At 42.7% G+C, this 61,151-nt stretch overlaps 3 protein-coding genes across 5 annotated transcripts; 1 reads left to right on the top strand and 2 right to left on the bottom strand.

Annotated features, from left to right (window-relative positions):
- Nucleotides 1-786: 786 nt before the first annotated feature.
- Nucleotides 787-22,120, bottom strand: lrrc75a (leucine rich repeat containing 75A). Its single transcript, XM_036536248.1, has 4 exons — nucleotides 21,063-22,120; nucleotides 14,620-14,748; nucleotides 10,487-10,599; nucleotides 787-1,627 (listed from the first exon to the last, which is right to left on the bottom strand). Exons 1-4 carry the CDS (start codon nucleotides 21,318-21,320, stop codon nucleotides 787-789), a joined length of 1,341 nt encoding a protein of 446 aa, XP_036392141.1. The 5' UTR covers nucleotides 21,321-22,120.
- A 118-nt stretch (nucleotides 22,121-22,238) lies between these two features.
- Nucleotides 22,239-28,014, top strand: tmem199 (transmembrane protein 199). Of its 3 annotated transcripts, none has more exons than XM_036536251.1 (7): nucleotides 22,239-22,623; nucleotides 26,102-26,286; nucleotides 26,385-26,458; nucleotides 26,583-26,672; nucleotides 26,794-26,836; nucleotides 26,943-27,055; nucleotides 27,276-28,014. In XM_036536251.1, the coding sequence occupies exons 2-7, from the start codon at nucleotides 26,106-26,108 to the stop codon at nucleotides 27,369-27,371; spliced, it is 597 nt and encodes a 198-aa protein (XP_036392144.1). In that variant the 5' UTR covers nucleotides 22,239-22,623; nucleotides 26,102-26,105; the 3' UTR covers nucleotides 27,372-28,014. The 3 variants fall into 3 exon arrangements, with proteins under 3 accessions (XP_036392144.1, XP_036392143.1, XP_036392142.1); XM_036536250.1 differs by lacking the exon at nucleotides 22,239-22,623 and adding an exon at nucleotides 24,215-25,317; XM_036536249.1 differs by lacking the exon at nucleotides 22,239-22,623 and adding an exon at nucleotides 24,215-25,333.
- A 13,903-nt stretch (nucleotides 28,015-41,917) lies between these two features.
- On the bottom strand, nucleotides 41,918-56,304 carry vwa7 (von Willebrand factor A domain containing 7). The gene is made up of 18 exons (XM_036537027.1): nucleotides 56,262-56,304; nucleotides 54,093-54,403; nucleotides 53,041-53,358; nucleotides 52,250-52,483; nucleotides 50,423-50,519; nucleotides 50,032-50,160; nucleotides 48,947-49,142; nucleotides 47,893-48,062; nucleotides 47,407-47,519; nucleotides 46,427-46,543; nucleotides 45,870-46,070; nucleotides 45,558-45,690; nucleotides 45,195-45,347; nucleotides 44,869-44,961; nucleotides 44,408-44,685; nucleotides 43,582-43,718; nucleotides 42,907-43,066; nucleotides 41,918-42,639 (listed from the first exon to the last, which is right to left on the bottom strand). Exons 3-18 carry the CDS (start codon nucleotides 53,275-53,277, stop codon nucleotides 42,109-42,111), a joined length of 2,979 nt encoding a protein of 992 aa, XP_036392920.1. The 5' UTR covers nucleotides 53,278-53,358; nucleotides 54,093-54,403; nucleotides 56,262-56,304; the 3' UTR covers nucleotides 41,918-42,108.
- Nucleotides 56,305-61,151: the final 4,847 nt, after the last annotated feature.

Genomic DNA, 61,151 nt, shown 5'->3' with positions numbered 1-61,151 from the left:
TCTTTCAATGCTCTGGTGTTCCATGAAAGAGAGGCCCATTTATGCAGCTCTCCCACATGGAAAAAAACCACAGGACACAAACACCACCAGTTAACCAAGGCACCCTTCCCATCTGAACACATTCGTCACACACAGAATATGGCTTCAGATTTCAGACCCAAAGTGCTGGTTCAGTTGTCAGTGTCTTGACTTAACATCAACATTGCTGGACAGTGTGCAGTATAGGTGGAGAAAGCACACCTGTTATCCATTGGTGACTGCTGCATAGGTGAACAGGCAGACAGAGTCAATAAAGAGATTTAGCCTACGTCTATATAAGACACAGTTCAGTCTCTTTCTCACTCTGGCTCTCCACCAATAGGGTGATGAAATAACAGGCACACAGGCATAAGTCCTTTGGCTAAGGACAAATTAGTTCAGGATCTAAAACTATAATGTCCAACAATGTGCCACATCTGAGAGATTTGTCCACAGAAAAATGTCCCGTGTAAATCTGATGTGTGAGCTACTTAAAGTACATAAGTAATCTCCTACGTTATATATGTATTTTATACTAGTAATACTATTTACAGCAATAACCATCTTACGTGTAATCCTCTTTTTATCCGATTGTCATCTCTTTAAAATGTTTTATGCCTTTAACAGCTGACTAGTAGTAAGTATGATTCCGTTTTGGCACTGAGAAAAGCAAGTCAGGAATTAGCAAACTGAGAAGAAACAACTTCATTTTCTCCTCCTCTGCTTTCCTCAAGGAAAATACAGGAACACAAACTGCTACAGGCATTTTCAGGTTTGATTGTCTGTCTGGGTAGTCACCTGATCCCCCGTATTCAAGTCCATGGGCTCAGTGTGTCCAGAGGATAGCTGGGATTGGCTGGAATAGGACAGCTGGGATGAGTGGCTCTGGAGGTCTTCCTCTCCCTCTGCTTTAGTGGCCATCTGTCCCTTTCTCGATCCTTGTGCACCCATCTTTCTCTTTCCCTTCCCCTGTTCCTCCATTGTCCACATGCTGTCCTCCTCCATTTCATCCTCCTTCCCCTGCACCTCTCTATCAAAGTCCAGCAGCTCCTCCATCATCTCCTCTATCTCCGTCTCTCCATCCATATCGCCCTCCACCTCAGACCTCAGTTCCCCCATGCTCTCTGTCCTGAGCCCCTCATCTCCCTCGGCATCTTCATCGGCCCTGCTCTCGGGTTCACTGGCTTGGCTCTCCCCGAACTCCAGGATGGTGGGGAGGTTGCCCTGCTTGGGGCAACGCTTGCGGAGGCTGACGAGGAAGGGCTGAGGCAGGCAGAAGATGTCTACGTTGTTGCCCAGGTCGATCCAGGTGATGCTGGGGAAGCTGCCCGGGTCCTTCAAGTTGTCCGTGAGCTCCTTGAGGACGGCGCGGGTCAGGCGGTTCCCATTGAGCGCCAGCGTCTCTAGGTAGGGCAGGGAGCTGAGGGTCGGCAGCAGCAGGAGGAAGGCCTCATCGGTCAGCTCAGTGAAGCCCAGCTCCAAGCTACAGATCCGGGCCGCATGGCGCTGCAGGTAGGCACACAGCCGCTCCATGTCCCGCACACCAAGCGGTATACCTGATAGGTCCAACGCTCCAGCAGGGGGAGGGGAAGACAGTACCACCTTCAAACTGTGGGAACAGAGAGAGCAGGAGACTGTTTTTATGTATTTCGTCATTATAATCTGCATGATGTCCTCAGTTTTGCAGTGCTATTTTGCTAAGCTGTTTCGTTCATTAATAATGAGATAGAATACTGAAATTACACCCATACTCGTTGCAGTAACTGTATAAGTATTAGCTTGCTAGCTACTGTATATAGACAGCAGGCTATAATAGGCATGCTTGCTAGGTCTAGCTAGTTTGCTAAAATGGGCCATTTTACCTATCAAATAGAGGCAATTCCTGTCCACGTAAGATGTTTGAATTGTTTATGAAAAGAACTTAAAAATTAAAATGATATTGAATGTTTTAAAACAAATGAAATGCTATAGTTACTGGTAGCTACCTAAATGTATAAATAGGTAGGTAGCTAGGTAACTGTATCTATTACAGTAGCAGCTTTGATCATATGACCAAAAACAAAGACAGAATCATTCCTATACTAACACTATCTTGTAAGTATCAAGGAATCCGCTCATAAAAATCATTCTCTTACAATATGTAGTGCGATGCTTAATTGAGTGTAATAATGAATAAAAACTTTAAAATAGCAAACAGAATTTGCATACAGTGAATCTGGTATTTTGTGAAGCACACAAGTCTTAAAATTTTTGACCACAAGGTTGTGCAGTTCACCTAAGTGCCTAGAAACCAGTTGAGATAGCAGGAAAACAAGGATACTTTCTGCTGATGAAAAGCATCATTGTCTTCTTACAATTAATTTGAGATCAACCAATCACATGCAGCTGTGAAACTGGGCATTCCAGAGACTATACATTTTTAACAAAAACTAGAGAAATAGAAATCAAATTGATCTGGCAAGGTATCCATGATCAAGATGGAGCTCTATAGCACCAGTTATCATGGAGACACTCAAAAATAATTAACGTGAGTCAAATTTATGTTTGAATTGAGTTCATTTATTAAATTTTATTGCGTTGTTTATATTGTGCATTGTATTCACATTTCTTTGTAATGCAATGTGCTTACAGAAAAATAAAAATGAAATAACAGACAATAAAATACAATTTCAATACATAATGTGCAAGTTAAACTAATACACAGTTAACCATATAATAATAAAAAACAGGAAATAAAAACAGTTAAAAGTGGGAAAAAGAAATAAAAGGAAAATAAACTACAGTAATATCCACAATGCACTTTTTCAGATCATTCATAAGCTGTAGACTATTATCTACAATTATAATTAATTGAGTTAAACGGACTCAACAACAAGTCATTCTAAGAAAGGGAGTTTTAAGATGTTTCTTAAAAGCAGCAATTAATGGTGAAAGTAATCTCTCATTGCAGATGACCTTTCTTGTAGGACTGAAAGAGTCTGGGGCCATAGTAACTAAAAGCAGCTTTCCCCACTTCTTTTAAAATGAACTTTTAGGGATTAAGAGCAAGTCAGACCCTGAGGGGCCAACTCTGCTTACATTTTGTAAGAACATCAGTAATGTATTCTGGCTCTTGCCCATTTGGTGCTTTAAAGATAAGTAAAAGGACTTTAACATCAATTCTAAAACGTATGGGCCGGTAGTGGAGAGACTGGAGTACTGGGGTGATATGTGCTCTCTTCTTTGTTTTGGTGGGTACTCTTGTAGCAACAGTTTATAATCAGTATCAGTTTATAATTTATCAGCACAGTGTAGCTAAGGATACTGACTGTGCTATGGAACTGTAACATAGTTCACACAATGACATTAAAATAAAACGTAAGTCATATTATTTGAGAAGGACTGAATAAAAATGCTTCAGATTCAAATATGATTCAAGATTCAAATATGATTCAGATATGTGTTTGTTTGTTCTATGTTTAGAGAATTTTTAGAGAATGTTTAGAGGATGAAGCTAAGAAAGTTTGTCAATTGAATGAGATTAAAGAAATGCTGTTTATTAGAATCAAATACTCTTTAGAATCAAATACTTCTCCTTAGTGAAACGCACTTAATGTACTGTAAGGCTGCTCTCATTTTCCACCATAATGCGGTCGACTACCCTTCCCACTCCCTCTTCATTTCTCCCTTCATCTCACCTTAATTTCCCCACCTTCTACCTTCCCCTCCCGGTGTGTTTCCCCTTTCTCTCTCTTTCACTCTAGGGACCAATTATCACTGAGGCAGCAGATGTGTACACTGTGGATGACACAGTCTTTGCTCACCCCCTCCCCTTTCCTGTGAAGAGGAAACAGGTGGCGACGTCTCCTTTCTCCTGCTCTATTTATTCACCGCCAGCAACCAAGAGAGGGAGGGCGGACGGCCAACTACCATGCAGAAGAAAGCAATTCTCTTTTCATGTAACAATCAAAAGTGTCATTCTGCGGTTGGCTTTGCAGACCCTGATTAGCACAGGAATAGAACCTGCTAGATAAACGCAATTAACATCAGAGACAGCAAGGGAGGGGGAAGGAGAGGGAAAGGAGAAGGGAGGACAGGAGACCTGGATAGGGTGTTGTTTGGGCTGTACAGAATGCAGGTAAACAGTGGGCTGAGAGGAGATCTTTGGTGAATCATGCACAGCAGTGTCTCCTATGTCTCCTGCAGTGAAGCTAAACAGCAAAAAAGCATAGCAGTAGCTCCAAGGGACTTTTTGAAGCAACAGAAAGACACAGACAGGATGCAGACACAGGCTTTGTAGCTGTAGACAGAACCTCTCCATTATATTGTCACGTTTGGTTGTGATTTGTGGTACTCCTTTGTACTCTCTTAATGTAGCTGGTCTGTTAATGCACAACTATGTCAGCCACAATTGGATGCAAAACCACACACACACACACACACACACACAGTCAGCACTTCTGAGTTGCTCAGTTTCTCCCTGTCTGTCTGTGTGGGTGTGTCATTTTTCTGTTTTTGTTAACAGGTCCATGTGTTTCCTTGTCCCGCCTGCCTCCCCACCTCCTGTTACTCTGCCACGCCCGTCACCTGAAGCTTGTTCCGTACACCTGTGTTTCATCCCCTCATCATCTGCCTGCCTATACGTACCCTGCTGTTTGCTTTATTCTTTGCCAGATTGTCTCAGTGCCTTACTTGTTTTGTGCTCACCTTTGTTAGTAAGCCTGTTTCTGTACCTGTTTGTTGCCAACTGCCTGTCTTGGATTACACTTTCCCTACTGCCCTTGATTTTTGCTGAGCTGTTTGCCTGACTAATTTTTGCCCATATCGACCCCGATTCCTGTCTGCCATCTGCCTGTCCTGATTGCCTGTCTGTCTTCCTGGAAACGAGCTCAAGTAATCAAGATTCTGACTTTTGCCTGGCATTTTGGATATTGTCCATTTTCTACTGTATTTTTGGCTGCTGACTTGGACTGTTCTCTGACTTCGTTAAAGCTTGTGATTTGTTTTGGAATTGTCATTAAAGAATAGTTGTTTTGAACTGCCTGTATTGTCTGCACCTGGGTTGTTTCCTCACAAACCCTGGCGGGCACACACAAAACACAAAAGACTCACAAATGCATACAAGCTACATACTACACAAAACATTTGTTTATATTGCACATTTCACCCAGCTGACTGTAACGCTATATTGACAAAAAACCACGATGGTGCTAGGAAGGGTGCCGGTTGTGTTAGCAGGTGTGCTAATTTTTCCTCTTGGGGAGCACCTTCAAGACCATCACCAAGCAAGCAACAGTGCAACAGACAGACGCTGTACCGAGCTACACTCCCCATTCCCTGAACACACATGCTCCGTATAAATTCTCAACACAGCTGTAGAGCATTCCTCCAGTAAGAAGGCCAGAGGCTGATGTGAAGGGGAATAGCCCTGAGACACTGCATGTTAGCATTCTCAGGAACCATGCTGTCTGTTCTCTTACTACACATTCAGACAGGGGAACCCAAGCCCCAGCTGTTGAGTGCCAGCTCATTGGTCCAGAAGACGTTAGGCCACTCGTCTGGCTGTCACCTTGCTGATCCCACAGGTAGACAGGCTGTCCTTTGCCTTACTTAACTAATGATTGTTTTCTTTTTATTAAGACATTATCATTGGTTTGTGCTGCACCTGTTTATTTGGACATTTATTTTTCCTGTGGCTTTCTGCAAAGCCTAATGAAAGCAGTCCACTGGTATAGCATTAGTATCACTGGGTGGTGATGGGGATGGTATAGCATTAGCAACTCTGGCTGGTGTTAGGCATGGTAATGCCTTACTATCTATGGCTATGGGTGCCCACTGTAGTCCACAAAATACCCATTAGCTGTATGCTAATATATCATCTCACTTCAGTGTTCCTGTGTGAGCGTCAAGGTTGTTGTGAGGTGAGACGGGCCTAATGTGTAATTAGCAATTCTAAAACAGGTTTGCATGCAGGGGAAAGCACTAAAAATTCAGTGTTTCAAATCACAGGAATCCTGTTCAATGCCTCTGTCTACCTTCTTAGTTTACTGCACTTGTGGTAAAGCAGTCACTGCCAGTACTTCAGCGGTGAGCTTTCCATGTCTGCCCCTCTCTCCACTCATCACCACCCTTCAGATCTCTCTGCCAGCTGGTACCTTTTCTCTGTCTTTCCATCTCAGCTGTCACCCCCACCCCCACCCCCACCTCTCTCCTCTCTCACTGCAGGTGACTTTGTGTTATAGTTAAGTGAGAAAGTTGCTGTGATTTGGGACTCTGCTCCCTAAGGGCAATGCGGCATGAAAAATAGCCGCTGCGTCCAAGTCCATCACCTTGCTTTGGCATTTATGTGCAAACATATGGGTACACCATAGAGGCAAGCTTAATACAGTACAGCTGGTCTTAATACAGTACAATTAATACAGTACAACAATACAGTACAACCATAAGACAGCACAACTGGTCATTCCAACTTTGGTGAAAAAGGGAAAAAATTCACATAACACTAACAGAAAAAAGGTGGCCTGCTTTTGTGAAGCTATTGAATAGGTTCCCCACCATCACCCAACACACAAAATTGGTTAACTGGCTGGAAATAGAATAGTGGGGTCTTCCAGTTAAAGCTCTGCATTGTTTTACCTATACCCATTAAAGTCAGAGAGCATGTGAGAGCAGGAGGGCTGGTATTCCCCTCAGAGAAACAGGAAGAGAGTGCATGAGAAAGAGAGGTGTGGAAGCAGTGGAGAGAAGGGAGAGCTTGGATTATGACATTGAGAGGTGAACTGAATGTTAACATTAGGCCATGAAAGAAACATCAAAGCCATATTCCATTACAGAGCTGTGCAGAGACAGTCTCCTGCCACCCTACCAAGCACAGCTGAACAGCATGCCACCCTACACAGTGGGGCACACACTGCTAATGAAAAAACAACACTAGCTCATGTATAGTCTAGTGCACAGCCATAATCACATTAGTGCCATTCAGTGCAGTCATGCTGTGGCAACAGCATTACACTGTGCTAACAACAGTATTTGAAATAGGTTTCAAATGTTTATTTTGCAGTTTAATGTCTAAGTAGATAACATAACATAACATAACATAATGTGTTTCAGGGTAAGTGTGTTGCATCTTCCCAATAATGAAATAATAGCTGGTAAAGTAGCCATCTTACTTGCCAGCAAGTGAAGTTGGAACAATATAAATATTGTGAAAATGAGGAATCCAGATTTCACATAGCTACATGCAGCTACAAAGCAGGCACACTACGAATGAGGCCTTTTCCATCCCTGGACTTCACATGAAAGAAATACTCATCAAATTGCTTGAGAAGTTATTGTGATAACAACAAAGTCAAAGTCTGCGTGCAGTCTAGAACATTCTGTTATGTAAGCACAGCTCACAGGATTTTACTGTGCAGATTTTTCTCATTAGAAAACAGAGGCACAACATTCTGAATTCAAAGACAGAAACCAATACAAATGTCAATATAAATACCATTTTCCACAAGCAAGTCTGCAACGTGAACTTGGCATACATATTAATGATATTATATGCCCCTGAATTAATTTATAAGACAGTCTCATCACAAAGAAAAATGAATAGCAACATTATTTGAAGGTGAGGTGATCATTTTTAACTGCAAGGTTTACAGAGGTAGGCAGGGATTTTAGTTGCTTCGTTAACTCCAAAGATGATTTGATTACAGACAGCCCTCGCCTGTCACCAAAAACCGCTGATGTGGAAAGTGTCAGTAATACTTGAATTTTAAACTGTTGAAGGTTTGTTTGTGTTGATAAGGATCCTTGTTAACCATTTACAGCTTTATCCATACGGGAGCTCATGCAATCAACTCAACCGCAAACCGATTAATTTTCATTGTTTAATTGTCATTGCGTGTTTAATTGTGTATTTGGAGCCAGACATAGGTCAATGAGCTTCACCTGTGCCAATCTGTGTTTAGCCTTGATTAAGTACAGGTGTGTGCATGGCTGAAGAGGGGGTGCTTCCACTGAGGTGGTTATGTGATAGCTCTGCCTCTAAATGTGCTGGATTTGGTTTGTTGTGTTTTACAACCAATTATTTTTGCTTGTTTGTTTTATGTGCACCACATTGGCCAGCACCACTACATTCTGGTTACCAACTATTGCCAACAAGCTTTGCTTGCTAATCCACAGCTGTAATGAGCTGGCTTGTTAACTACTTAATTATTAGATCTGGCATCTTATATTGTCACTAGCTGATTATTATAGCTGGCATTACAATATATGTCAGCGGTTTGATGAATAGCCAGCTAGCTGTGTATTACTGCCCTTAAATTATGTTAAACAGACAGATTATACATCTCTTCGCAGTTAAATGGCTAGCTAGCTAGTTATATATTGCAGCTGTCTAGCATGTTGTTGTAACCAGATGCTTACTTTACAGTACTAGGTAAAAGTAGGCATACACCTTGTGGTTTTGTTTATACTGGACTATATCACTTCTTAAAACTAATTAAATAGCGGTGTTTAATAAACTTTGTAGCTGAATAACTATTCGTGTCTGGCTAGGATCATGTTGTTGCAGATTTGTCTTTCTTTTTTTAGTGAACTAGTTTGCTGGCTACCTGACAAAAAACTGTTCATCTTGGCCATTTCCAGCTAACCTGAAATATTTCAAAGGTCTAATCAATAACTGTGAATTATTTTGCTGGCTTAGCTGCACGTTTAGACACAGTAATGCACTGTCAATACAATAATCTGACAGGTATATTCAAAATGGTTAGCTGGCTAGGTGTGGCTACCTAAATAATTTTGCCTGAGGTCAATTTAACTGCCCCATAAAACAAAACACAGCAAGCAAGTTTAAGAACAGCGAAGTAGCATGCTTCAACACTTCAGATTTCTTCAATACCACCATATGCATCTATTAGCATATGTGATGCATTGGCACATTAGCTGGCTTCTCAGCTTCTGAACTATCATGGCTGCCCTTCCCCCATCATCAATGAAAGCAAACACCTCCAACACCGCCACTCTGCTCTCTGCATGCAGGAAAAAAGAGCTGATCTAACCTCTTAGCACACACACAAACACACACAGTAACAACCACATGTGAAGGGCCATATCAAATATATACATGTACACACACACACACACACACACACACATACACACACAGCAACAACCACGTATGAAGGGCCATATCAAATATGCATGAGAGCACGCACACACACCCCCTACACACAGACGAATGCACATATACAGCACACTGAGCACTTCTAACACTCATGCACAGTCAGTTCAGCAATGCCACGTCTGCAGTGGGAACATGCAGCTGTGCAGTGTAGAACACAGAGCCCCACCAAGAAAATGCCTCACACCAGTGACCAATTCACTGAGCTGAATACATATCACAGAGGAGCAGAGGCGGACAGAAAGCTTCAGAAAGTAAACGTCCTGCCATGTATTTGTTCCACCCATGCATTACACCGGCTGAATTTAATTAGCACAAATCTTCAGCCAGGTAGAGGAGCTAATTAGTGAAATCACCTTGTTTAGTGAATTGGCTAGAACAAATACATGGTAGAACCTTTACTTTCTGAAGCCGGGGTTTTCCACCTCTGCAGAGGAGGGAGTTACAACCAGGAGACAAGGACAGGAGTGCCTACGTTGGAAAACTTACCAGTTATGTATTCAGCCCAGACACTGTGGATCACGTTGTATATTACACATAGTGAATGCAAACTTTGCATATATGAAAGTGATATGTGGTGATATAATAACCTGTTATGCAATATACTGTATGCTCTTCATTTTCAGGTATACTGAAAATGTATGTTTCAGTTTTGTTAAAGGTCAGTCTCTCATATTTCAGCTCAGAAATTCACGTTTGTCAGATGTTTTTTTAACATTGAATGGTTATTTCGAGGTAAAAATCAAACACCTCAGAATGTAGATGGCAAAAGTGCTGGCCAAGAGCATCCAGACAGACACTGATTAAGACAAACTAATTGCCTTAATTAGTGACAAAGGCTGTGCTGGCAGTCCTGCATGCCATGGTGTATGCCAACTCAATAATCTTGTATTTCCTCTCTGTAATTAATAATATACATTAATAGAAAAAAAAGTTTTGATCTCTGAGACAGGGCATAACCGAGTTTCACTAATCAATGTCTTTGTTATGGTGCAGTCAATAAAGATGGTGAAGAGTATGGTGAGAGCTGAGTATGGTGAGTTGATGAGTATGGTGGGAGTGGTGAGTATGGTGACTGCTCTGAGTATCGTGGGTATGGTGAGAGTGATGATCATGGTGAGTATGATGACTGTCACAGGTATAGTGAGGGTGGTGAAGGTGTTGAGTATGGTGAGTATGCTGAGAGGTGTGAGTATGTTATGGGTAGTGAAGGTGTAAAGTATAGTGAGTATCCCAACAGTGGTAAGTATGGTGAGCTGATGAAGACTGAAGGCCCTGCAATGTGATGGTCCCTGAGCTCCACCATAGCCTCCTTACCAAGCCTGGGGCTTCCTCTTCAGCAGGCCCTGGCGTCTCCACTGCGAATGGGGGCTCAGGTGATAGGTCAGCTGCCGACATACTTTCTCCATTGCACCCAGGGCATCACCCTCCTGATCCATCCACAGAGACAGAGAGAGGGAGAGATAAACATTTGGAGTAACATATTTGCAATCACCTTGTTTCCAACCATATTCTTTACATATTTTCATGATTAACAGGAAAAGCACCAACCTCTCAGATATCAAATCCTCACATTTTAGAGAATATGACTTCCTCAGTTAAGACATGCACAAAGCACCTTTATATCTGCATATTTCTACATACCTTTATATTAGCAGATCTCAATCAACCTCACCAAAAAATAAATAAATAAATAAATAAATAAAATTTAAGAAGCAAATAAACAAGAAAAAACTAAAAATCATCATCACTCTACTTTTAATAGACCTCTAAACACACTCAAAACATCCTGGCCTAGATTATTTTTTCTGCTATGGCATGTGGCTACACCCCACTGCTAAATTTATCAGCTGACACTGCCTTCACTTCATATGTTAAGTCCATTAAAAAACTGCATTTGCCAGATCTGACAACAGCAAAATTCAAATCTACTTCACTGGTAAATAACTGTGGGGTGGGGGGGTGGGATTGGGTGTGAGAGAGGAACAGGGGGCTGTGTGTAAGCTGTTGCCTGGTGACTGCTGTTCTCGGCGGGATGCGTCACACACGACGCTTCCACAGCACAGGTAGCGGTGAGAGCTGAGCCGTGGAGCTCACCGCAGAGGGGAACCGTGTGCCCGGGCCTGCTATTTATGACGTGTGTTACCTCAGCCGTCCTTTGGCAATAGGAAACTGGAGCATGTAGAGAAGCATGTATAAAGCCACATTAGTATGCATGAACACATACTGAGCCGGCTGCTTTGCTGCTCTGTGCATTGCCTTGTGACTCTGGGGTGGCAGTGGCTGCTTTTCGACCCCCTCCCCCCATCAGACTAATGGTGTGAGTCAGTGAGTCGGACGCACGTGCACACGTGCAAACCCCCACCCTCACAGGAGCACTCACACACAGAAAAAAACACAAATAGCCTGCTAGCTGCTAGCTTGCTATAAAATATGTATATATATATATGGTGATGGGGAGAGGGTTGTGTGCACTCTGTCTTTGTGCACTCTGGGTCGGGCACTACATGGTCACATAACTTCCTTGTGTTTGCTATCTCATTTCGTTCATGTGTTTCACCTGTGTTGATCAGTTATTGTTTGCACCTGTGTGCTCTCTTATTTAAGTCCTGCCTTTTGCTCCTGTCTCTGCTCAGTCTTGAGTAGCTGTACCGCATGCGTGCGTGCGTGCGTGCGTGCGTGCGTGCGTGCGTGCGTGCGTGCGTGCGTGCGTGCGTGCGTGCGTGCGTGCGTGCGGCACTTGCCCAAGCACATTTGTATGTTGCAAGTCTCCAGGAACGGTAACTTTATTTTTTACACCAAAGCTCTTCTGTCGCCAATTCTCTCTGGATTCAGGCTCACTCTGCTCCTCGTCACACTCTCACAGTCCCTTCTGTGCTACGGCTGTGTACATAATGTTCCCTCAGTCCAACGCCAGTCACATTACACACTACGGTAAAGACCTGCACGTTGAACGTGAGATGTACTTTAGAGGGGAAGAACAGGGACAGAATGAAGATTCATAAGATAAGATTATCAGTAATACCTGTCAAACACATTACTCATGCTAATGTATGTAGCTTTTCCTTGTTAAATTAAAAATCACTTTAACTGATCATAGTGCGTTTCATGCTGCTGTTATCCAGGGAATGTACGGTGTTTTGTTTGCTTGATTGACACTGGGAATGAATTGTCTTGCACCTGTCAACTTAATACTTTTTCTTTTTGGATTACTTCCGGTGTTAGTATTGTAATAAGTGATGTAACAAACAAAAATCAGTGTTTCCTGTAATTAGGCATAACCTATGTTATGTTTACTAGCAGGGGCATGAGCAATGAACATTACATGAATCATCAGTTATTAACATTGCTCATGAGTCAATATGAACAACAAACAAACAACTAAGTCATCCCATCTTTGGGACTGGAAAGACTTGTCTACCTTTAAGTGCAGTTTACAGTCAATTGTCTGACCACGATTGTGCAATGACTGCACTGAAGCAGTTCATGCTTTTATTAACTGCCTTACTGTGTTTTCTTCCACTTTTTCCCCTTTATGGAATGCTATTTTTGGACTGTATTATGACTGCTGAAATATGTCACAACAAACTCTGCACAGTGGTGGCGAAATTCTGAGAGACACATGAAGCTTAAAGGACAGACAGGACCAGTAGAGACCCAACACTGACGCAGGCAGACAGTATGTTACCCTGGTACTGTATGTTGGCCTGGAAATCTGGTGAGTCAGTTGCTAGTGGCTGTGTTTACCCTGTCTTATGGCAGTATCTGCCAGCTAGTATTTAAAGCACAGCTCATTTTACTAGCAAGTGTGTATGAAAAGTCTTATACATACAGACAACAAGCAGTGGTAGAATTCCTTTTGAGAGGCAGGGGAAATGGCTCTTATTGTTTCAACCTGAGGCACATGTAGATTGAGCCTGACATTATAACATGGCAGTATACAAGATGATCTAACTGAACTCATGCAACACTTTTTAATTTAATGTGTTTGATAAATACATGGAATGAGAAAATGGAAGAAAAGATGACTTATGGTGGATCCACTGAAGTGGTGACAGGGTTCTTGCACAGAGGCCATGGGAGGAAATCAGACAGGAGGCTAAATGGACAGGATCTTTGAAACGTTTTACATAGATCTGTTTCTCAATAACATTTCTTCAAGCGGCTCCTCAGAGCCCCTTCCCTGCACAGTATTGACCAGAAAAGGCTCCCACTGAAATTTCAGGGCTTTTAGTTTGTTTGTTCTGTATTAAAAGCATCAGCAGCAGCAGCCTCCTCAGTCAGCTGAAAGGGCTATCGTGTATGACTCATCAGTACTGCACCCTATTTGCGCCTCACCTCAGCGGTGGCTTGCTTCAGCTCTCTCCCTCCGCCTCTATTCCTGCTTCTTTCACTCCCGCCACATCCCTCTCCCTGGTTCCATTTTGAAATGACTGACACCCCTTTCTCGTTCTTTCTTATTTGGTTTCTCTCTTTCTTATAACCAGGGATACAGTATATGGACAAAAGTATTTGGACACCTGACCATTACACCAACAGGGACTGTAATGACATTGTATTCAAATACATATACTTTATTATGGAGTTGGTCCCCCTTTTGCAGCTATAACAGCTTCCACTCTTCTTGGAAGGCTTTCCACAAGATTTTGGAGTGTTTCTGTGGGAATTTGTGCCCATTCTTTCTGTAGAGCATTTATGAGGTCAGACAAGAAGGCCTGACTCGCAATCTCCGTTCCAGTTCATCCCAAAGGTGCCTGATGGGGCTGAGGTCAGGGCTCTGTGAGGGCCAGTCAAGTTCTTCCACATCAAACTCATCAAACCATGTCTTTATAGTCCTTGCTTTGTGCACTGGGGCACAGTCATGTCGGAATAGAAAAAGGCCTTCCCCAAACTGTTGCCTTGGTATGCTGAAGCATTAAGATTGCCCTTCACTGGAGATAAGGGGCCTAGGCCAAACCCTGAAAAACAGGTGTGGCCAAATACTTTTGTCCATATAGTGTATCTCAGCACTCCTGTAGCTATGATTCATTTCTGGACACTGTTCTGGTTAATGATTTTTTATGTAAATTTTGTTCATTTTAACTTTATGTTCTATTTGCTTGTTTCACTCTGTTTTATTTGTTTTACTATGCCCGTCAAGCACATGGTGCTCCTTTAATGAATGAAAGGTAGTATAAAGATTTAATTGAACTAAATTGAAATATTTTATCTTAAATTCAGTCAATCTCCATAAAAGTTCATCTCCTGGCCAACAGGCATTCACACACACACACACACACACAAATACAGAGACATAATCACTCGCTACACATACACAAACATGTACACACACTTTGAAAATCAAGCTAAATATGACACTGTTAAATATAACAGTCAGCATATGCTTGTGAGTGCATAAGTGTAAATGTGCATGAAAGGAGCAAGAAACAGCTGTGATGGTAGGGGCGTACCGTCTTTGGGCAGTGAATGTATCTGGCCAGGCTGATGATGAGGTCATGGGTGATGGGGTCCACCAAGTTGCGAAAACTGGCGTAACGGTATAGGACATCATCCAGAGATGTGGACTCCATTCCCAGGTCCTGGAGAACAGGGGAAGGACAAACATGTTAGATGCAGAGAGATATTCAAGTAATGGTATATGAATGAATTTAGATGTACATACAGTATCTCAGTCAAATGCAAATTTAGATGTACATATCTCAGTCAAATGCAAACAGAATGCAGTAAAAAAAGTAAAAAAAAAAATAAATAAGTAAAAAGTAACACTTACAACAGATAGTAGGACAACAGAAAATAAAACTTTAAATTACAACGTTCAAATATCTGTTTAAAAGCATGCGTCATTAAAAGTGACTTTTATTTCAGGGCCATGTACTTCTAATATGATAAGACAGTGCATTGAATAATAAGGGGCCTGCCAGGTCACCCCTGATTTTCAGATTTTCAGATGGAATGTAGGACACATCGCAGACCCTGAGCTGAGGACCTCAGCTGTCCACTGGGCACGTTTGGAGTCAGCAACTCAGAGGTATATTCAGGAACTGCATCATTTAAGCCATTGTATTTTATTAAAACAGTCTTGAATACAACTCTGGTAGCCAACAGAGGGATGCCAAGATTGGCCTAACATAGGCTCTCCTGTTGGTTCAGAGTCCGGCATTAGCATTCCCCATTAACTGAAGGTGTGGCAATGTGTGCACATTTAGACAGAAAAAGGCATTACAATAATCTTCCCTTTATGAGATAAAGCAGAAATTATAACTGCAATTCCATTAAAAGGTATAATGAGATTTTGGCTAAGTTTCTCATCTGGTAAAAACAAGTCTGTGATACATTGTTTAAGTGTTTAATGAGGCTCAAATTTCCATCAAAAATAATCCCAAATTTCTGATTCTCATTAGGCCGAGAAGAATAAGACCTTGAGCTGACTGAAGAATTTTAGTTCACTCAGCTCAGAACCTAGTAAAAGAACCTCAGTTTCATGCATGTTCAGCTAAAAGGAATTTTCTGTCATCCGCTTTTGATGTCCAAGTGGCAATGATTACGACAGATGATGCAACAGATGGTTACAGACCAATCTTTCACATAACCTGGAATAAAAAAGCAGTGAGCAATGTAATATGTATTAAACTATCTTTCAGTATGGTGAAAACAGAGTGACAACATCTATCATACAAGGAAGCTAATATCACATCAAAGAACACAGAGAAACTAAAAATGCATGCCAGTTCTTATGAGCAAGCACACTGACTAACATTTCTTGGATGAGAGAAGTGAGACAGAATTGTTCTGCTTTTTGGATGAACATCAGGGTGCTAAAATACATTTGCATTTCAGTATTTATGCTACCAACTCAAAACTTGATGAAACTAATTTATACCCTGCTCACAGGATACCTGGTGATTAACTTGGGAGTATTATTCAACGACCGGTGAAATGTGAGATGAAAGTGCTGTTACTGTAGATAGTACACACAGGGATATCAGTGTGCTTTAATGTGATCATGGCTGTTTGTATGAAATTATATATCTGCTATCCCCACCCTGCCTCCCCCTCTCTCCCTCCAAACTGACTCCCAGAGTCCGTGACTCAGAGGCCAACCCAGCTCTTTGATATATATGTCACTCTGAATCCATGTAAATGGATGAATAAATGGATGTCAATTAGTGCTTTTTGATAAAGGGCCAAAGCCAGAAAAAGCTTTTCAATTCCCTCGCACCTGGACCTAGTTTTGATGTTCAAGGTGGGTGGCTCATGTGTTGGCAGTAAAATGCTCTGGCTTTTACTGTAATGAAAGGCTTTATCGTAGTGAAAGGAAAAACCCCACTCTCCCAGATATCAGCCTGTCCTCACCCTCACTCCACAGTTAACATTTTTTGCATCTCTTTTGTCTTTTTCAATCATATTTAATCACTTGGCTTGCCAGTGATTAATTTGATACTGACTGTTTAGCCTACAGGACCAGTAGCATCAATGTTTACAGTATTTCTAAATTGCTAACCTACTTGAACTCCTTTCAGAAATATCACCACTTTCGTGAAATTGAAATCGAGAAGTAATATTTTGGTCTTGAGAGTGAACCCGAGAAAAAAGAATGTCCTTGATGAACCACCACAGATAGCACAACCAGGTCTACATAGTTCTAAAGCATGCATTTCAACAGAGTTAATTCAGCCATACAATCTGTCTAATTCTGAGGTTTTGTGGATTTTGGCACATTTTTGGGGTATCTTTGTTGCATAACTGGATCTGCATCTCAAGCTAATTTGGATGGATTGCACTAGATAAAACTGGTCACTCAAATCTTTGTTTTATTTATATGTTTGTTGTGCTTTATTTATTTGAGTTTGTGTTGGTGTGTGTGTATGCTTGTAGGTACTTTCATATGCACTGTAGCAAACGGCAAGACCCGGCCTCAAACCCGGGTCTACAGGGTACCAACCATGTGACTTTGGCCATGACGCCAAAGAGCCAGCCTTGTTGGTATGGCAGTCAGAGTGCATACTCAACCGTAGTGACTCTGTCACACTGCCCTCCCCGTCGGGAAGCGCACCCATGCGCTTCATGCACCAAGGCGTCTCTCGCGCATCCCCCACCGTACTTCTCCCATCCCAGGGTGCCCCACTCACGAGTGCTTCACCCATCTCCGTGGTCCCTCACACCGTGCTTCACCCATCTCTGGGGTCCCTCACACACCGGGGTCAACCGAACCTGGGGGTCCCTCGTACGGCTCACACACACTGGACACACATCCGATGGCCTCACGGCAAGCCATCCCACTCTAACACCATTCGTAGCGAAGGGCGAGAGCAGTCACCCCACCTGGCCTCAGACCCGGGTCTACAGGGTACCAACCATGCGACTTTGACTGCAACGCCAAAGAGCCAGGCTAAGGTCATAATATTTGAATGCTTTCTTCAATTGCCAATGCCAAATATTTATGTCAGGATTTGTAAATGCATCAAACACGTATGCCAATTTCTACCCTCAATCTGCTGGGGGTATTTTCATTACATCTCCCTATGCCTGCTCATGCATACATACTTACACATTTTTATTTGGTAGGGGCTTGTATGCAGAGCGACCCTCAAAACAAAGGCAGAATAAGCAACAGTACGTACAGATGATGTCAAAACACACACGTGTTAATGCTGGTTAATGACCCGTGACTTGTGTCAAATAATATCCAATACTTCCAACAACAGTTCAACTAATACAGTCACATCACGAGTCTACTGAGGACATCCAGGAAGTCTTTGAGATGATGGACAACGGGAGATGAGATAATCCCACCCCCTGCCCTTCTCTGGCCTCTGTTTTCTCTCCAGGCTACTCTCTCTCTGATACATGGCAACTGCGATCAAATAAATATTGTCAGCAGAATTCATAAGACCAAAATTAACATATTAAATTGATTTCTACATATTCGACCACTTGTGGTAATGAGAACTGTCAGGGCTCCGCCCCCTTAAGCCGCAGTGTTTTTGTTTTCCCTGTCCTTGTGCTTTTGTTTTCCTTGTGTTCCTGCCCCGCCCGGCTCCCCGCCGGGTCCCCGCCCACCTGATTCCCTTATTGCCTGCACCTGCCTGCCTGCTCACCTGCCTCCCATCTCCTCGTTACCTCAGCCCTATATCTTCCCTACGTGTCTCTGTCTCGTTGCTAGTTCGTTGCAGTGAGTTTGTCCTGTCTCGTTCCCGCTCTAGTAACCTGAAGCCTGATCGCTGTTTTGGAATCCTGCCTGTTTTTTTTGACTTCGCCCTTCGCCTGCCGTTTTGGTCCCGTCTGCCTGTTCTGCCCTCCTGGTTACCGACTCTGCCTACACCGACTCCCGATCCTGGATCTGCCCCCGGACTGCCTTCCCGTGTTTTTGAACCCTGCCTGCCCCTGTACTACGAACTGCCTAACGATTGTCATTAAACGCTTGGTTTCGTTTACCCGGTGGTCCGCGCTTGTGTCCCGATCCCCGTCCCTGACAGAGAACAAGCAGTATATTTTGTTTTATGAAGCCTATCAACATTCAAATCTTAATGACGCTCCTATATTGCAATAAAATATACCTCTTGATTAGGCAAATATGGATTTTTTAAATCAAAATAACATTCTGCACCCCAGCTCATTAAAGTCGGGCAACAGGTGTGGACTAGTGGATGTTATAAATTTTACGTTTACACTCCGTGTCCCTTCTGAAATGGGCAGAATGCACTCATGTGGTGGATTTGAAATACCACAAAAGCTTTGTAAACAGGGTCCGCAACATTTTGGTTAATCTCAATATGCATATCAGCATGCACATTCGCACAGTGCTGACCCATACTTCAGTCAGCTCAGTCTTGTCAGCCAGAGAGGCTGAACTTGGCTGGCAGAGCGGCAAGACTGTTGGGTAATAAATTGCCCCACACTTGTAATTGCATCAGCGCTGAGGGAGAGCTGGGCATCTGGCCATTTGTTTTAATGCAACACTGAGAGAATGAGGTGAAGTATACATCCACAGAGAGAGGGTGGAGGAGAGGGCTCCTTTTTTGCATCATGTAATGAGCAGAAAGCTGAGTCACAATCCTAGCTGACAGTTAGTTGTCCTTACCGACACCAATAAACACTGTACAACAATGACTCCTTAGTGAAGCTAGGAACCATGCCTTTTCAGGATCTCAAATCATTTTCATTTATAGAAACCCACCACATTTTCTTCTGAGCTTTAAAATATTATCCAGAATTTACCTGAGAGATTAAACCATTTTCAGTGCAACCAAGAGTGCAAACCAGTAACTCAGGATTCAACCAAACAGCTAACTGAACTCATAAGATGTAAACAACAGAAATACATATGTGGAGTTCAGTGTCAAACTTTGCAAGGTTGGCTTTCTCTGCGTGCAGTACTTTCATCCTCTGGCTCCCTCTGTCTCTCCTCTCTTTCAGCGTACGTTTACAGAGACAGTCAATGTCATCTGGGATTAGGACGGATCACATTCCTCCCCCCAAGCGTGAAAAGAGGGGGTACAGCTGGACAAGGTTACACAAAATTGCACTGACACCACAGCATTGCGTCCCTTTGTCCTCTGGACTGCGTCTTCTCCAGTTAACTGCTTTTCTGTCTCCACATTACAGCACAGTTGCTTCACACATGCTGTTATCCACAACGGATTACACCGCTTACAATTTTTACATGTTGTCCATTAATACAGCTGATATTCACTTGAGGCAAACCCTCACACAAGGGTACAATAGCAGTGCCCCACCAAGGGAATGCTAAATGAAAACCTCTGTGGTTGAATTGATCCATCACTCCAGGACAGAGAGAGAACCCCAGAGGCCATAACCATGAGGAAAACTATTACCCCACCAGAGTTTGGTCATGAATTAAATGACAAGTAAAACATTTACCTAATTAATAGAATTACTGACACTGACAACCCAAATCTACATGCAAGGTTGGAACTACAGATCACCACAATAAATGTGTTTCATAATTCTGGACTTTGAATCATATCAGCAAACTAAACTGTTTTACATTAACAAATGGCTCACATAGCATTACAGCAATGCATATGTATTAGGCCTGCTTTTCCCATGGGTCTTTCAAAGTCAGAAGTTTACATAACATTTTTTCATTATGCAGATGCTCTTATCCAGAATGACCTACAAGTAAGAGTACAAAATACATCTGATAAAGCTGCACCATGATGTACCTGTGCTAGGCTGACCCTTGCTTTCATTGTTTTACTTTTCTACTCCTGTTCCCTCAATGTCGCTAGCATTGACATACGCTACCAACAGACCTTCTCTCACTTCTGCCACACTGATTTCCTGTCAAAACTGGGACCAGCCATGCACTTAAAGGGCACTTATAGCATTGTTTTCACTACAGCACAAAACACGCATCATCTCTATTCGTCATACACACACAAAGACGAGTGCGTAGACTGTTCACATTATGTTGGCGCACATTTTAGTAAAGAGCTATTTCATAATTATGCAAGTAAAGAAAAACACAAACAAACCCCCTGACAGCTCAAATTCGTGTCGAATAGTTTTACAACTACTGGGGAGTAACTTTAAGATACTCCCCAGTAACTCGTAAGCCCCTTTCACACATGCACTGGACGCCAGAACGTATCCGGCCCTTAGCTGGAGGAGCTGTATGTAAGAACGCAAATGTCCGAATCAGTCGGACCGGACATGTGACGGATTTCGTTCTGCCAGCTCCCTAGTACAAAGTCCGCCTCATGTCAGAGTGAGCCCATGTGTGAATAGTTACACCTTTCCTTTGATCCGATACGGTTGGAGAAAGCGAATTTTGGTAAGTTACTGTGAAACGGCGACAAACAGTGGAATGTGATACAAAAAAAAAAAAACTGGCAGCAATGGTCCCTTAACCGCCATTGGCATTAATTACCTGTCGGAGCGTTTTCAGCAGCTCTGTCGCCTCATCTTGCTTCCCCTGTTTGGCCATCATCATCATCTCCTGGATCATCCCGATGCGTCGCTGGTATGGGGGAGGAGGGGTCCCGCCACGGCTGAACCGATCCCCCGACCTCAGCATTAAAGAGGCAAAGATATCGCCCCGTTCCTTGGTTGGCGTCCGCTTCCACGGCCCGTGCTGGGGACTTGGCCCAGCCTCCTGCCCCATTCCCTTCGTCTGTTTGGTTCCCATGGCGGCTGTCAGTGTTCACCAGGACAGAAGCACGCCGTCCCCCCAAAAAACTCATGCAAACTTTACTTTCCGTGATAGCCGTATTCACGTACCTATAAAGTGGTAGATGCCCCGTTCGCGCAGAGCGGACTACATGTAGCCTACTTGGTTTATAATATGTTAATATTTTTAGACATTAGATGGGCACAGAATGTTATGTGCACTCATAATTTGCCATCAAGACCAGCAAAAGCCTAAGAGATATCCAGGAGTCAGACACAGTCAATCCACAAATTATTTGCAAACCCTTAAAACAGCACAGATCCCCTCTTTCTATTTAAGTACTTCTGAATAAACACAGCAGATTTCTTCCGTCCAAAACTCTTCCCCTAAACTAATTGCAAACATCGAAAATTGGTTATTCCAATTTTATAATAACGCGTTTTTCTTTGGCTACGGATCTCATGTAATAACCAAATATATCGCCGGTGTAATCTTGAGGACAAGACCCACCGAGAGAAGTCAATAAGTTTAAGTGAAATATGTGTTATGAAATAAGTGAAATAGTTTGCACATGTGATAATTTAAACCCACACTTCACACTTGTATGCAAACGATTTATCAGAACGATTTTTTACAATCTCGCACACACAATCAGGCAGCGGGACATCGCATAATTCGTTTTCTTTCCCTTATAACTCTTTCACACCCAGGCACACCAAAACTTTCCAGGCCATTTTCAGTGTATTTTCCCTTTCAGGGTTCCTCACATAAGAAAAAACGTAAAGAAAACTGAAAATGCATCATACCAGTAATCGAGTCAGTTATAACCACCACAACGTTTCGCGCAGTGTTCAAACAAACATTCCGTCAAAACCAAAACGTAGAGGACACCTCTGAAGCGTTTAAGATGCAGCTCAAGCGACACAGTACCCTTTACTGAAACTGTGTACTATCACATTCCCTCCAGTTTACCCCACACCCGGACAGCAGTCCTTCAATTCGGGAAAAGCTGTGTTCAAGACGCTCGCAGCATGGCCGCAACGGAGAACGACAGAGAGGATACCAGTCCGAAAGACCACCGCAAACTCCGGTGGAGGACAATACCCTGTGCACTCCTGCATATGACTTGAATTCTGCGCCAAAACAAACTGGAATTCGCTTTGCGAGCAGCGAAGGTGTAATTGTCTCTCGTGTCTCCTCCTTTATATCCTCGTCTGAATCCCCTTTCCTTATTAAATGTTAAAGCCGAAAAATCCACACGTTAACGGTTGATCCACTGAAGACAATCTGACGAACGGAGAGAAGTAAGGACACAATGAAGGTAACGGAGAAAGGGGGTGTCTTCATTCCAGTCTGTTTCGTTTGGTTGTCATTCTTTTTTCCCTGTCTGCCAAATGTAGGCTCCTGGTTTACGTTCGCCCTGCCTATCGAAACCAACACGGTTCGTTGTACAATTTCCCCATTTTAAAAGATGTTAATTGTTCGTCATTGTTATTGTCTACCTAGTATATTTGTAGCTGCACGCTGAAAACGCCTCCCCAGGTGTGTTTTCGTGGAACGTCGTAAAACAGTCCGGGACAGGGTTGAAGGTGCCCCAATATCCGACTGAATTATTTATCGGCCTGCGATGCTAGGCAAGGCTAGTGTGCGTGCGTGTTACGAGTGTTCTCTGTGCTCAGTGGGGAGGGGTTGGCTACATCTTTTGCTCTCCACTGCAGATCTATCAATGTGGTGCATCAACGATATTTCAACAATTGGGAGTGCACAATCTTCAGATTCTACTATGCAAAACGGAACTCTGATTTAAGGAAATTAATCTGTTTGGGGATTTTTAAGTACATTTACCACCGAAAGCTAGGGGTTTGGAAACTCTACAACACTAATATACTAATACACCAACACAAATTACTGATAGCACCGTTTGTGATGACTTGTAAATGACAATTATGCTGGTGTAAGGCGAAACGAATTTCTACTGGGCTCCTGCGTGTGGTTATGGAAAGATTTACATTTGCGTTTTATGTTGTCGGTAGATGGTCCAAGAGTACAATAGTAACTCTAATAAACCTAGTGGCACAGAACACAACAGACAATCTAGTGTGTTGTAATAGATGATGGTCAACCCTTCTTATCACGACTTCATTGTAACTGAATGGCCAATGAGACCTATTAGGAGAATGCGGAAATGATACCAGGACAAATACATAATCACATTGGTTACATTTCCCAATTCCTACAGTCGGAATTTGAGCATGCCGATGGTGGTCAAGGACATAATATCTATTTCACATTTCGTACTATCGTGTGCAGATGTCTTGATAAATATTTCCCTTCTTAAATAATCCACATTACAACGCATATAAAACAAACAAACCCGACAGCACGTGGCAGCACATCAGTGGTTAAGCTTCAAGATGCAGCGTATAAAATGTCCGATGCAACATCTTCACGATGCCCAATAGCGTATTTCATGGATGCACATTTTTTCCTAACATTATAACGACATCTGGTGACCAAAATAAGGGTAGGCTTGCAGCTCTCTACCTACTCGTCGTCTCTTAGAGTAGACAACGGTTTCTGTACACAACCACCAGATTTTAACAGTACTATCACAATCAACATATTGCGCAATACAAAAAGTAAAAATTACAGCGCAGAGGGCGCAACCGGAAAGTGGGCATAGAAATATGTTGTGTGACCTGCTGCTAAATCAGGATTTAGGTAGCTGCATTTCCTGTAAAAGTGCTTTTTGTCCTAATACTAATGACAGCCTAACAACAATGCACAGAAGCAACAATGGCACGATCACAGGAAGGCTTCAGAATTCGAAAGACTGGATAAAGATGAAAAACTTGCAGATTTAAAGAACTGCATTTCGACTGTGATGTGTGCTTTAAAGAAGGTACTACGATTATTCGACTATAAGTTGTGGCTGCAAAATTATCTATTATGCTGCCGCAGTTCTTGTTCAAGTAGAATTTCCCTTTACTGATAAAATGCTGTATCGTAGTATCGTAGTGCTACTACAATGCATGATTGCAAGGTGTCAGGAGTGGAGTGTTATAAACGGTTCCGTTTTTAGCTTGATCTTAGTTTGGATCTTATTTTCTCATAGCTGCTGCTATTACTAAAGTTAACTACAGGCTACTAAGTGCAAAATGTTATACGTTTCCTGTAACTCAAAGATGCGTGTTGTCACTATGCCACACCTACCCCATGTTCTGTTTAATACCGATACTAGGAACAATGCAAACAATTTAAGCAAAGGAGTCGAAATCAGAAAGTGGCAACTGTTGTATGAATTATGAATAGGCTAGTCAAAACACTCCGTGACAAGCAAAACATCAGTGCTGTTCTGTGGCAAGGATGAAAGACGAATTCAGGTCACGTCATAAAACAGAGTTGACTGTATTTCGTAAGAAATATTTAGCCTACTTATTTCATGGTTGTCTTTCACAGCCAGGATTCGTACATCTGTTTTTCTCCCTCGTATTAAGAAACGTCCTACTACATTAGTCTGCTGGAACCATAGGCTATTCATGTGCTTGGCTGTCAGTGTTACCGCAGCATCCTGAATGCTCATATCCACGCCCCGAAGGTTCACATCCAATACTATCGCTCTTTGGTGCGCTTTGGACGAAAATGTGGACGAAACTGGCAAAAGCAGTGTTATTAGCACTTTTCCGGTTGCGCTGACATCAGATTGCTAGAACAATGTAATTGTGCAGTCATCATCTACCCATGCCGGATCAGGAAGTCATGTCAAAACACGATTTTAAATGCGAGTTAACATACTCGAACTCTTAGATAGGGGCTCAAAACTTCCAAACATACGCCATCTGGCGGAGACAATAATGGCTGGGTCCCAAACTCTCATGCAAAATCGTCCAGAACGTCCAGTTTTCCAGTCGTTCACATGAGGCTCTTATTTTGAAACGCAGTCAGGAAACGCTACAGGAAGTATGTCGCCTGCCTGACGTTAACGTTACATACTGTTATCCGAGCGCGCTATCAGGTACCAGTAAAACACGGTAAATATATCTGTTAACATAGAGGTTTATCAAAACAGCTAAGTAGATTTATTGTACAAATACGTGCACTCAATTCACTTGCACTGCAGTCGTGAGTAATCAAGTCATAAAACCTATCCAGACAGCTAACTGGATAGTTGGTGGAGTCGGATGTGTAGCAGCTAGTTGGCTGTCATTGAGGTAGCTGTATTCTTGATAGCTAGTTATCCATATGGATAGCTAGTATGTGAGGCCTAGAATTTCGAGCAACAATACAGCTAGCTAGATGGATAAGGCTATGTAGATATTTAGTCGAGGTATGTTGTTGAGCGTTACGATTTGGGTAGCTAGCTAGTATGTGAGGCCTAGAACTTAAGGTAGTTCTAAATTGCAGTGTAGACCATGGCAATAGCGAGTTAAGCTGCATGTTGGTTGCTGACTAGCGGTATAACTTGTACGAGACATGTATGCCTGAGTTTATGTTTGATTCTGTGTTATACTCAGTTATTGAGGGAGGGGATGTGGCTAGTTATCAAGGAAAGTTGCCCCGTAGCTGGGAAGCTAGCTACTTTTTGTTTGCTCTCTGGTATCATTTTGAAGAATGCTGCATATTTTTATGTCATAGGGATGCAGTGTGATTATATGTTGGAATCCTCTTTTAGGAAAACTGTTAAATATGATGTAATTCTCTTGAATTATTTTGTTTGTCCCGTATGTGTTGTGGCATGTTTTATGGTTCTTAACGAACTGTGGCGGCTACAGCTCTAATCCTGACAAAACGTTTTGCAGAAAGATGGCATCGTCATTTGTGACTGGGTGTAAGTTTCGAGAAAGGACAAAGAAGTTGATGGAAGATGATACTTCATTTCCGCAAAATTTACGGGAGGAACTGGAAACGATTCTGGCAAAGGAGCAACCACCTACCCTGTCTTTCAGGACCGCAAGGAAGTTACAAAAATATCTGCAGGACAGCGGTATGAGGCAGAAACGGACAGACTGGACAGTCGGTATGGATTCATGTCATTCATATTTTAACTCTGTAAAAGTAATGGTAGTGGTATTTGTATTCCAGGATACCCAGTCTACCTTCATGAGTTGCTGGAAGACAGCTCTATATACCTGCCTCATGTTGAACAGCCCCCAAGAGTGAGTATGGCAGCATGTGCTCCAAGGTTTTTTTTCATCAGGTCAAATATAATTAACAGCCAGCCCATAATTTGCTATCCAATTGCAACTGATCACCTACCTCCATATATCTGACTGATGACAGAACCCCCAGCTGGTGGCTCGTCTGGAGCGGATTAAGGCAAAACTGGCTAATGAAGAATATATGAGGATAACCAGAAATGTAAACTCTCAGGTGAATAAAACTTGAAAGAAACTGAAATTCTGAATGAAACAGTAGTACATAGTGACATAGTACATAAAGAAATTGGAATGTTTCACTCAGTTACTGACAGTATTGTGTTTTGGCCACCAAGGAAATGAGCCGTCATGGGACGCTAGCTGACTTGGGAAGACAAGGTTGGCATCTTTCCTCTATTATAATGGCAATGCATTTGTGTACGTAAATATGAATTATTTTATTTGTTCACTGATATCAATTACCCCGTTTTCCCCACCCATACAGTGCGCTCAGTCAAAGCTGCCGTTGTCACGGTCTTCAACTTCTTGGTGACGGTGGTGGCAGCTTTTGCTTGTGCCTACCTGGGCAGTCAGTACCTCTTCACAGACGTAGCTGCGGTAAGTCCATAGCTGCACATCTGGCACCCGCCTCTCAGTAACAGACACCATCAGCGCGGCAGCCTCCTCTCTTCATCCAGCACCCCACTGCCTACCTCACCAGGAATATAAATCTGCAGGTGGTCCACAGCAATTGTCATTACGTTGTCTCCTATTGAGTACAGAACACACTACATGTAATTTTTATTTTTTAAGAATGTTGTTTGTGTGTGTGTTGCAGAGGGTGATTTCTGCCGTGATTGCAGCGTCTGTGGTGGGTCTCGCAGAGCTGTATGTTCTGGTTCGGACCATGGAAGGAGAGCTAGGGGAGCCATAACATCCGTAGCCTGCACAGTCACCTGCTAAATGGAACTCCACCCTCATTCAACTAGCGATTAAACACTGAGGTCTTAGTTCAGCTATGTCTGTGCTGGACCATGAAAGCCTGGACATGTAAAATGTTATGTGCTCTATATGAGTATACACATGATTATTTCATATATACAAATGATTAATGACAGCAGGAAAGCTGTGTTGGAATAAATCATGATAATGAAGTGGATCATAATAGGGATATCTTTACACGCTGTCAAAATGAACTTACTATAGTAATTTATTTTGTGTAAGACTATGTAAAATAATGTTCTGTCTGTTTCTTTCCCATTGTCAGTTTCATTAAGTTTTGTAGCATCTGAGATGGACTTGAAACCTCCTCAGGTACATATGATCCACTTTCATTATTATTACATTTATGGGGATTGTATAATAGATTTAGTGAATGGATGTAAAGATTTTTTAATATTTGACATTCCTGTTTTTCATCTGTTGTTTCTTGTGGCCGTATGTTCCCAAGCGTTGTGATGCACTGTGTGTTGTGCAGTGTGGTGTAATGGTTAAGGAGATGGGGTTTTAACCCAAAGGTGGTGGACTTGGTGTCCTGTTGAGGGCTTGCCTTTGGTATACTTTGAGCAATATGTTTACCCCAGATTGCTTCAGTAAATGTCCAACAGTATAAATTGAAATTGCTCTAGATCAGGACATCTGCTAAGCAAATAAATACTATATTTTGTATTTGATTCTGTCATGTAATTTTTTTCCTTGTGTGATTGGACTGGACTTCCTTTTGTGGCAGACTCATCCATAAGTCACATGATTTGGCAGCAGTGTAGGATTTTATTTAAAACACTTGACATATCCTTGTAAATTCTTTATCTACACAGGGTTTTCACACTACTAAGTGAAATACTAACACTTCACATAACTGAGTATTACGAGCCAGTTGTGGATGACATATTTTACCCAGATGACATATTTTACCCAGATGATATATTTTACCCGGATCTTCCTTGCAGTTTGTCAGTTTGGCTGTGTGGAAAGTGGTGCGTGGTAAGTTTGGTGCTGAAGCGGAAAAGGCATTCATTGGGCAATTATGAGAGTAGCTGTTGGGGAACATTGGAAATATGAAATGTCTTCATATCAAATGTAGATATGGTTCTGCTTAGTTTGACCACTAAGGTATCACTTTGCAATCCTTGCTATCACCATTACAGCTCATCAGTGCATGGTTTATGACTGAAATTTGATCTGAACTTGTTTATCCCACATGGAGCAGATCAGAGTAAAAAAGCTTCGCTGCCTTGCAGAGTGTTTATTTAGATCTCTCTGAGTCACAGCTGATTCAGGAAAGAATGTTAGTTCTGCCTGTCTTGCCGACTTAAAGCTTGGTTGTGTAGAGGCCTTAAATGTTAGTTCTCTGCCTTTGTGATGCATGTAGCACATGAGCTGTCGCAATGTCACAGTAAGGCACCAGTTTTGTCACATGGCTGAAAATAGTCCTCGTCTCTCACTAACACTCAGCAAACCTGGCTTTAGCTTAGGGGACATCAATACAGGCTTAGGGCATTAGCTTGACAACCAAATCAACAGCATACTGTCACAAGCATGCTTACTGCTTCATCTGTTTATATCACAACAATACAGCTCACTCTATATATAAATATATAATGTACATAATACATTCATGGAACATGCCCAATTGGCACATCACCTGTTCAGAAGTTTGTAACAAAACATGTCATTTAGAATTGCATTAATATGTTATACATTAGCCTTAAAATGAAGCAATGGTCAGCAGATGAGATTAGATGTATTTCTATTCCATAAAACATACATTCAGAATGGTCTTTTTCTTTGAATCATGCATAGTCCTAACTAACTATATAGTTGCATCACTGCCTGAGGAAGACTGTAGATGGAAACATGGTGCAGTTTGCAGAGTTTCTACAAGTTAGTGCATTTATGTACTGGTATTTCCACAATGGAGTTCCTTATTAGCTACTATAGCCTGGTGGTACATTTATTAACATCTCAGTATAATAACGGGGATTTCTTTGATTATATCTTAATCTGTACCCTCAAATTGGTTGTTCTCTGCATAGTACATTAAAATCCATTTCATTGATTCATCAATTTCTCATTAGTTTCTGAAATACATTTCCTCACATCCAAGTCTAAGCCATAGTTCATTGGTCTACACATAATATCAAATGTAATTATTGTTTTTTTGTCAGAATCTTCATGCTTCCTTATCCTGCACACAAATGAAACACTAACTCTTCATGGTTTCTCAGATATATGCACCAAACTTTGCAAAGTAGTAGTGCTAAGTCAAACTTGCCACATGTCAGTGTTTTCCCCCAGCTAAATTTAAGCTAGCCTTTAAATTTTAACTTAAGCTTTAGAGTGAACTTAAGTTGGCTTCATGAAAACAGCCTTTGAATGGCAATGAAAATTGAACTGTGTATCCCAGTGTCTAGCACATCGCTAACATCTGCGGGCAGCAGCTTGGTTATGTTTTTTCCGCGTCACCCAGTTGAGCAATAACAGCTGTCAGCTTTCCACTTCTGACTCGGAATTCCCCCACAGAGTCCATTCCCATTTAAATATAGCACCGAGAAGACCTTCCTTCAATGATCTATGGCGATCTACTGTACAGTACAGTGAATGGATCAGGTAATACGTGCAGAACTTCACTAGCTTGCTAACACAATTTTGACATTTGAGCGGGTCATTGAGAAAAAGGCTAGGGATTGTCTTGGTAAATTTAAAGTTTATATTTAATGATGATAACACATTTTAAAAATATATTTACTTTTAAATTTACTTTTATTTTTCTTTATCATTTTTAGATTTTGTAATTATAATTAATGTTTTACTTGTCTTCTCTCTTCTTGAGACAAACCGTAACACACATAAAATACATATTACAACATCAAGAACAACAACAACAATTAATAATAATCTTTGGTTTTTTTTTAATGCAGTTTGTCATTCCACCAACAATTACTGTGGAATGCAGATATAATGGAACAGATATATCTCCTTCCCAAAGTAGCATCGAAAATCAATATTAATCATACTTAACATGTTTGACAAAACATGAAACATACTGTCTCATAAGCAGTTCGTGGTATTACATAGTTTCCATGTATCCTTGCTTATGTAATGCAATTCCTTAGTCAAGGCAGTTCTCAAGGGTTTTATAAATAGTTTGTTTTACGTATTATGAGAAAAGATTCGACCTAGCTGACATGCATAGGGGATCATAACGAAAGAATTTAGATCAAATAATTACTCCTCGAAATATTATTTTGTGAAATGTATATTATTCATTGGAGAAGGATTCATGTTAAGTTATGCATTCCAAACACAGTTATGGAAGAGCATTTGAAAACATTATGTTTGGGCTGGCCTGCCACTTCTTCTTTAGAACGCACAGATGTTATGGCTGTTTCCCATTTTCTTAGGGATGTGGGAGAGATTCCTTTTCGTTTATTGTGTAGATGCAACGGTAGCAAAATTTTGTCAGGAATTCAGCGCCCGTATATTTTGTTTTGTAAACCCGGAATATATTTGCAGTCATACAGACATTACATGCTACTATAGAAACAACAAGAATAATGCTAAGGTAAATTTAATTATCTTGTTTATACGCAACCAGATTCACTTGGTCTTGACAAAATGCCGATTGTTATTGATGAAATTGAATTATTTTAAGATCTGAAATATTAGTCGTGTATAAATCATTATAATGTTCTAAGTACTGTTGATCCCTGTAACGTGTATTTGATCATATTTTTGTGACTTTTGTTACTTTCTTTTTTGGTCAGCATAGTGTAGGCTTGTGCCCTTTTCGCCAGTCATAATTTTCTTCCTCCACAATGAAAGTAGAAATTAATCACACTCTAACCGTTTCAATATATAACCTATATATATAGGCCTATAGTTTTATTAAAATTTGCACGTTTCAAAAAAGTGGACATAAATATATATTAGAATTATTAAGCCAACTGCTGCTCCAGTTTGTTTCGGAAAATAAATTAACTCAAATTAGCCGAGCAGGCAGTTAATCTGACTTCTTCCCACATAGCAAAATTGGTCTGGCCCAGTTCTGGCCCACAACATGCACTTACACTTGGCCGACATACCGAAAAGAATGACAGCCCTTTTGTGGCCCAGATCTGGTTTGCCAGAGCTGGGTCACACATGGGCCAGCTCAGGGTCAGCTGTGGACACACTGTGCTGGTGATGTGTGAGACACCGGTCAAGGTAGAAAAACATTAGAAAAGCAAGACAACAATTCTTTATGGTTCACACTGTGAGAACATATGTGTGTTACAGATCTAGGCCACATAAACCTGACGTCGACAGATCTGGGCCACATGTGGCATGCCATCACATAAACGGTGCCATCATTGCCAGACCTGGCCCACATCCGGGTAACATACCACTTGCCATGCCAGCAGTGCCAGCTTGATGCCGGATCCGGGCCAGACCCATCTGCTATGTGGGTTGGAAAATGCAAGAAACAAACGAAAAACAACTATGGTTGCTTTTTTAGGGTAACTCGATGGTCGATCCAAGAGACACCAGTACCAAGGTGTGTGTATTATGGACTAAGTTTATAAATCTCTGTGGTGGTGCTCGATTGTTATATATATGAAATACCTGATCTTAAGTACACCATATCCTCTATTAAAGTGGTAATTTCAAGGAGTTGAAAGTCCGACAGACTATTTCTGGACTCATACTGTAATCTCGAAAGGTTTTCCAAAGTTTTCCAATTCAGAAACAAAAAATCAGTGTGCGTTTTGTAGTCCATGGACCTTGCCGTTTGACACGTAAAAACACAGTATCATGGACAATTCTAATAGGACTACTCAAACAGCATGTAAACCAGAAATTCAAAGTCAAAGTTTTTTCTTTGTCACATGCCAAGGTATAACTGTACAGTAAGCAGTGAAATGATGGTCGGCAGCAGGGCAGACTGTGCAGAACTCACAATAGAAAAAAATCATTTGAAGAAATAACTTAAGATATAAAACGCAATATAAAAACGTGCAAAACATAGAAAAATGTACAAAACGAAGTTAGACACCAGTATGGGCTGCATTTAGTGTTCTGATGGCCTGGGGGAAGAAGCTCCTATGGAGCCTCTCACAGTATTGGCCTTGAGGTTGCGGAGGCGTCTGCCTGACTGCAGCCACTGAAAGAGTCCTTGGTTTGGATGTTGGGGGTCCATAATGCTACTGGCTCTGGTGCTGCACCGCCTGGTATACAAGTCCTGGAGGGGAGTTAGAACAGTCCCTGTGGTGTGCTCAGCTAGTCACACCACCCTCTGCAGGGCCTTACGGTCCTGTGAAGAGCAGTTCCCATACCAGGCAGTGATGCATCCTGCCAGAAGGTTTTTAAAATCTGTTTTGGCAGTCTGAATTTCTTTAACAGTCTGAGGTGATAGAGGTGCTGCCGTGCCTTTTTTCATCAGGTTGGAAGTGTGAGTGGTCCATGTCAGTGGTCCAGGTCCTCGGTGATGAGTATGCTGAGGTATCGGAAGCTGCTCACCCTCTCCACTGGGGCACGGTTGATGGAGAGTGGGGTGTAGCTCTTCTGTTGCATTTTGCAGAAGTTGACTACCAGCTCCTTTGCTTTGCCATATGGGCCAGTGCAGGGAGGCGAGTGGAGTAACTTAGCACTGTCTCACACATGGACCAGTGCATCTCTGCATCTGGAACAATGGGTGTGCATCTCTGCTAGTGCTATTAGCGTCTGGACTGAAAACACACTGAACATCTCAGGTGCTGTGTGCTGTTGTATCATTTTTCATGACCTTATTACTCCTTTCATATTATCACATTTTTATTATCTGTTTCATGATATTTAACTTTAACACCTAATACTTAGATCTGTGATATATGCATGGACTAATCAACTTAGTGCAACCCTTAATTGTTGACCCATCCTATGCTAATTTAGTCCATTCAGGTTCAAAGTCTCCAAATTAAAGAAATTAGCAAGTGATGCTAATCATCATTTTTTTTCTTTAATTGCGCTATTTTTCCCCCTTTTGCCCTACACATGATAAACTTATGATTGAGGAAATGATTTAACACTCCTCATAAAAATGGCAGTTGTTTTAGACCGACTTACATTTACATTTTGTCACTTATCCACAGTGATGTACAATATTAGTACATTTAACATTACATTAGAGCCAACACTAATGTTGGTGAGGACTTATGTGCTAGGACATGTGCTAGTGATACTTCTGAGCATCACCAGAGTTAGCCTGTGTAATTATTAGAATAACTTCACTAGGAACAATGATTTGGCACAAATCTGTCAGTCTGTCTGTAAGTCATTGTTTTACATGAAACTCCTGATCTTGATCACACGTCTTTTAAATTGGTATTGATTAACTATAGTGGAAGGACAGACTGATTTTTGTATTAGAGTGAGGAGAAGGGGTGTCAGCACAACATACATCCTCAGCTTTGTTTAAAATGAAATTAAATTTCATGTTTATTGTTTCTGTTTTCATGATATTTGGTCATTATTGTTATTTAATTTTTATTCTTTTTTAATGGAGTAGAAAGGCCCTGAGCAGCACATTCAGCCTCTCATTAATGTGGCTGGACTGGGAGGTGGCACAGTCCCTCAGCCTGTGCTCCATCTGGCTGTACAGAGCCCAGCACAGCCTTTTAGTGGCCTCCTTATGGCTGGCCGAGTCCAAAAGAGACCACAACAAGGGCAGAATTTTTCTCTCCACAGTGCAGGGCTTCCTGGGGTACAGCTCCGGCACCAGCGCTGAAAAACAGATCAGACACAGACTCAGCATACGTATATGTATACACACACACACACACACACAGATCTGTTCTTGCAATGAGCCGTGAGGGCCATACCTGCTACCCTCCCAATCAGGGCTCCTTTGGCCCTTCCAGTCAGGTGTTGGGCCCTGCTGCAGAACACATCCACGAGCAGGGCACCGTCTGCAACAGAAGAGAAAACAAAAAAAGTTCACATCACACATTGTCAACAGTGTTGAAAGGCTCCCCAGGGCACCAAAGGACACGTGAGGAGACTGTAGGAATGCAATTAACTTCACCTATATTGTCGATGAAAGCATCGACCGCGCTGATGGCAGCGTTATAGATGGCCTCGTCCTTTGACTTGAGGTGGGTGTCCACAATGCTGCTGAGCAGGATGTTCACCACCTCTTCCATGCCGTGCTTCAGCAGGGGAGCGATCTTTGCGATGGCCTCCAGAGCGCGAAGGTTGACTTTCTTGTTAGTATCGAGAAGTCTTGCCGCCAAAGCATCAAAAACCTTGTCAAAGAGAGGCAGATAAAATGAGAAAAGACCTACCTCTGATAACAACACAAGTAGCTATTTACTCGAACCCTTGGTATTATCAAGCAAATCACAGATTGGCTCCATTTGAACTTGTCCATTGGTTCGCATTTCAAACAATAAGATTAGAATGGTAGTCAAACCAAAGTCACTTTGCTGCGGTCACTGAGTCCAGAGCTCTAGTCGCTAAGCTACACTACTGAGCTGACTCACCTGGAATTTGCAGGCGAGCACCATGTTTGGTCTCTCATCTGAGTCCACGACCAGCTGGTCGATTCCTTGGAGACGCTTTCGGAAGTCTCCAGACTCCAGGAGGGCCCGCAGCTGCTCCTCATATATGTCTCTGTCTCTGTCTCTGATGCTTGGGCCATGAAGATCGCCCACAATGCACTGCTTGAAAACATAATCAATCTGACCATGTAGCTACTGGTGTTACTGGTTATGGGGAAGGGGGAAGTCAAAAGTTGACAAGACTGCTAACAGATTCCTGATTTCATACTGCTACACTCTCTGAATGTAAACTAATGGAGTTCCTACACTTCAGTACTCTCCTACTGTAATTTACATCCATGCTTAACTCGCCTACTGAACTCTATGGTACCCCAATTCTGACAAATGGTACAATGAGTACTGTATATGTGGAGGAAGCGTTGTTTCCCTTTGCATTTAGCTCTGACGCACCTTCTTTTTGGTCTTCTCCTGGAACTTGACATCAGCCTCCTGCTTCTGTAGCAGTTTCTCTGCCTCCTCATCCTGGGTGTCGAGCTGCATCTGCAGGCTGTTGAGCTGTAGCGACATGGTGCCGTGATGCAAAGGAGAAAGGGGAAATAATGATTCAAATATAAGCATATATAAGGTGCTTTCTTTGCAAACAGCCCATGTCAAGTTATTATAAAATGATGAAATATTATGAAAATGCTCTGCAAAAAATTATACTTCTGACAAACTTCTCAATTAAATGCTAATCAGCAGGCCAGCATGGCTGCCAGATGTCCCTCCCACCACCTGGCATGTCTTCGTCTGCTTTATGGGTCCACTCCCAGTATCCCAATGCCCACCTGTGTCAGCACAGCCAGCTTCTCCTGCAGCTTTGCCTCACAGTGCAGGGTGAGCTGTTCTGCCTGCTCCTGCATCTCCCCTGCACATTTCAGCTGATGTTCATACTGCTCCAGCAGGTGTCTGGACTGCAGCTGAACCACTTTGCACTTCTCAAGCTCTAGCACCAGCTTCTGATTACTGGTGATCTCTGAGGGAGATGGGAGGAGGATGGGTGGGCAGGAGAACATCAGAGATCTCCATGCTTCTTTTTTTCATCTAGCAAGGTTCAGATGCAATACCACAGCAGATGGCTGTGAACAATTCTTTTTGAATATCATGGCTGGTGACTAGAGTATGTACCTAAGTCCTGCAGCTCTTTGGAGTGCTTCTGAATCAGGTTGGCCATGGATTCCTGATGCTCCATCTCCTGCTTCTCGTTCTCAGTTGTAAGAACCTGCACAGGAAAGGCAATAGCAAGGTTATATGGCCAGAAAGAGATGATTTACATTGTATGCAGTGCTCTGAAACAGGGGGTCTGAAGAGTCTGCTACAGCTGACCTTCTTGAGCTAACATGTCACTTCAGCTCACCTGGTTTTCCATTCGCAGAAGCTCAGTCTGCTGAATCAGCTTCTCTATCAGGTCAAGGAATGTTTCATCACATCTTGGCTCTGTCATCTGAAGCTCTCTCGCCTTCATGCCTTCTATGACTTTGTTCTAAGTTGAAAGTTGGTAATAAGACAGGGGAAATGGAAACTGTCAGCTTGAGGAAACTTCATGAATTGCACTTGAATCAAGGACATACAAATACAAGATGCCAAAGGCTTCACTTTCACAGAATGTGTAATTCCACAGTTGTTTTACTATAGCAATATCGTCATTATATGGCCTTTGGAGCTACACTGATTCAGTCAACCACAATTAACTTATGAGTTAATATTGATGTTTACTGGATCAGCGTGGCTCCAAGAAATATCCAGTGATTAGTCAGGAATCTAAACTGCAGGGCCTGAATCTGTATTGGAGGCAGTAAACCCCACTATGTTCAGGACTGACATACCTGAGCCTGGATGGTCTCATCCCTTTCTGTGATCTCCTGGTTGAGATCCAGGTTGTTTTTTTCCAGGCAGTTGATGAGAATGGTCTGTTTCTGCAGCTCCTCCTGCAGTCTCTGCAGCTCCTTGTTTTGGGTGTCATTACCCTTTTGCAGGCTGCTGACCTGCAGGGACAAAGTGTCAGAATGAGAAGAATCAATAAGAAACAGTGATTTAAACAGACATACAGGACTGACTTGTTTGTTTCCTTTATGTTCCTTTAAAGGGTTAACATGAATACAAATTGTATTACTTTTGGGAGTACAAAGTATTGTCCAACGATCAGCTGTTAGCTTGGGTACAGTCATGTCTATTGTAAATGATACTGACCTGAAGTCCAGAGAGACTTTCTGAGGAAATGACTTGATGCTCTGTCATGTGTGCAGATGAGATATTTACCTCCTTTTTCAAGACGGCGGTCTCATTTTGGAATCGTAGTTTCCCACGCCTCTCCTCGTCCAGAATCCTCTCATACTGCGTGCGGATTTCTTCGGTGTCTTTGTCCAGATCATGTAGGAGCCCCCTCATCCCCTCTAACTCCCACTCCAGATGCTTGGACAGGTCCTCACTCTGGCATACAGGACATCAGAAAGACAGGGGGGAGGACGACACAGTGAGTAGAAGGTTGTGTCACACTGAATTTGTCGATAATTTCACCCTATTGAGTGAAACTGTACTTTTTCGAACGATTTTTTGCATATAGAAATGTTGTTTCTTTAAAATATTTTATGCGAGTACATGTATTTAGGATTCCATTGAAGCTGAAAGAATAAGAGGCTTCATTAACCACACACTAATTAAGATTAACAGAACCTTATGTAGCACATTTCCATATAAATGCTGAAAGTTCCCTCGAGGTTCCCCTGATTAACTGATGTATTCACTTATGGTCAACATTTTTAAGCCAGCATAATCCTCTCTCTTCCTGGTGAACCTGTATCTGCCCTGTGTGTACACCCCCACATGCCTCAGTGCCCACCTCCTTCAGCTCTTTGGTATGCTTCCATGTCAGATTTGCCACAGTCTGAACATGGTCCATCTGCACCTTCTGCTTTTCTTTTTTCAGAGTCTGCAGAGAACAGGAGAGATTGACAGGGTGAACAGGATGATTTACTTTGTCTGTGGTCTTCAAAAACAGGTTTCATAGAGTCCCAGTGACTTCAGCTCACCTGGTTCTGTATTTCGAGGGTTTTGTTCTCCTCCTCCAGGGACTGGATGACATCCCTCAACAGTTCCAGCTCTTCCTGCAGTTCATCCCTCTGCCTCGTGTGGGAAACAACCTCCATCTGCAGGATGCTGATCTGCAGGGAAAAAAATGCAAGGGAATAATGAAAAGGAATGATTGAAACAGAAGTACAGAATTAAAAATACCAAATCACTTAAGTTACACATAAATGTAGTGTAAAATGTACAAAACGTCTCTTTTTATTCTAACGTGATCTTAATCTGACATCTCATTCAGATCTTTACCTGAAATGGCAGACTTCCATTTTTTGTTTGTTTCTTTGAAATGTAACTCCAATCGTTTTTTTGTACACACAGTGCTATACACAGACACCATGGAAAACCAATTCTAAGAAACACAATTCTAATTCAGAAATACAGTAAAGGTAGCATGGTGAAGTGTGGCAGCGGTCCTGTTAACCTGTTTGGCAGCATCACTGGCAATGACAGGTTTCTCAGCTCTTTTCCTTGCCAAATTCAGTTTCTGCTTCTTGTCAGTACCATTGGCACCGAGGCAGGGGTTGAGAGCGCCACCTGTATTGAAAGACAAACCTATCTTTGTAACCCATACATCTTTACGCCTATAACCTGGAGATTTACTGAGATTTTCGATTCAGTAAAAACATCCTTGAGGACCCTTCAGTGTCTCATTGGATATACGCAATCCATTAGATATATGAGCTAACGTTTTAGATCTGTTACATGACAAAATGTAACTGTAAATGCATCAAGTTTTAAACTCAATAAAACAAATGTATCATCTTTTAACCAAGTCCACCAATGTTACAATAACAGAGAGGACGAAGTTGGTCATAACACTAAGCCACCACAATGTTTGAAATTGAAAACCGGTCACTTAAGTTTATGGTAATAAATAATGGTAATAAGTCCTGGTTTGTGTCACCAATCACCATTTTCATAAAATACAATTTCAGTATAGAAAAACACCAAGGTACTTGCATCATTGAAGTACAAAATGAAGCATCAATCAATGTGGGCCACTACCTTACACAGGTTGAAGAAGAACTATTAAAAACTAGATCTACTCAGTGTTTCCCAAATTTTTAATGTAACTTTGCATTTCCCTTCGTTATTTTCTTAGTTTGCTACCAAGTTCAGAATTCAGTCTCAAGTGTTGTGGGTCTGTTAGGTTATGACTGGTAACTTTGACCACAGAAACTTAGTTTGTCCATAGAAAACCCTTTTTTTCTCAGACAAACAAAGTGTGCTGATCTTACCAGTTGATGCTGGTGTGTCCAGGTGCGTCTGATCGGATGCATCTTCTTCAGCACCCCTCAGACAGCTCAGCCACGAGAAGAGCTTCTTGCCCTTCTTTTTCTTATCCCCCTTTTTGGGTTCTTTTCCTTGGGGCAGATCCGGGGTGACCTCAGAGTCTCCTCCGGTCCGACCCATGGTTGCAGAATGATTTGATGAAATGAAATGAATTCCGTATAGCTTAGCTTCAATGTTTTCCAAATCGAAGTACTCAACCGTTCGGCTGAACCACGCTGAGGATTAACTGTTCTTATAGAGAATTCTGACCAATATCATGTACGACGTCACAAAGCTGTGATTAAATATAAAAATGGAATTCTAATAAATTGCGTCTATGACGTCAGAAGATACGTTCCATAACTTCGTTTTTTATTTCTTTATTTTTTAAAATAGATTTTCACGCCTATCTCCCGAATAATAGGCCTATTGTACTTTTTTGAGGACGTTCACAATCATATTTAGTTTGACAAGTTTAACGATGTTAACTTATGATATACAAGTGAATATAAGGCTAGGCATTCACCCGATTAAATTCGCTCTGGATAATTTCAAACATTTCCTAAGCATAGTTTACGCATCTCAGTATTTAATTAATCCATCCATTCCTTCTACGAGTGTATGATTCCTCATAGATTTCCTATTAGGAAAGCTGGTTACTGATGGAGTGCTTAGGCTATAGCCTATATGTTTTCTCGAAATTCTTTCAGTGATGTGACGTAAAAGCACCCTGAAAGTATGTTTATGTTGCTCGTTGCTTTTCTACCAATGGATCTGAGCGCTCCAGTCCGCAGTCTGAAACGAGCTACGCGTGTGGATAATTGGATAATGATGTTACTTTTCGTTGGTCGGCGCACGGAGCTTTAGTGTGTGATTATTTCTGAGCAGAAAAGGAAGCATATATGGAAAACGTTATCTGCTGTTTAATAATTGAAACGACACTTAAAATGGACGAAGTAATAAAAACGTAAAAATTACTTTATGAAAAGTTAGAAAAAAAAAAGATTAAAAACAAAACAAACTTATATAATAAAATTACTAGGAAAAGGGAATCTTTTTCGTTGTCTCTTTCCGTATTGTCCTCTCTTTTATTTTTTCTTAATCCCCTTGTACTCATCACTCTTTTCACGTCTTAATCTATATAATTACGGTTGTTTTTTTTTTTGGAAAAAAAAAAAACAAACAAAAAAAACTCTTTTTATATATTTTTCAGGTGTAGTGATATTACGTAATGTTATAATACTACTACTAATAATAATAATTTATTTGTGTAGAAACTCACTCCACCAGTCATTACTGTGGAATGCAGACGTAGTGGAACATGTATTTCTCTCCCCTTTAGTGGCAGCGATAAATGTTAACAAACTTCACATATTTGACAAGACAGGTAACATATTGTCTCATGAGCAGTTCATAGCATTATTACGTAGTTTTCAAATGTCTGCTTAGAGGATGTAATTTCTTCGTCAAGGCAAGTCTCAAAGGTTTGACACATCTGGCAAATAGTTTGGGTTTTGCGTATGAGAAAAGAGAGTTCTATTACATTTTTTGTCAGGCTTGTAGGCTTGTTCCCGGTTCCAGAATTGTCACTGAATTTTTCGCCAGTCACAATTATTTATTTTACAACAAGCGCAAATGAATCACACTCGAGTTATTTCAAATGTTTTTTTTTTTTATTAAAATTTGAACATTTCACAAAAGTGGCCTTAATAGAAATATATATTAGACTTATTTGGCAAACTGCTGCTTTCATGTATTTAGGAAAATAAATTCATCACTGACATCAGCCGAGCAGGAAGATAATGGTATTCTGGAGAAGTGCAAGAACGAAAAACGAAAAACAACTACGGTTACGTTGATAGGGTAACTCGATGGCCCAGGCAAGAAACACCAACACCAAGGTGTGTGCAGAATGGGCTAAGTCTTTAATCTGTCTGGTAGTGGTCGACTGTCTCATAGGAAACACCTGATCTCAAGTAGGGCTAGCCTACGCTATGTCCTCTTTTAAATGAGTAATTTCAGGGCTCTGAAAATCTGCCATCATTTCGAAAGACCACTCTGTTGATCTTTAAAAATAGGCAAAGTTATACATCTTTGAAGCTACCTAATTAACACAGGTCTGTGATTAAGTGTTATATCAACCTAAAATTTCGGCCATATGTCATATATTAACAAGGAAAGCTGCAGGTGACATAATGTATATTTGAAAGAAAAATGAATGCGAAAATGAATGGATGAGTTCATAATGCATGAGGAAAAAAACCGAAATCATGCATCTTGTTTTCATGTGCGCTTTTTAAATCATTACCCTACTTATTTTTCTGAATCAACTAGCATGTCGTTACCAAGAAAAAAACCCGACAAAAGTTATGGTGTTTATAGCATCTTCAGTAACTGTTAAAGTCAGCAGTATTTTGTGATCAGGTGGATGTATAGGGGCGGCAATGTGGCATAGGAACAGGACTCGTAATTGAAAAGTTGCTGGTTCGATTCCCCACTGGCACTGCTGCTGTACCCTTGGGCAAGGTACTTAACTCACAACTGCCTCAGTAAATATTCAGCTGGACAAATGGATAACATTGTAAAAACCTGTAATTGATGTAAGTTGCTCTGGATAAGAGCATCTGCTAGGTCAATACATAATGCAATGAGGCTTGTTTGGGTTTTGGATTTGCTTGCACTTTAAGACGCTTGAACGAAGGATTCAGCCCAGCAAAAAGAGTCTTAATGCCATCATGCTGGTAAAGCTGAATCACAGAGTCACACAAGGGCTGAAATTATCAGCAGGGCTCCCATTAAACCCCACATTAGCGGTGTCACTGCAGTCTTCTGCGCTGTACTACTGCTGTTACTCTCTAGTGTCTCCCTCTGCTGGCTGGAGGACAAATGGCAGCGCCTCATGTTTCCTACGCCATCCCAGGCGATGAGCTCAGCCAGGGGAGCGCAGCAGCTGGCAGTGTAGCGCACACGCAGGGGCGCGCCTCCCGCCCATGCGGACACATTAAAAGGGGGCTGGCCCTGCAGGAGGCGGGGCTCCTCCAGTGTGCCCTTCCCATCTGCCTTCCCTTGCCCTTGCTTTCCCTCCCGTCGCCGTGGTTTCTGCGTTCCTGTTTTCCGACCCCGGAGCAAAGTCAGGACGCCCTGGCCCTGGGAGAGCTGCAGCGCGGCCAGGCCGGAGCGCCCCCTGTCGGCCACCATGAGAGACACAGTCCAGCTGGCCTGGCTGCAGAGGGGAGGGCAGGCAGCTTCCACGCGCATCGGGGAGCAGGAAGGGGGGGTCATATCGGGGGTCTGGGAAGAGGAACAGAGGGGCAGTCCATTCCATTACATTCCAATGAATTCCATTCCATTCCATACAGTCACTTATCTGATGCTCTCATACAGTGCGAGCTACATAGCATGCACAATCAGGTGGATGACACATAGCAGCATTAAATGAATTTCCTTTATGTTCTGGCTTTCACTCTTACTTCTCCATTAACTGATCTTTTTCCATGGAATGATTGGGTGAGAGTTCAGGAGTCAGTGTGAGTAGGTGTGCATACTGCCGATACTCACTTGTGGCATGATGGTCAGGAGTGCCACTGCGTAGTTCGCGTCAGGGGAATCTAGCGCTTGGACAGTGAGTGTGAGGGTGACAGCCCCCCCTGACTCTGTGTCCTCTGGGGCCTTCAACTCCACCTCCCCCTTAACTGCTGCCCTCTCCCCCACTGACAGTCTGCATAGATGACGAACACAAGAAGTTTAAAGATGAGAACTGGTCATTCATCCCAATGGGCTATCATCCGCAGAGCATCTAGAACTTTGTGAGGCCTCTCTTGAGCGCACCAAGTCTCTGCTTCCATTCTGAAGCCTATTAATCCATCCATTCTTTCTGAGTGACAAAAATTGTTGATGTCAATGTGAAATTTACCCTTCAGCTAATTCACACTTATGTCTTTATTTGCTGTTTGATCTCATCTTGAAATAGCATCTGATGTCCACTTTAATAGTCCTGAGTCTCCTTTTTCTGTGACTTCATTAAATATATGTTTAATATCGAAAACCAGTCTTGTTGCCCCTCTCTGTACGTTTTCCAAGACCTACATCTGCCTATGTTACAGTAAGTAAACAGCAAACACCTCTAATCTCCTCTTACCAAGGCATTTGCACAGTCTGTGGGAAGCACGTTTGCTTCTTATATTTGTTTGATGTGGAAAGCAGTTAAAATCTTAGCCCAGGTCTTTGTCCTACCTGTGGGGCCCTCTCTGTGTTAGGAAGCCATGATCATCATTGGCAGTCAGTATGAAGTGGCGGGCAGGGCCATGGTTCCATACATCGAAACTGACTGTGGTGGGACGCCCCAGAACCAGGTGAGGAGGAGAGAGGACCTGAGGAAGGAGAGGAGAAAGAGGAATCACTTAGAGCTGTTCCACAAAGGGGCCAGTGCAGGGATGCGAGTGCACTAATTGTAAGTTGCTTTGGTTTAAAAGCGCCTGCGAAATGCCAAATTGTAAATTGAGTAACTTAGCACTGTCCCACACATGGACCAGTGCATCTCTGCATGTGGAACAATGGGTTTGTATCTCTGCCAGTGCTGTTAGCGTCTGGACTGAAAACACACTGAACATCTCCGGTGCTCTGTGCTGTTGTATTTTTCATGACGACATTACACCTGCATCCTTTCCAGTAACGTTCATATTGATGTATCACATTATATGATATACTATGTAACATTAATTCTTCACATGCATAGGCTAATCAGCTTAGTGGAGATTGTTTCAAGATTGTTTTTGTGTCCTTATGTTGTTTGTATGTCAGCTTGTTGTTGAGCCATCTTCTAAGGGTTGTGTTGTGCTGCATTGCTGTGTCGTGTTGTTAAATCTTTATCTGTTTGTCTTTATCTATGTTATCTTGACATGATATACAAGAGTGTGTTGGTTCATCTCAGTGGAAACCTCCAGGTCAGAGCTGTGTTGTTGGTTTGTGTTGTTGTCATACATACGTGAGTGGTTAAGGTCATGTCTGGAGATACCTTTGTGAGGTTATTGTTGAGCTATATTGTGTTGTGTTCTCGTACCTGTATCTGTACATGAGTGGGCTGTATCATCTCTGTGGAGACCCTCTCCAGCTTGTTCCCTCTTCCGTCCTTTCCAGACAGCCGTACACAGAACGGTTCTCGGGGTACTGACTCCATCCAGCCAACCAGCTCTTCCCCAGAGGAAGGAGAGGACGAGGAGTTGAGTGGCACCTTCAGCAGGCTCTCCCCGTTGCCACCCAGGAGTGTCACATGACTGAAAGAAGCATCCTCATTGGAAGACAAGCCCATTACAGACAGCACCAGAAATGTTTGCACACCTGGAAACACACACACAAGTAGAAACAGCAAAATTAATCAAATGTTACATGAATGCTTAAAACATCAGAATCATTCAAAAGCTAATGTAAAACTGTAGTGTAGCGTAGAGACATGCTCATGCACACACAGGTGAGCAAATATGTATGGACATATCCTGTTGCATACAGCCACATGCTGCTGACCTGCTACTGGACTGCCCTCCACTCTGGCCAGCCCAGGATGAGTGTCATTGGCCTCAACTGCAAAATAGTACAGGAAGTCCATGTTGCTGTCACCTAGATAGGGGGCGGGGCCAGAATGAGAGTGGCATTAATTGCAGTGCTGTCAAGCACACACACACATGTTTAATGCATTAAAGGTGACACATTGTTTAGGTAGATGATTAACTGTGACGCTGTCATGCTGTTCTCCTACATTGCAATGAACAGTGCTGAATTAAAGCATGACCACACTGTATGCAGCTGACATCATTCTTTAGTATTCCTGTGGTGGGGATTTGGTCATGTACCAATGACATTGAGCGTGACGGGACCCTCCGCGGACGCATTGAGGTTCCACTGCCCTGGCTCCATCGGGGGCAGCAAGGTGATCCGGTACAGTCCTTTAAAATGCTTCAATTCTGCCAAGGGACCAGACTGGTCCAGGAGAGACTGATGGTCACCTGAGATGAAACCAAGAGGAATGAAGGACCGTCAGAGAGACAACAAGGGAGACAGCCATCCACATATAGATGGTTACAGGGTCACATATAGATATTACAGGTTAGGCTTTTTCTGGTTGTTGGGCGTTGTGCATCTGTGAAAATCTGAGTGCCCAGAGTGCATCTGTGAGTTTGCATGAGTTTGTCGGTGCACAGAGGCGTGAGTCACACCTGAGGGGCTGCTGAGCACACAGTGGGTCAGAGTTCCGGTCAGGTGCAGAGTGACCGTCCTCACCGCACTGTCCACGCGGAAGGAGTGAGAGGAAACCGACACAGAGTCACTCTCCACATGCAGCAGAGTGACCTGCAGGGGGAGACAGTCAGCTGATATGAGTGACAGACTGGCATGCAGAGGGAGAAAGTGAGTGGATGTTACTGACAGAGTGACCTGCAGGGGGAGACAGTGAGTAGTTAACAGAGGCTCATGTTTATCGTGCTATATGTCTTTGATGCATAAATAACTGCTGACGCTGAGTCTGGTACCTTGCTGGCGACTATGCTGTCCTGGACAATGGAGGACACATTGTAGATGTCAGAGTTTGTTGTGAAGATGGTCAGTCCACCCGACACAGAGGAGAGAGAAGAGTATAGAGAAAACCTGTCTGGAGACAAGACCTCTCTCCTCTCTCTCACACCCCGAACCCTCCTGATGTGGCCTGGGTCCTCCGTCAGCAGGAAACTAACCTGGGACAGGTGAAGAAGACAACTCTGGGCCTGTAGCTGGCTGGGGACGGGATGGACTCAGTAACCATAGAGGTATTTGTGTCAGTTGTTTAGCTGCAGCGTTGCTAAGGTGAGACAGGTGAGTCTCATGCAACCATGCTTCATAAACTGTAACAGGTTTGAGTATACAGGTGTATCTAGGCAGGTACAACTACAGTGACAGGTATGTACACACACACACACATATATATATATATATATATATACATATATATGTGTGTGTGTGGGTGGACAGCTGTATATAGATAGAATTGTGTGTGACGAAAAGTACACATAGGCAGGTGTGTGTGTGAGTGGAGAGGTGTGTATGATAATACCTTGCTCTGTTTCTCTCGTGTCAGTGCCTCCACTGCGCTGTACAGGTATGCATCCTTTGGAGAAGCGTCCGTGAACACAAAGATGTCAGACAGAGGGGGGCTGCGTGTCAGGGCCAGCTGAAATACAGTAAAGCCATCGCACAGGACAGCTTAGCACACTCTCAGACCTGAAGAGACACACTCAACTTAATAAGGCACGGCAAAGGTGTAGCATTAGGAAAAGCCGTAAAGAGTGTTGGGATGAAACGGCTCCATCTGCTGGATATAATGTTTATTACAACCAGAGTCAACGCCCTGCCCTCAGCTAAACCACCCACATCTTCACATTGTCAGGCTCTTGAAAGGAACCCTGTTGATTTATCTGTGCGGGGGTGTAGAGGGGAATGTGTAAGAACTGTGGTGCATCCCATGAAGGGTGTTATGACACATTCCCTTGTTCTCTCCATTTCTTTTTCATTATTTATATCTTTGCATTTCCTCCTTTTTTCACCCATATTTTAATAGTCAAATTTAAGCTTGTCACCATGCTAATGATATTTATTGAGTGCTGGGTATATATTGTTATGCAATGCAGTAGTTTTTTGCTTGGTTTCATGTAAGGCCTAATTGCTTAAGCATTTGTAATACTTAGTTAACAATACTTTCCTTGTACAAAACTGAAACTGAACACTCCCACATGAAACATGCCTGAATTTCAGCTTTTTCAGGATTGCAAACAATTTGTCATGCAGTTACATTAGTTCTCACAATGGACTAAATTGTGTAAATTGCAGATAGTTTAGTGTAACACTTTTATTTTTGATTCATTGGAATCGGAGAGTGCCTTGGGAGTTGACTCATGGAACTACTCTCATTGATTCTCGAATTCATTACTCTGAAATCAGCTCTTGGTTTTGCAGAACTAACCATCTGTGTCAGTCAACATGCCCCTCCCACCATCTCTCTCAGCTCATTAGGCTCCTCCACTGCCTTCCACTCACCTGTATAGCAGTGAGGCACATCTCAGGCTCATCGCCACCCCCAAGGGGCATCAGGTCCTCCAGGTACTGAATGAAGCGCTCTGGGTCCTCTGTCTCATACACAGGCCCTACAGCTGCAATACAGTGTGGCGTAATCTATGTACCACGTTCTTCGACAGCCCAGTGTAATAAATCCAACACAACAGTGAAGGCAGACACTGTGTACACATTTCTGACACATTACACTTTACATTATTTGCTTAGCTGACGCCCTTAGCCAGAGCAGCTTATGTCTTTTAGCATATTATGCCTTTACATAGCTGGATATTTACTGAAGCAATTCAGGTTAAACACCTTGCGCAAGGGTACAACAGCAGTGCCACACCCAGGAATCAAACTAGCAACCTCCACATTCTGAACCCCCGTTACGCCACGCTGCTGCATCAGGGGTGTGGCTCGAGAGCGGGAGGGTCATGATCCCTCGCTGGACGGGACCTGCTCCCTCACCTGGGTCGTGGAAGGGCACCAGCAGGTAGGTGCCCGGCCGCTTGGGGGTGCTGGCGCGGGCCTGGATGATGGAGTGGGCGCGGCGACGGGCGGCGGTGATCTCCTCGAACATGCTGCCTGTGGTGTCCATCACAAACACCAGCGCCGGCTGCTGTTTCACGCTGAACAGCCTGGGGTGGAGTCAAAAGCAAAATACGGAAAACCACAGACAAGCACAAATTAATGGTAATCACAGACAAATGCAAATCACTCCATATCATTGCTGCTAAAGTGCCATGTCTTAGCTTTTAGCGCTGTATTTACACAATGAAAGTTTCCATGCTGGGATTCGCCATTGTGTTTTACCAATTTTTAACCTACCCTGTCATCTTTTTTTGCCTTTTCCAACATACATTTTGTATTCCAGCTATTATGATAACAATGACTTTGCACTTTTATCCTACCTTTGTATTGAGTTTTAATCTGTGTAATTTTGCTAATTAGCTTGATCACTTTTCTTAACACTGATTTGTATTGTTTGGTTTTAACAAAGAACTGAGAGTACGGCAGAGCTGAGATACACTTTAAAATTTGGATTTTAAAATCAAATGTTTTACTTCTAAACTTGGGGCTGGTAACTGCATGCTGTATTTGTTGAAGGCATGCAGATACCATCCCCAAGCAAGATTAAAATGGTATAGTCTGAGGATAGTCTGGTATAGTCTGTGTGTGTGTGTGTGTGTGTGGTTAGATCTCTGAAGGGGAGTTGTGGTAATGTAGTTGCATATGATGTGCCAAACATTCAGTTTGACACCTTTTTCATTCCTTCAACTGCCTCCTGTTGCTAGTTGGGTAGACACATCTTCACAATCCCTCTTGCATGTCCCTTAAGATGTAACAATAGTTCTAAAGCCTTTTTTGAGGGGGATCTGGCTAAAGATGACAGTACCGTGTCATCTTTAATGGGAAGTAGCTTATTGTCAGTTGTTTTCTGTTCATTTTAGTGTCATCTTAGTGCCTTTTAGAGACAGCTCTGGGATAAAGCCATGTGACGCTTGTTCCCTGCGTGTCCCACCTGAGGAACTCCGCGGCCCCCACCGCGTCCCTGAGGTCTTGTAGCACAGCCGCGGTGGCGGCGCTGGCGAGCCGCGCAGCGTCGTCATGGAGATAGTGATGGGGGGAGAAGAGGGGGGAGGTGCTGTCCTTGTTGATCCCTCCCCGAGCCCTCTGTGCTCGGCTGCTATCTAGCACCCCCCCGTGACTGCATTTACCTGGGGACACAGAGGGACAGGTGGCGTTAAGAGACGCCAAGCATTGTGCTGTCACCTGATAAAACCAAAGGAATGTTCCATGCATTTATGAATTTGCTTTGTGAGCCACATTTATAAGTTTGCTTGTGAGGGCAATTGACTTGGTGTATGCGTGGCATGTGAAACTGAAAACTGTTCAGCAAATATCAACTACGATAGAGACATGTTTTATGGTCATTTTAAGGATAAGCTACTGATATTTATTCTGCAAAGAACTAACTACAGCCCTATCGATACACCAAAGCACAAGACAAATACTTTCAGAATTAGTGTGAAATATGGCTGGATGTTTTGCCAATCTGAAAAAAACAGGTTTATGCTGATATTTGCTTTAATATCATCCATCAATATTGAGAGGCTAAGAAGTTTTAAAGGCTAATTATTACTTACTGTGGTATGTTTACTGTGGGGATTAGCAGGTGGATTTCTGTAGCACTGTATTTGTATTTTTAGCAGGGTGAGGCCAGTATGACTTTACCTGAGCGTTTAGCAAGGTGAGCTCTGTGGTTCAGTACCTGGGGGGATGATCAGTTTGAGTGCTGTGGTTCAGTACCTGGGGGTTTAGCAGTGTGAGTGCTGTGGTTCTGTACCTGGGGGGTGATCAGTATGAGCACTGTGGTTATGTACCTGGGGGTTTAGCAGTGTGAGTGCTGTCATTAATTACCTGGGAGTTTAGCAGTGTGAGCACTGTGGTTCTCTGTCTGGGGGAGTAATCAGTATGACTGCTGTGGTTCAGTACCTGGGGGTTTAGCGGTGTGTGCACTATGGTTCTGTACCTGGGGGGTAATCAGTATGAGCACTGTGGTTATGTACCTGGGGGTTTAGCAGTGTGTGCACTATGGTTCTGTACCTGGGGGTTTAGCGAGGTCAGTGCCAAAATAACCAGTAGTGAGCAGTGGGTGCTCTTTCTGGGTCAGTTCTGGCAGAATATTGTTCCAGCAGATGATGCTGTCACAGTCTGAGCAGGTGGGCGTGTCCTCTGAAAGAGAACAGCGGAAGACATGTGACCAAAGATGTGGCACTTATCATTGCAAAAATCATAGTAATAGAGTCAGAATTGGTTGTCGGATATAGGGACTTCATTGTCAATGTTTTGGTAATGATTAACGTGCGCAACATATCAATAATACTGAATTATTACATTATCCAGGTGAAATACCAAATACATTATTAAGATTTTCTGTTTACAAGCCCAGTAGCCCACCATGCCAGACTGTTCCTGGGTGCTGAGGTAAGCTCACCTGAGGCCACAGGTAGGGAGGGCTCTCCAGGGTGCAGCAGGTGAAGGTAGACAGAGGTCTGACCCATCTCTACCCAGTTACTGTGGCTGTAGAAATCCTGCCCACAGAGAGATGCTGTATGAGTACCAGGGGAGGTAGCCTCTATGGTTTTCAGCCAACAGCCCTCATGTTATGCATGCAAATGACATTCTTGAGTGTTTCAGGTCATATTAGAGTCAACTGATACTGAAACTGTGGTCTCTGGACAACTGGTGATCTAGGAGCTCCAACTAAGTGTTTCCCTGGAAAGGATTCACACTTATGGAAATTACTTCTACACACTTGTCCACAGCAGCATACCAGTTAAAGTAAATAGATCAATAAAATCAGCACCAGTCAAAGGTTTGGACACAAATGATTAAGATAATGGGAAACATATATTCAAAGACATTTTGATCCAAAGACTTATGCTTAAATACCTGAAATTCATTTCTTAGAAAAATATAAATAGTGATGTTGATACCTATGTATGAATTTCTTTCCAAAAATAATTAAAAAAAACTTTATTACAAAGATAGGTATCTCAAATATAAAATAGTTTTGATTTGTTTAACAATTTTTGGTCACTGCATAATTTCATGTGTGTTATTTTATAGTTTTGATGACTTTACTATTACTCTAAAATGTGGAAAATAGTAAAAAAAAATAGAGAATAAAAGTTGTGTCCAAACTTTTGACTGGTACTGTGTGTGCATATATTTCTGACATAATGCTTACAACAAGCCTCAAAAGATGCCATTGTATACCTTGAACGTGTAGCTTGTATTGTCTAACACAATTGCAGTCATTTTTTTAATTTTGGCTTGCATTTGATTGGTTTAGATACACTGTCAGCCAGAATAACTTTCAGATCAGTAATTAATTATCCCTAGAAAACAGAATATGCTAAACAAAATTATCTTTTGTATTAGTTATTTGAATCCTCATTGACTGTGTTCCACTGTTAGATGTTGTTCTCAGTTCTTTGTTTCTGATCTCATGCAAGTCAGCAGTATGCAGCAATCTTGTTTACCAGCTGATGGAACTGCACTGCCATCTATTACATTACACTGCTTGTTCGACATTACACATAATTTTGCCTTTTCCAGAAGGAATATTTGCACAGACAAATTCATCTGTGAAATCATGTGTTCTTATTCCCCTGCATTTTTGACAGAGGATTCTCCCTCCCCTGTGAATGTCTCAGACTTTGATTAAGTGTCTTACGTAATGATATGCTGCAAGATGTACATCTTTTGGTATGCAATGTACCAGGGGATACAGTTGCATTCACTCACAAAAAAGCCTTTTGGCATTGTTCTTGTATACACGTTTTATTGCCTCCTCCCTTACCTGTAACTGCATGAGTTTTTTGCACTCCGCCAAATCGTTACACTTTCACAACTGAAGTTCCAAATGAGGATTCAGGAAGATAATTTTCAGACAATCCTTCCATCCACAACTGTAAAACTTCCTTAAATCTCCAAACGCGGGGTCAACAACCTCGGCTCACATCCTGGTGCAATCCCTCGGTCAGACCCCAAACCAAATATACAGCCCACCATACCCTCATTAGCTGCAATCTTTATGTTTTGATTGCATGAAAGTTTATATCTACCAAGTTGATAATTATAAAACTATTCATACATCTGTGCTGTTTGTTGGGATAGGAGTGCGTACTGGGAGGCCAAGAGGGAAAAGGCTGAAATACAGGTACAAAGCCCTGCAGCCCACATGGTGGAAGAAAACTCCAGGCCCTAAGCGCCGTTGATGTAATGTAACGGGAATAGTGAGAGGACGTTGCTGTACCTGCAGTGAGTGGAGCAGCTTGCCAAGGCTACCTCTGGCTCCTTGGTACTCCCTGGCCCGTGCAGAAAGCAGGGTCTGAGACCAGAACTCCCGCAGCATTTCAATGGCGCCCTCGATTCGCTCCGAGTCAAAGTGGTACACCGGGTCAGACCGCGTGGTGCTCAGGAAGTCCATGGCCGCGTTGGACTGCACCACCTCCCGCACGGCTCGCCAGAACCCGCGGCCCAGTTCTGCCTGAGGCCCAGACTGTGAATGAACCAAGGCGTGCTCTCTCCCAAACAAACAGACATTGCTTAAAGCAGGTCTAAATGGACATATTTGTGTTGACCAAATCTGATTGCAAACTCACTATGTAAGAGGACTACCCAAAAAACATATACATTTCAGAGGGACTGCACAGTACAATATTCTAATCAGTATTCATATTCAGAATAATGATCATGTAGAAAAATATGTAACTAACATTTAACCCTGCGGGACATAGCAGAATATTGCTTAAGCGCTTAATTTAAAATGACAAAAAGGCAATAAAACACATTTATTATAATGTACCCCACTACTGTTTTTGAAGTCTGCACAAGGATTGCATGTCCCCTGTCCAGAGCAACCCAGATACACCTGCCCATCTTAAGATAATTGTATCTGTCTGTTCATCCAGATGCCCTTCATTACTTCATCCTGCCTCTTTCTTTACATCCATCCTTCTGTCTATTGGCAAACAATTCAGGGGCCTTCAGGGGTCTGTGATCACGCCGCGCGAGGCAGAGCAGCCGTCGAATCAGCAGCCTCACCTCGTCCCCAGCGTCGCCGTGGCGACGCGCCGGCAGCAGCCGCAGGGTGTCCAGCGTGATGTTGAGCAGGGCCTGCTCGGTCATGTACTGGTGTGTGTATGAGTCCCAGGACAGGGTCAGCACCCGGGACCAGAAGTTGGGCAGGAAGGCCAGGCAGCCCGGCGGAGCCAGCAGGAGGCAGCTGAGCACACACAGCCCGATCCGGATCCGGTCCCACATCCTGCCCCCAGGCTGCATTGCTGCTACAGAGGAGCGCAGGGCAGGGCGGGGGCGAGACAGGGGCAGGGTTTCTGAGGGTGGAGGCGGGGCTGCAGAAACCTGTAACAAGAATTTGACTACGCTCCATTTCATTCAGTTACTGTGCTGCATTTCACATTTCAATGAAAGGCCAATTTTTTTCTCGTCAGGGAAGAAATGGTAAAACCTGTGATTTTTTTTTTTGTCATACACACAATGCCACTTTATTTTTGGTTTTTTAAAAAATTATTCATTATTTATATAATTTGGAATGCACAATGCTTTAAATTAATTATTTATAAATTGGAATCCCCTTTTTTCCCAGTTTGGAGCAATTCAACCCCTACCGTTGAAGCATGTGATGTCAGCCACTGCTTCTTTATACACTGTAGCTCCCATGATAAGCTTACACAGATTTGAATTGCCAGGGGACCCGTCATACACAGCTTTATTTAGGGAAAACTGCAGGAACCCAACTGAGCAGCAGGGTTCACAGTGGAGGATGTGCAATGGAGCAGAGCCCTGGTTGACACGCATTCCCCTAAATCCATAGATGGAATGAAGCCGATTTGTTTTACCGCTATGGACATTGTCAGCTGATGACACAGCTGGGACTGAGGTGGTTAGCCTTGTGTTTGCAAGCTCTTTTACCAGTTGAGCCACTGGGAAGCCCATGCAATGCCATTTCAACACATACCTATAGCATGGGCTCCAATGCACACAGAAAAGCAGAAGAATTCATACTGCTGAATTCAGAGCCCTGCTCCTTTCTCATACTGTGGCTGCAGCTTTTCTGCGGCTAGACCTGTGCATACCTCAGCAGAACCTGCAGCCTTTTGAAGTCTGTGAAAGGAACCTGTGGTCCTGGAGGTGCGAGACCAGAGCGTCTGTTATGGCGCTGATGAGTTGTTGACAGGATGTGGCGTGACAGAGAGGGCAAGCGAGAGAGAGTGCATCCCTTTTGCCGTGGCGTTATCTTCTGTCTGTCACTCTCCCTGCTTATCTGTCCTGCCAGAGCCACCAGGGCTCTGCCGATGCCACTGTCCAAGATACGCAAACACTGCAGGCATGCGCGGTTTGTGCCAGGCAGGGCATACAGACACTCACCCATGCACCAGCACAAATACTGAGGGACAGAGAAAACAACAGAATAAAAAACAGGAAACAGAGATGAAACAGAGAAGGATCAGGCAACATTCTGAATGCAGACATTGTGTTACATTAATTTAGCAGACGCTCTTATCCAGAGTGACTTCCAGTACTTCCAGAAAAGTGTGTTCATCCAAGTTATGCGAGCAACAGTGTCAGACCAGACTAACAACACTCCCTGACCAGTGAGTGTGAGCACAACACCATTCAAGCACTACCACCAAGTTAAGTTGTGCTAATCACACACATAATACAACACACAAAAATGACCTTTTGGCGTGTGTGGGTGTGTGTGTGTGTGTGTATGTGTCTTGAGGCACAGAGTGAACCACAGTCTGATTGCGTGCGTGCATTCCATCATACTCTACTGACTTGTGGTCACAGATATTCTTCTGTGACTTCTCACAGTTTCTAGCTTGGCCTAGTTTAATATTAGGATAAGTTAGCTTGTCCTGATGCTTGAATAGTGTTGTGCATGCACTTGCTTGTCTGGGACCAATGTTAATCAGGTCTGGCACTGCTGCTCATATAACTTGGGTAGATGCACTGCTGTTTTCTTGCGATGGGATTGACTCTGGACAAGAGTGTCTGTTAAATGAATGTTATGTAGTGTAATTTGATATGACTGTTTGGAGTGAATCAGATTTACCTGTGCTTTAAATTCTAGTTTCATGTCCATTAACACTGACTAACCCTGGTCCTTCTTTTCTTAATTACTGTAAAAATACACAGCTAATCAAAAAGCCACACTTGTGGGTTTCTCTGAAAGGGGAAATCTCATAAAGCCCCTTTTATAAAATACAGAAATGCTTCAGCTGAAACCTACCTAAGGATCATATAAAAACAATACACTTACTCATACTACTACTAATAATAATGATAATAGGAGGTGAATTGTGAGAGGGGAGGATAAGTGAAATAAACTGGATCAGCACCTTGGTGAGGGAGATAACAGAAAAAAGAAAGTGAAAGAGCCAGATCAGAGTCACTTCTCCTGTGGTGTCTGTGACAGAAAGAACCCGGCTCCTCAGCCACCAATATAGAGTATGTGCACTTTCGTGGTCTTCTGAGACAACGAGGCCATTAAAAAAAGTCATTATAAGTTATGAAATTATAAATATAACATTCTCATTAGAGCATTAGGGCCTTTACTTACACTACTGGGTTCTTTGGTCTTACTGAAAGGTGGAGCAAGGTTTTTCAGTTCTTTCTTTCAAATTAACAGCTGATAATGTAATACCAAACACATCCATGTAAGAGTGCACAAATATATGCATGTATGTAAAATGCACAAATAATACCATTTTATCATTGTGTGTGCAGCCATTTAATAAAAATGCATAAGTGAGGTTAAATTGTTACATCACAAATGTACATACTTTCTTAATTCCAAGGATTTTTAACGATCCGAAGAATTCTATTTCTATGCATATAGATCTATATATCTATATATATCTGAACTGACTCTTACAACTGTCCTAAAAGGTAACCATCTTGTGCTTCAGGTTTGGAGCAATCTTTGGAAAAGAGGTGAACATGCAGGAATTTTTAATGGACCATACAGCAAGCATGATACTCAGATTAACTAGATGCATCATAAATACACCAGATATTCATACTATGGATAGATTTGCATGGAACGAAGTCCTTGAAGTTTACCAACAAGGCAAATAGTGAGGACCTATTCTTGTCTCAACGCTTGCAGAGGGAAGACAAAATCCCTCCAGAAAAGGAGCCGTGTGTTAACAGAATTTAACATCATTATCCCATTTTTATGAGTGGCTATTTTGTTCAGATTCTGAAGAGTTTAAGTCTGTAAAGTGTTAATTTCTCACCTTGGTTCACAGTCCTGTCCTCCAGCTCATCTTCTGCGCATTAGACGAACTGACGGGCGCGCTCACTCGCAAGCGTGCAGTTTCTCACTAGGAAATCCACGTGCTTGTCTGCAGCGTATGTAACGATGGCCAAGACTTCCTCCTCCAAACCACCAGCTATCTTGCTTATTAATATGAGTTACCCGGCACCTTTTTGTTCAGAGCACCAAGCGGTCATTGGGACTCCTGTCCTCATTAAAAGCCTTAAAGGAATGAAAGGTATAAATAAATGATAAGGATGGTGAATGTGGTATGTAGCAGGGAGAGGCAGTGGGGGAAAGGGAGTCTGCCAGAGCCAAAAGCTCCCTGCTGTCCCCCTTCTGCGCCTTTGCCCCCTCAACTCCCATTATCACATGCTGCATTGGTTCCTCACAATGAGGCCGAATACATTAACGGATTGGCTGTTTGTGCTGCGGCCTCTCCCTCCCGCCCTGCCTTTCTCTGGGTAAGAAAACTTTGGGGCAGCCCGTTCAATAAAACACCCTCCCCCTCCTCCGCGGGAACCTCCTTTACTACGACTTTATGGAGACAAAAAAAAAAAAGATGACCAGTGCACAGTTGCTAGACAACGCAGAGCTGTCAGCACTGCAGCCTGGTGCCTCTGCCTTTTTCTGTGAGGCAAGCAGTGACACAGGCTTTTGTTGATGGTTTTTGGTTTTTGACCCCAAGGAGACCGTTTGACAATCAACTCATAATGCCTTCTTATGCAGGTATCACAACAGAAAAGGTCACAGTTTCTAATCCATACAGTTTCTGCCCATATACATGCTACTTTGCTGCTTTGAATCACAGTGTGAGAAAGAGAGGGAAAGAGAGAGAGAGACAGACAAAAGACAAAAGAGAAGCAGAGAGAGGGAAAAAGAGAGAGAGACAATAAGAGAATGAGCAAATGAGTGAGAGAGTCAGTGATGGGGGAGTGAACAGGCCAATGAGCTGATGACTCATTGACAGTGTGACTAGCTGACTGAGCATGCATGAGAGAATGAGCAGAGAGAGAGAGCAAGTATATAGGAGATGGTCTGAGATCTGTCTGGTGTGTGAAACAAGTGCTCACACTTACCTGAGCGACAACCCAGGTTCGGCTCACTTAGCACCGTGTTACTCACTTCTTCAATCTAGAAGTCAACCAGTTAGTTGTCTGCTTGATCAAGTTGCCAGTTGGTTGCCTGGTGACCAGTCGGGTGATCACTCTGCTGAGTCTGCTAGTAGCTTTCACGGGTGGGACACCTGTTGGCTGCTTCCTCTTTCACTCCAGTGCATTCGGGGGGACCGGATGATTGAGCCGTCAGTCTGTGTGTCCGTCTGTCCTGACCATTGTGCCACGACTGCAGCTTTGCCTCCCGTCCTGTGACTGCTGCTAATTTTAGCTTCTAGAGCCAGCACCCATGCCAGCCCTTTAGTCAGGAACTAAAATTTACACCTGCTCCGGCCCATGCCACACCACCCACACTCATGTTCTGGACGGTTCCCCCGAAAAGTTTCACGCAGATCACCCCATCGCTCCTCTGGGAGATTCCCTTCCTCCTTCCAACTCCTCCGACAACCCCCTCTTCCCCTACCCTCCCCTTCAAGCGAACTGAGGGGACAGTGCCCATGTGCCTTTGTGTAAATCACTAATCCTCAAAAGGCCTTTAAATTTACGGTTCCACTCTGTCAGCCAGAACTATAGCACTCTGTTAATCACTTCAGTTCTGTTATACCACGTGAACTGATGATCTCATTGGTCAACTATTGTGTGCAAGTTTTTTTTTTTCATAGTGTTTGTTGTGGACAAACGTATCCACAAAGGGAGAGGAGTTAAATAATGTGCTAGTATAATGATGTTGCATATGACTCACAGTGAAAACATTCTCATTTTTGTCAGGAACAAGTACCATGCCATCCATGATATTAGCACAGACACACCTGACATTGTAATGTGAAGAATATTGGTTTCTTCACTTATTGTTAAACAAGCACATAGAGCTATACCCTGATAAGACTTTTTTTACTAGTTCAATGAAAGTATCTAGTTAGCTGAACCAATAATTTAAAAACCAACCCTGTAAAGACCATCTGCTTAGGGCGTTCATACATCTGACCAAAAACCTTCTCAGTATTTCATAGCCATTAAGAGTTCAGTTAATAGTTTTGGTCACGTGGACAGCAATTGGCTTTAGTCCTGGTAACTAAGCTACCTGTTTTTCAGGAATCAAATTGGTTCAATGGTTGCAGTTGCCTAAAAAATTATTCCAAGTCTTCAATTATTAGCCTCCAGGACTCCATTTGAGCCATTTCCAGGGTGTCAGATACATGTCACTGGCAAAAGATCCGAGTGCAACTTTCTCAGCACCAGGCTAACCACGCCCACTTCCAGGGAAAGCGATTCGCAGTTACCTGTTGCAACACCTTTCTTGGAAACCAAGCCTACGCTTTGGCTAACTCATGCATGACCGGCGATGAGCATGACCGCAAAAATGCTTGCTCGTTGTATTGAAATATTCAAATTTCTGTGATTTGAAGTGATGCAAACTTGGTAAACTTCTGGGCCAAATAGTTGCACATATGTTATGCTTTGTTAAAAAAAAATAAAAAAGTTTTTCATGTCTGGATTAATGCTCCAGCATGGCACAGTGTAGCATTTTTTGTTTTCACTAATTCAACACAACCAATAACGTTAGCCTTTACTTAGGGTGTTCCTCCTACACCTATGAAATGAGTTACCAAGTGTTAGAGAATGTAAGGTTTAAAAATTATTGATACAAAATAAAGGTTCCATTACAAAGTCTTGATTTAAAACGGTTAATGAAATTGTTGTCACATTTTCGGCCTAGGTTTCATCTGCAGTCATTGTTCAGCATGTGAACAACTCCTCATCAGGAAGGTCTTGGATTTGCACTGCACTTGAAACTATGCCATTCTGATACATCAGATCAACAACTCTTCCACACCCACTCCAGCTCTTTGTCCTGGATTTGGCGGCCACTCCAGAACCTATCCTTATTTTTCAACGGTCTCCTAAACGTGCCTTTTGCATCCTCACGATAAGAGGGCTCTATGATCCAACAATCAGCCCTGCCTTTCACTCATTTAGCTTCATCGCCACACAGGTGGGCCTGCTTCAGTGTAAAAGGGGAATGTGCACAATCTCTGCCATGAAGGACATCAGAGAAGCTATTCTCCTGTGTAGATGGGTTATTGTCGCTGACTTTGTGCTCAAATTCCTCTCTTGGATTTTCTCACCAATCAAGTAAGCCTGCAAGCCTCTCAAACTGGGGGTCGCAAAAATTCAGGGACTTAAACAGAGAATAATATTTTACATAAAGTGACAGAGAATAAGTAAAAAAAATCACACAGTGTTTAGCTAATGAAAAAAAACGCAGCAGTCATAGTCTTCAGACTCATATTAGGATGTATAATTATACAACCAAAGTCAACCTAAATGTCTCTGTTTCTGAGTACTGCATGTCATTGTAACACTGTCAGCATTCCATAAACCCAGAGAGAGTGAAAATTGAGTGCAAAGGATCATGCTGCCTATAACGCACCTCCTGGATTTTGTAACAATAGGATGGGCTGCGCAGACAGCCGGTAGATTGCCACATTTGATGATTGATATTGTAACTGCTGGAACACAAACTGATCCCAGGCCACATGCATTTCTCCTAGGGTGAATAACACTGCTCCAATTCTCTCAGAAAGTGAGTATGAAGATCAGTGATTTGTTCATTTCCTCCAACTCAGTTTTTTCAGTATATCTCGTTCACTGAATCTCAATCAGTTTGTTCAGTGCATTTTCTTCACTCTTCTTAGGGTGGTGACTTGACAATACTCTGTATTTCAATTTAACATACATTACATGGACAAAAGTATTTGGCCACACCTGTTTTTCAGGGTTTGGGCTAGGCCCCTTATCTCCAGTGAAGGGCAATCTTAATGCTTCAGCATACCAAGACATTTTGGACAATGCTATGCTTCCAACTTTGTGGCAACAGTTTGGGGAAGGCCCTTTTCTATTCCAACATGACTGTGCCCCAGTGCACAAAGCAAGGACTATAAAGACATGGTTTGATGAGTTTGGTGTGGAAGAATTTCACTGGCCCGCACAGAGCCCTGACCTCAACCCCATTGAGCACCTTGGGGATGAACTGGAACGGAGATTGGCCAGGCCTTCTCGTCCAACATCAGTGCCTGATCTCATAAATGCTCTACAGAATGAATGGGCACAAATTCCCACAGAAACACTCCAAAATGTGGAAAGCCTTCCAAGAAGAGTGGAAACTATTATAGCTGCAAAAGGGGGACCAACTCCATATTAAAGTATATGTATTTGAATACAATGTCATTACAATGTAATGGTCAGGCGTCCAAATACTTTTGTTCATGTAGTGTATCTCAAACTAGATGACAAATTCTGTCATTAAGGTGAAGGAAAGATTTGCCTTCTACATGCAACTGGGCATGCAGACATAACAAATGAAAATGCCACCTATAGCATTTTCGAGAGCAGTCACCGTGCCCAACCTCGAACCCAGGTCTACAGGGTACCGACCATGCGACTTTGACTGCGACGCCAAAGAGCCAGGCTCATTAGTATGGCAGTCAAAGCACATACTCAACTTTAGTGACAGCACTCTGTCACACCACCATTACATGAATGAATGCCCTTCCTTCTTTCCTTAATTTTACCAAATATTTCACTGCAATGGTGAAGATCGTGAATGATGGCAGTTATTAATGAAAGAGGGGGGTGTTATGACCCTGAGTCATGAGTGTTTCATTTTGTGTTTTTTTTTTCCTGTGTGCTGTTGATTTTCTCCCCCCTGTTTGAGGGTGGTGCTGTTCACCCTGTCTGTCTATCGAGTTGGAGGC

Source organism: Megalops cyprinoides, chromosome 9 (assembly GCF_013368585.1).
Source record: "Megalops cyprinoides isolate fMegCyp1 chromosome 9, fMegCyp1.pri, whole genome shotgun sequence".
NCBI classification, from domain to species: Eukaryota; Metazoa; Chordata; class Actinopteri; order Elopiformes; family Megalopidae; genus Megalops; species Megalops cyprinoides.
Note: the sequence above shows the minus strand (reverse complement) of the source record. Positions and strands in the feature narration are given on the sequence as shown.

Excerpts from the sequence above, each read along its gene's own strand:
- lrrc75a (XM_036536248.1), bottom strand. The coding sequence starts at position 21,320 with ATGGGAACCAAACAGACGAAGGGAATGGGGCAGGAGGCTGGGCCAAGT. Across the intron at positions 14,749-21,062 it reads TGCTGAAAACGCTCCGACAG|GACCTGGGAATGGAGTCCAC; the intron begins GTAATTAATGCC and ends CCTGTTCTCCAG. Across the intron at positions 10,600-14,619 it reads ACATTCACTGCCCAAAGACG|GAGGGTGATGCCCTGGGTGC; the intron begins GTACGCCCCTAC and ends TGGATGGATCAG.
- tmem199 (XM_036536251.1), top strand. The coding sequence starts at position 26,106 with ATGGCATCGTCATTTGTGACTGGGTGTAAGTTTCGAGAAAGGACAAAG. Across the intron at positions 26,459-26,582 it reads ATGTTGAACAGCCCCCAAGA|AACCCCCAGCTGGTGGCTCG; the intron begins GTGAGTATGGCA and ends GACTGATGACAG. Across the intron at positions 26,837-26,942 it reads AGCTGACTTGGGAAGACAAG|TGCGCTCAGTCAAAGCTGCC; the intron begins GTTGGCATCTTT and ends CCACCCATACAG.
- vwa7 (XM_036537027.1), bottom strand. The coding sequence starts at position 53,277 with ATGCAGCCTGGGGGCAGGATGTGGGACCGGATCCGGATCGGGCTGTGT. Across the intron at positions 46,071-46,426 it reads CACGAGAGAAACAGAGCAAG|GTTAGTTTCCTGCTGACGGA; the intron begins GTATTATCATAC and ends CACCTGTCCCAG. Across the intron at positions 44,962-45,194 it reads CGTCACGCTCAATGTCATTG|GTGACAGCAACATGGACTTC; the intron begins GTACATGACCAA and ends CCCCCTATCTAG.